Consider the following 72089-nt stretch of genomic DNA (forward strand, 5'->3'; position numbering starts at 1 on the left):
CCCCAAGTCTCAACCCACATAATCATCTGTGGACTTCAATAAGAATAAAGAATGTCATAATTTATTGTGTGATAATACAAATTTGAATTTTCTTATTTATTATATATACACTCATGAAAAGGTTATGAATTTTGAGTCCAAGCTAAGTTTTACAAATACTCTATTGTGATAGCATTTTCAACTATGTGTAAAAGTGTTCTACTCACATTGATAAACTTTACCCAGCCATCATCATAAGAATAATTGCTTTTAGAGATGATTTCTTCTGCTTTTATATTTTGCAGTTATTAATTTAGGTAACTGCCTATTATAGTTGCTACTTGCTAATTAAAATTTTCAGAGAGAAATTATTTCTTATAAATTCTTTTGTTGACTTATTAATTCTTCATTCATATAAAAAGAGACATATTAGACTATACTGTTTATAAAGCTTCTTAAGAATCTTCCTATGATAGTATGATGTGAATATTTTCATTCAAACATTACTTTCCCTGTGTGAAGAATAGATGATTAATATAAAAAAATAGAATATTTACTAATATATACTTTTATTATTGCATACCATTCTCAATCTTAAAAGAATTAAATCAATGCTACTACCATTAAATCAGAAAAATAATATTTTTTCATCCCTTTAAAATTTAACAAATAATTAATAAGAACTATTAAGAAAAAGTTAAATTATTCTGATCAAATGTAAGGAAGTGATAACTGATAACTATGGTGGTTGTTGGATTGCAGTTTCTAACAAGTCAGGGTTTTGTGTACTTTTTTTGGCATTGGGGTGTGAGAATGTAAAAAACAAGGTTTAAGACCCTTAAATTAAATTATTTTTTGCTTTAGTGTTATTGATTGATACCTTGTGAAGATGGGGATGGTAGAGAGGTATAATTAATGGCGTAGGGGCTGGAGAGAGAGGAGATGAGACATTGGAGGCTGGAATTGGCGGCTGTTGCTGCTGCTGCTGCGTGCTGTGATGAGTGTTTCATTCATCAAATCAAAATCCTCGAATTGCAAACACTAGAGCAGCAGCAGAAGGGTTCAGAGTGTATAGCAGTGTTTTACAGTTTTGGATTGGTACGTCTCCAAAGTGAGACTCAGATTATTAGATGAGTGTGTTGATGAGGTTGCTGCAACATTTGAGGTTAGGTGAAACATTTTTGGAATAAATGTTCTGCTTTTTCCCTCCCTTTCTCTCTTTTACTACCTTTTCCCCTACATGGCCTTTGCTAACAAATTCAAAATCTCTATCTCCATCTTCATCTATCATCCTATAATTTCTTAGGGTTTTAATTTACTTCTACTCTTAATTTTAGGTTTTTTTTTATTTAAATACTTTATGTATAAAATATTTATGTTTTTACACTTATTACATATCTAAAATACACAAAATAAAAGACAAATAAATATAGAAATAAAAAATTGTACAACCGAGATGTGTAACACCTTTAAAAATATATTCGGACGCATCTTGGAATATGTTAAGTCAACAAATATCCATCTCATTCATCTAAATTTTAAATTAAAAATTTTATAATTTTAAATTTTAAATTATTTAAATAAAATTAGATAAAATAAAAAAATAAAAATTAAACCAGCACAATACGATCTAAAACATTAATTATATCGACGTCTTAAGTCTTGAGTTGGTTTTACACATATTTTAAATACATTTAAAATTTTAACTTGTTAATTTTTTAATTTAGAAATTTTAAATTGTTAGATTTTTTTAAATCGAATATATAAACATGATTAACCATACAACTATAATAATACGAGTATATTTATTTGTATTTGATTGAATTGTTAATCTAAATTATATTCATCTAAGTTTTAAATTAAAAATTTTAAATTATTTGAATAAAATTGGATGAAAAAAAAATCAAACCAATACAACTTAATTTAAAATATTATATTAACTTATCAAATCTTGAGTTGGTTTTGTACATATTTTAGATGTATTTAAAATTTTAAATTATTAATTTTTTTATTTTAAAACTTTAAATCGTTAGCTTTTTTTAAAATTGAATATATAAACATAATTAATCATAGGAACAAAATAATATGTATACATTTATTTGTATTAAATTGAACTAAATCGTTAATTTAAATTATAATAATCAAAATTTTAAATTAAAAGTTTGTATTTTTAAAAATTTAAATTATTTAAATAAAATTAGATAAAATAAAATCAAATCAGATCGTATCATATTTTGAGTGGGATGATTTTTTTTTTCGTTATAACTCAAGATTTATATATTGAAAAGTGTTACACATCTTTGGTGTATAATATCTGATTTTTGAATTTATTTATCTTCTACTTTGTGTATCTGAGATATATAAAAAAGTAAATATATACTCTAAGCAATACACATATTGATAAATAAACTAAGGAATACATTTATTGGTAAACAAAAAAATCTCTTAATTTCATGGTGTTGTGATATTTCTAATTATTTTTTGGGATAAATATGATTTTGGTCCTAACATAGAAATTGAAAATTTATTTTGTTCTTGACTTTTTTTTCGCTACAAAATGGTCCCTCAAGGTTTCAGTTTGTTATAAAATCATTCTTCGGACGAAAATACTCTCCCTCCCCTCTTCTTCCTCAACATTAACGGAAGTAGAAGCAGATGCACAAACGCAAAAAAAAAACAGCTAACAATGGATAACAACAACAATAATAACAAAATTGAAAATCAGAAGAATCCACCACCACCACCACCATTATCATCATGGTCATTATCATCATCATCAGAACCATCAACAAAATTAAAAATCAGAAGAACCATCAACCAAAAACAGAACATCAAGTAGAAGTGGAAGAACAGCAGAAGCAATTTTCAGTAATTCAATAACAGAAGCTCAACAACAACAACAATTCAGCGGCAATTTTCAATAATTCAATACCCTAAAATCAACTAACAGAAAATTAAAATCCAGCTACACTAATCCAGAATCAAATCAAGCATCTAACACTAACAAAAAACAGAAATTGAAAGCAAAATGATAACTAAATTATGAAAATAGAAAATAGAAAAGAGGGGACAGGGAAGGCAGTGGTGGAGCGCCGGTGGTCTGGACATGACAGGAAGGGGCTGGAGGGAGGGTAACGAGTGGCGGTGAGCTCTGATTCCTTCTATGACAGAGATTGAGGGAGGGAAAGCAGGGAGGCTCGCTGGCGGTGGTGACTGTGTTGCTGCGTGATGGTGAAGCAGGGGAGGCTCGCCGGCGGTGAGCTCTGATTCGAGGAGTCTGAGAGTGGCGGGCGGTGCGACGGCGGAAAGAAGAAGAAGCAGCGGGGGCGGTGCGGCGGTGCGGCGGCATGGCATCCCTCTTCTCTCCCCCCTCCACACTCCCTCCCCCCACCCCACCTTTCTCGACCCCCTCCCCCCCCCTTTTCTTTCTTTCTCTCCCCACCCACCCGCTTCTCTCTATTCCCCTTTCTTTCTTTTTTTTTTTATTTTATATTTATTTTATTTTAAAATTTTTTAATGAAGGATAATTTGGTAATAAAAAAATAAAATTGGTAAAAAGGACAATTTTAAAACAAATCAAAATTTTGAGAATTATTTTATAGCAAAAAAAAGGCCAAAAGACAAAATAAATTTTGAATATTAAGTTATCACATGTATTTATTATTATTGAATAAGATATATTGAAAGATAGCAATGATAAATAAGGTAGGGTTTATAACACAAACGAGAGGGGAAAAAAGATGACTTACTATGATTGAGAAGGCTATCTTCATCATGAGGTTGTCACATGGCAATCAACTATGATTGATTGAGCTTTTTAACAAGTGAATATTGAAATTGTTCTTAAGTACCAACATCTTAGATACGTTTATTTTAAGGTAAAATAATTTTTTTGTTTTAAAATTTTTCAAAAATTTTAAAGTAATTCTAATATTTATACGAATAAGTTTGTGTTTAGATTTTTTTTATTTTTAAGTATCGTCATGTGTAAAGCACATAAATTTTGTTAATTAACCTATCTCTACAATTTTGTGTTGGCAAGTTACTAAGATGCTTGTGTGGATGGCAATACTTTTAACTTTTTCTTATTTTATTTACAGAATTAAGACATTGAGTTGAGTGTGTTTGTCCTGCGATTATAGTACGTGTATATCAAAATCTATCGTTAAAATTAATTATCAATATAAAATATATATTAAAATATAAATATATATTAAAAATAAATTAAATCACATTGCCAAAAACTGGTCGAATGCCCCATCATCATGAGGTTGGCATCAAGGTTTGTTTGTTTAATGTGTATTCTTTTGATATTACGGACTTTAAATTACGTTGTAATTATTGTTTGCTAAGTATTTTGGTCTTTTTTGGACTATTTTTTATGTTTATTTAATAATGTTAGAGGTATAATTATTTATATAAATTTTTTATAATTTAAATTTTTTTAAAAAAATAGTATTATAATATTAAAAATTTTATGACTGAAAAATCTAAAATTTAATATTTGTTAGACCACAAAAAAAAAAGAATTTAGTATAAACCAAGTTAAAAAAAATATTATACAAAAAATTTAAATAAATTTAAAAAAAAATATTTAAAAAAATATATTAAAAATATAATCATTTATATATTTTTTTATTAATTTAAATTTTTAAAAAAGATCATTTGACTATAAACATTAACATAGTTTAAGAAGTGCTTTTGTCTTTTGTTGCAAGAGCAATATAACTTCTTTGATTTATTCTTCTTGGAAGTCAATTATTACTAGAATTATATTTTTAAAAGAATAAAATATAATGCTATATGTTCACAAATTAACTCTATCTTTAATTATTTTTGTTGCATTCATACTATATTTATATTAGAGATATAATTATTTATATTATATTTTTTTATTTGTTTAAATTTTTAAGAATAGTAATTTGATGATATGATATTAGAGTTTTATTAGTATTTTTACTCGTAATAACATTACAGGAATATAAATTTTTTAAAATTATTGTCCATTTTATTTTGACAATATAAATTATGCATGACACAAAAGATTTATAAAATCAAATTACTCTTACAGAAAAAAAGTCGTCTGTTGAGAAAAGTGTCTGACTAAGAAAACCAAGGTATCTGTAGATAAAAAATAAAATAATAAGATTTTTAGTTATTATTTTTATATGAAAAAGTTTAATTTTTTATTAATCATTAATTTTAATATTCGTTATCTAAAATTTAAAATAATTTAACGTGTATACTTTATATTTAATTAGGTGTTAACTGTTAAGTCTGTTGCATAAATAGAAATAATTAATTTTTATACTTGCTATTTAAAAATAATATTTTTTCTCTCTATGTATATAAAAATATAATTAGATATTAGCATAAAAAAATTATACTGATAGTTATAAAATTAACTCAAAATTAATTTTTTTAAAACAATTGAATCTTGATTCTAACTTTTAATTATAACATTAGTATTCTCTCCAAATTATATGTAATAAATATTTGAAAGAAAAGAAATAAAATTATAGATTAGAAACATAAGCGTTGAAAATTTAAACCTAAATAAAAAAACTAAAAAACTATGTATATAATAACAATAATAATAATAATAATATTTTTTATTTAGATTATATTATTTTGTTAATTTTGTATTCTGTGGAAGAGAAAGATAGAAAAGACAGAGAATAAGAGAAAAGAGAGAGAAAGATAAAGATGAAGAATGAGAGTGAGAATTTGTTAATTTTGGAAGAAAAAGTTTTATTTTAATTGTAAAAAAATATCGGATGACATATTTTGATTTGTCAAATTACTAATATAAAATATAAATTATATATAGAATAAAAATAGTAGAGAGAAATGGAAAAATAGAGAGAGGTAGATAAGAGAATTTAGGAAGGGAGTTTATTAATTTTGAAAAAAAAAATATTTTCTCTCAATTTTAATAAAGGAGTGTCATGTGACACATTTGATTATTAAATTAGATAGTAATATATGATACATAATATATGTATATTTTAATTTAAATTTTAATATTTTAATTTTAATTTTAATGTAATTAAAGAATGTCATGTTGTACATTTTGATTGTCAAATTATTAATTAGTCATTGATATTGATAATGGTATATAAAATAGATAAAGTGGTTGAAGGAATGAGAAAAATAGAGAGAAAAGAAGTGAGAGGAGGGGAGAACTCTTTAATTTTGGAGGAAAAGATTGAATTTCAATTGCAATAAGGGAGTGACATGTGGCATATTTTGGAGGAAAAGATTTAATTTCAATTATAATGAGAGAGTGACATATGACATATTTTGATTGTAAAATTAGTAAGAAGGGGAGGAGAATTCTTTAATTTTAGAAGGAAATATTTGATTTCAATTACAATTAGAAAGTGACATGTAGCATATTTTGGTTGTAAAATTAGAGATATATAATAGATATCCAAAAAATTTATAGTTTGATCATTGATAAATTTTGAAAGTGAAACAAATAGTATAAAACTAATAAAAAAGAAAAGAAGACCAATAGAAAAATTAAACAAACACAAAAAAAAAATTGTATTTAAGTAAAAATATTAAAAATATAATTATTTATATTAACTCTTTTTATTCACTTAAATTTTTGAAAAAAGTGGTTTGTATGACAATTTGAAAAGCAAATGTTGGAAAAGTTTCCTCTCATATGCTAGCCATTGATTGAAGAATTTTGTGCCGTGGGTTGAAGGCAAAGTTTACATCTATCTATATATAGGCAAGTACATATGTAATGAGAATGGTTTGTTCACTCACCAATTAAAGCTGGAAAAGATAAGGGTATATCGTATTTCACTATTTAATTAATGGGTAGATTAATACCGTGTTATGCTTCGAATACTATGAATTAAAAAGAAGCTTGTAAGAAATTATACTTTACAGACTTTACTTCTTCTTGTTGCATTATTATTGCTTTGAATACTATCAATTATGGTAGATATGATAGAGGTTCGCAACAGTATTACTGTCAAAGAAGATTACAGCATGAGTTTCACTAAAGGAATGATCTTTTAGTCGCTGTAAATTAACTTTTTAAAATCATTTTTTATCTTAATTAAATTTTCAATTTTCAATCTCAATAATTGGCTTATGAAATGAGAGATGTCTCATTTTTATAAATTACCTAGAGATTTCATCTTCAATAAATGTAGAATTTATAATACATTTTTGTTACACCTAAAAAATAATTATTTAAAATATAAATATTTGCAGGTGAGTAACTTAATAACATTACATCGGATAGACTCTAATATCATATTGAAATTGATAAAATTGAGTGGATCGAACTCAACTCCAAAAAATTAACTTATGAATAAAATATGTTTAACACTTGTAAATTATTTAAAGACGTTATTCTTAATAGAAATAAAACTTATAATAAATCTTAATCTTATTGTAAATTCTAAATTTAAAAAAATAAAAAATATTTTATGATAATTGAAATTAATTAATATTCACTGATTAAAAATTAATTCTCTATTCTGTTTATTCTTATAGAATTTCTAAATTGTTGATATATAGTTCTTATTGCCTTGTCTCTGATACTAATATAATATAAATGGTGTGCTTTAACAACTTTTTCTTCTTTTAAGAAATCATACATTACTAATTATTAAGCAATTAAAGGGGCAAAAATAAACCGGTACTCATATAATAAGTCATTACTACGTACTCATAATGGATGTAGATTATTTAAATTAAAGTTAAGATAAATAGTTATAAGATAAACAAGGTCACCTTCGCATAAATATAAGTTAAAACATAAATTAAAAATATACAAATTATAATTGTAGGTGACATATATATCAGCAATTGAGAATTTTTCTTTTTCTATGTTTTATGTAATATTAAACTAAAAGTAACTTTAATTGTAGCACTAATAGTAGAAAAATTTGTAATGTTCTAATGACTTAGATAAATATTTGTATATACACAAATTTTAAATAAAATATTTTACATATTTAATAATAATTTAAAAAGAGAAAATATTTTATTTCATTTAAAATAATTAAAAAATATATTTTATTTTATACAAAATAATTTTTAAAAAATATCTTAAAAAATGTTATGAGTACTATAAAAGTTTGTATTATTCTAATGATTTAGGTAAATACATGATAAAAATATATTTTCTTTAATTTCTAAATTATTATCGACTATGTAGAGTATTTCTTTAATGTGCTAAATCATTACAAATTTTTATAGTACTTCTAACATCTTTTAAGCCATTTTTAAAATTATTTTGCATAAAATAAAATATTTTTTTGTGGTATAATTAAAATAAATTTATTAAAAAATATTCATGAACTATCAAGAATTGGTAGAAGAGTATTGTATAGAATTCAAATTGCTAACCATATAATTAAAAAAAAAGTGATTTGAACTTTCCCATGCGTAATTTGAATCATGTAATATCTCACCATATAATTTAAAAAAATTTATTAAAAAATATTCGTGAGCTATTAAAAATGGACAAAAGAGTATTGTATGAAATTCGAATTGATAGCTCATTAATATTTTAAAGAAGTCTCGTAATTAAATATTTTGTTAGTTTTTTTTAATGCATGAAATAAAATATATATTTTTTTAATTTTAAATTATTAATTTCTTTAATAAATTTTTTAATAAATTATAAATTTTTTAAATAAATCAGGATGTAATTCGAATCAACCTGATTTGAATTATTGTATGTGTGTAATTCAAATCAGGTTAATTCGAATGAGTGGGTGTGTGCGTGTGTGTAATTTGAATCAATTTGATTCGAATTACATGTAAATCAAATTCGAAACAACTTAATTAGAACTATATAGAAATGTGCATTGGTTGATTCATGAAATAATTTTTGGTTCGGTGAATTTGTGTAATTTTTTGCTCCCCTTAACTTATTTAAGTGATTTGCCCAAAAAATAATTGGTTGTCTAGTAGAACTCTTAATTAGTTTTCTATAATTTTAATTTATTTTCTGTTTTGTTTTTACATATTTATTTTTGTTTAAAAAAATATAATATTAAAAATATACATTTAAGTAAAAATAAGTAATATATGCATATATCAGTCCCTATATATTTTTGTATTTTTATATATTAATTTACATGTTTTTTATACTAAATATTTAGCACTTAAAATAATCAAACTTTTAATAGACAAAAAATTAAATTTATTTACATTAGTATAATAAAATTTTATTATAAAATTCTAAATACGTATTTCTATATACAGTGGTTGATTGGTAGATGATAAATTTTAGATACATGAAACAAAACCTCTTAATTAAGTTACACACAACTTCTTATCGATTTAATTTTACTTTTATTATTTTCATACATATTTAATAAATAAAAAAGTAAAATATATTTTTTGTTTTTAAAATTTGACAAAAATTTTAAAAATATTTCTAAGTTTTATTGTGTTTTAATTTTGTTCCAAAAGTTTTCAATTTGCATCAAATATACTTCTAACGACTAAATTTTCAAAAAATTTAAGATCGATTCAACAACAATTTCATATGAACAACCCTCAACACAAGTAAATCAAGTATTATTGTTAGATTGATCTTAAATTTTTTAAAAATTTAGCCGTTAAAAGTATATTTGATATTAAATCAAAAATTTTTGGGACAAAATTAAAACAAAATAAAATTTAAGAATATTTTTAAAATTTTTACCAAACTTAAAAGACAAAAAATATACTTTATCCTAAATAAAAAAAATAAATCAATAAACAGCATTATAATACACTAGTATATATAATAAATAATAATGTACATGCATGCATTAATGCATATAATAATATTAGTTATTATAATGAGGCCAATATATAGTACAGATGAGATATAAGTATAGATGATGAGATATTATAACGGTTTGATGATTCTGGAGAAGTTGAAAGCAATATAAGCGTGAGAATCTTATGCAGAGTAGCACAGGTGGGTCTGCATTGATTAAGCTCAAAAATCGATTCATCACTACTCTATCTATATACATATACAATTCAATCTGATCTTCAGATTATGTTTCTTTGCAATTTCCACTACCCAGGCCAGGCCCCCGTTTAAAGTTTCTTTCGTTTTCTGCTTAATCATCTTCATTTCTTAGAACCGCATGCAACCTTCAATTTTCACCTCATCACATCGATAATTTCAATTTATTTAATTTGCAATATGGTTGACTACATATATATTTATAAACTTGTGAATTCAATAAAGCTAATGTGGTACGTTGGCTTCATCTTTTTTATTTAGTATAGTCAAATAACGTTTTCTTTTCTTTTCTTCATTCTGCTATTTAGATTTACTGATTTGGAGAGAAAGAAAAGAATGTAGCAGACACATTCTTCATTCTTTTTTCCCCCTAGATATATAGTTGTAGTATGCTATAAAAAGGAAGATTAACATGATATTCTACTCTACCTCGTATAAATGACTAATTAATGGTATTTAACAAAGTATTTCATTACATCTGAAATAACTGGCATAAATTTTAAAGTTTTCTTTTATTATTCAAACTAAAATCATTTATAGTATTATACTCGTGATGATGATATAACAAAAGAAATAATCATGTGAAATATAATAATAATTATTAATCTTGAAATATCAATGTGTATTCCTATGCTTATTGATAGAATAATTTAATTTTCATTCGACTTTTACACAAACAATCAATCATATATTTTAATATTAGTAAAAATAACTAATTTTTAAATTTATTATTTAAAAGTTATCTAAATACTTATAGTATACATATATATATCCTTGTGTCCATATGCCATATTGATGTTTGGTATTAAAACATAATTAAAGTCAATGAAATCGGAGCCTGTCTTGTTCACTTTCAATGGCACTAGTGTGGGCACAAGTCTAGGCTATAGGAAGATCTTCGTAGTCCTCATTATACATATTATGGATTACTTCTCTTATCTCACTTTTCCCCCTTTGATTTGGTGACAAAGATTGTTCAACTTCACCAGCCATCACTTTTTTTGATATCTCTTCTCTACTTTTTCATCAACTCTATCCTTTTATAATCATGTTCATTATTATATAATGTCAGGCTGGGAGAGTATAATCTTTTTTCATTCTTCTCATTTATCACACTGCCCATATAGGCCATCATCCAATGCCATAACTTGCTTGTAATGTACAGGTGAGGTAATCAGAAATCGAATTAAATTATCATAAGGTTTAATTTGTTAATGAAAAATGCTAGGGGTAAAGTATATACTTATTTATGTATTTTTATTTACAAATTCATTTTTCTTTTATATAAATAGATTTTTAATATGGTATTAATTTTTATGATTAAAAAATAAATAAAAAAATACCAGTAAAAATTTCAAACGCAAATCTTGTGGTGTTTTTATCCGAATTTAGTAAGTAACGGTTGTGGATTGAAGATGAGATTAGATTAGAGTTTTGGATTATATTAAGTTAGATTAAAAAAGATATCCTAAAAAGTTTGAATAATTTTATCAGTTAGAGTTAATATTTTATGAATACAACGTTAATTTTATTTTTTTACACATAAAATTTTTAACGTCTTTGTTAGAAACAAAAAAATAATCTAAAAAAAAAATTGTCTATTACTTAGTGTGTAACATTCTATCACACAGAATTTTACGCTTAAGTCGTAAAATTAAGGTGGTGTGATATTACTACCTCTAAAATAAAACATATATACATATAATAGTCGAAAGAAGATAGTATACTAGGAATCTTGAAGAATAGGTAAAACAAAATTGTAAAATTAAAAGCGCAACACTCAAGATTAAAGATACTTGCGTACGAAGAAAGCTAGAGTTCATAAACATAAACATACAGAAGATAAGAACAGAGAGTCAAGAATACAAAATAACAAGCTCCTAACTCAACTTGTGAAGCTAAGGCTGTCCAGAGAATATTTACGTACATATATACTTAACCCAAAACCCGAAATACATATATAATAAATCCTGGTTTTTCATAAATCTCTAAGAGGTGCAAAATAAAACAAGTTGTTTAATTTGGAGAGTTATATATATGTATATATGACCATATATAAACTATACATCAAAATAAAGTACCAAAATTCACTTCGCTGCAGAACTTCAGACGCCTAGTGAGGTGTCTCTCGACATGCATTTGAAAAACAACAATATCGTATGGAATGAGAATCGAGGGTTCTCAGTATGGTAAAGGTGCTGCAAATATAAGATATAAGATATAAGATCCTGCGAATGCCAGAGACAATTCTAGAACGCCGACATTCAAATTATAAAACTTAAAGAACTAAAACAGAAATCATAAGTGGGTGGTCTTCTAAGGATTCCTAAACCTAACATAAACTTAACTAGAACACTAAATCTCTCCACCTTTCCTCTGTTCCTTCATTTCCGGTAATTTTGCACAGACAGACAAGCAGATAATGACAAACACAGATAGAATACAAGTAATACATATAGCAATTATAATAATTAGCATATTATATTCAATTAGGCATTCTCAATTAATGCACATGCATGCAGTTCAAACAATATGCACATGATGTATGTCTGCCCTATGGCTGATGAGTCTCATCTGTCGGTTATCAAGCAAACTCGACAAATTCGGCTGCTAAACCCTGGATTGTCCCCCGACGTGCATCCCCAAGAGTCTATGCATAGCTTTTTTCTCATTTATATATAATTTGCTCAATATGGGAACCTTCCTGGGAATTTATAAGTGTCCGGTCATCTCTTACGTCGTATGATCAATGGAGTATTGAGTCTCAACTTGAAACACGTGGTGGCAAGCCACGGTACTTTACTCAGAAAACTCATATCTCAGATAATTGAGTGCATAAGCTAATAAACATTAATAATCATTCATAATTAATTGTACAATCATTCTTTATAGCCATGGCATCACATATACTTCCGTTTTCTTCATTTTTCATACTTAAATTATCATTTTTCAACCTTACTTCAACCTCAAGTTACCATCCTTTCCTAATTTCATCTCATTACTAGGCATACTATAAAGATCTAGGGCTAAAAAGATGAAAATAGAGGTTTCGAGGTTTGAAATTATACTTTAAAACACAAAAATTTATATTTGCTGAAATAGGAACCACGCGTGTGCGTGGGCTACGCGAACGTGTGGAAGTGCAGTTTAGCCTATTTCGCGTACGCATTGCCTCGTCCGCATATGAAGCCCCAGGCTTGCGTACGCAAGGGTCTCTTTTGCCTATGTATGCATACGCATTGCTTCGTCTGCGTACGCATACGTGCCAAACAGAGGCGACCCTTCATGCATGGATGGTATGCGTACGCATACACTACAGTTTGGTTACAAATGGCTAAGTCAGCAGAATTTCAATACCAAACTTTCGACGCGCATAACTTTCTCGTTTAAAAATATTTTTCATCTGTTTTTCAAATGGTGTAAACTTCACGAACTCAATTTTCATATAAAACATATTTGAAATAATTTGTGGGTCCAGAAACCGAATTATAGCTCATCGAAATTCGACTAAAAATAAAATTTTACACAAAATTCTCAATTTTTTTTTTATTTGAAAACCAAACTCAACCTCAACATTCCATATATAAAATCAACACCTTAACATACCAATTTCAACATCACAACCACCACAAATTACCATATACAACCATTCCTCAAGTTTAAACAACCATGTCCATAATTTCTCAACAATGTCAACAAAATCATTAATATACCATCATCCATTCATATCTATTCATATTACCATCATTAACTCATCAGGTAACAACCCAGTATCACCATAAGCAATAGTCATCCAACAAATATTCAATTGATAACAACATTATCATCAAAGACACTAAACATTCAACATACTCATGCGTTCCAACCTATTCTATGGTCATATAGCCTAAGTTTTCACAAAACATTATATATTAAATACGAGAAACATAAATCATACCTTGACCGATTTCCTCGTATAACCCAAAGGCTCCACCAAAAGATTCAAAGCTCAACCCCAAGGATCCAAAGCAATGACACCCAAGCTCCACCAAAGTTCCAATGTTCACAATCCAACTCCAATTTATATATATATACACACCTAATACACATTACCACATATGTATACCTAAAATTTAATATCTAATGATATATACTCAAAGAATTCACTATGGGTTGAAAATTTTTACCGTTTTCACGGACCAAACGAACCAAGCCCAACAATTCTCGCAAGATAAATCGAACCTAGAGCACAAAAATCAACAAAATCTCAACATATATACTCACAAAATTCGAAATTCAAGGAGTAGAGCAACTGGAGTGAGAGGTGAGGCTTACCTATAAAATTGTTCCGATAAATTTGTAGAGTTCGACACGTTGGTCGTGTGGCCGCAAACAGTGCGGCGATTGGAGCTTGGAATAGAAAGCTAGAGCAAATTGAATTGAGGACAAGGGTTTGTTCTTACTCCTCCATCCCAATTGTGTTCCCCCAGCATGGATGAAGAGAAAGGAAAAAGGGAAGTTGTGTTTGATTAAGTGGCCGGGTTGAATTGGGTCTTGGTTTGTTTGATTAGGCCCGTTCGGTTTAGTTTTTGGTCAAATTCTTTGAAATTAGTGTCAAAATTCTTATTTTAATTAGTTTTATATTATTTTTACTATAAAATTTATATTTTTTATTTTTTTATTAAAAATTAATTTATTAATTATTTATTCGCTATAATATATATAGATTCTAGTAGAATCAAAGTAATAAAAATGTAATATCCTATAATAAATATACAGATATGCTAAATAATTATAATTAATACTAATTAATCCTAATTATATTCTATTAGTCTTAAACACTCATTAATTTCCTCTAAAATATAATCATTTATATATTCATACTTAAAATTTTGGATAAATAATATATCACATAATAATAAATTAAATAGTTGTTAGCGTATAACATCTGATTGATGGATTTAAATAATTGGTATTACTGTCCAGATTGTAAAATCAACATTTAAGTAGGTACAAAATATTTGGTCTGAATTTTGTAGATTTTTAATATTGGGATTGATTAATTTGGAAATGTAATATGAGGTTTTTCTATTTTATATATGATGAGTTCTTTTTTTAGCTAAAATACTCATGGAGTTAATTATTAAAGTTAAATAAAGTAGACACAAACATTGCTTCTCCGTGTTATGGAAAAAAGATTAGATGTTAATTATGGGCGAATGAAACTGAAGAAACACACGTACCAAAAGCCGAGAGAAAGAGTAGGAGAAGAATTAGAAGATGGAGCTCCTCTAAAATCTCTCCAGGTTTGTCTTTTTTTTTTTTTTTTTTCCTACAGGCTTCCAAAATTTCTGCAGAAGTCTGGATTGTTTTTTTTTTTAATTGATGTTCTTTGGAACATTTCTTGCAATTCTTGGTGCTTTTTTATTATTTTTATTAGTTTGAAAGTCATGGATTTATTTTCAAGAATAATGGGCCTCTTCTAATAGGCTTGGATCACTTTTGAGAAAGGCCTAACTTATTACCTCTTGCAATATTGGGCGGGCCTCATTGACAAAACACATGCTTATAAAAAAGAAAAATTTGCTGACCCAAAATAAATATAAAATTTTTATATTTATTGTGTTATATTTTTACACTATATAAAAAATAAAAATATTGATCAACACTTTAATTATTTTTATACTATTAGGATATAAATTTTAGAATTTGAAATTTTAATTTTAGTACTTAGTGTTTAAAATGTGGATTAAGTATTAGTAAAAAATGCTAAATTTTATTAGTAATTTATAAATTTTCTGCCTTCTTCCGTTGAAGAGCCATTTTCCTTCCCACGCAAGAAAGCAAGTACTATATTAGTATGACTCATCATTGGCCATTGCATTAATTTAAATTATAGGATTATATTCAGTTAGTCAATGACTTAACACAAATATTTAAAAAAAATATTAGAAGATTATTAAAATTTAATATTTTTTATTATTATTTAGTTATTAATTATTAAAAGTATAAGATGAAATATATTATTAAATTATTAAACTAAAAAAATTTAATTAATGATTAAATAATAATAAAAAATAATAAATTCTAAAGGTCTTAATATTTTTTTCCTTCCCCACGAGTCAACAATCAAAACATGATGAAATAATGCAGCACATTACATAATTAATTAAGGAAAAGTCTAGGAGACCAGCAGTTTTATTGAATTTTGGCCAGTATGTAATCAACAGAGGAAAATGAGCCATTGGATGAAATCTCACACCATCAAATCATCATTAATAGTTAGTTGATGGCTAACAATTACAAAAATTGTTGATCCCCTAGCATTGCTCATTAATTAAATCTGAAGATAATAATGGTAGTGTATTTTATGATTAAAAATTAGCTGCGTACTCTATCAACTCAAATTACTAGATTTAAAATTATATATTTTTATTAATTATATAATACATTGATTAAAATTACTATTGAATTACACTATTAATTATGCCTATATATGTTCATATGTATCTCCAATAACTCCCATTATTGACTTAACATAAAATGTCTCATCCTCTATCAAAATCAGCTTCATCGCCATTAACCATCGACGATCCTTTGAAAAACCTTGGCATAGTTCGAAACCAAGATGGAAGTATCACAAGGATCATTCAATATCCAACAACTCCACCAACACAAGACCTAATAAACCCTATTCTGACCAAAGATCTCCCTCTAAATCCTAAAAACAAAACTTGGGTACGCATATTCCTACCCAAAAAGGCACTTCAAAATCAAAATAACTCAACAAAGCTCCCTCTTATAGTTTACTACCATGGTGGTGGTTTCATATACACAAGTGCTTCTTCCACCATCAACCATGACTTCTGCTCTAACATGTCACTCCAACTCTCCGCCGTCATCGCTTCCGTTGACTACCGTCTTGCCCCGGAATACCGGCTGCCTGCGGCCTACGACGACTCCGTGGAGGCCTTGCATTGGCTAAGAACCACCGATGAAACATGGGTACGTGACTATGCTGATTTTTCTAAGTGTTACATCATGGGTTCTAGTGCGGGAGGGAACATTGCTTACCATGTAGGGCTACTTGTGTCCACAACCGTTAATTCGTTTGACTTTGACCCTTTGAAGATCAGAGGGCTTATATTGCACCATCCGTTTTTCGGTGGGTCCCAGAGGACTGAGTCTGAGTTGAGGTCGGTCAACGATCCGGTTCTGCCTATTGGGAACTGCGATCTTATGTGGGAGCTGGCGTTGCCTGAGGGTGCAGGGAGGGACCACTGGTATTGCAATCCAACGGTGGTGGATGATGATGTGTGTTTTGAAGAGATCAAACGGCTGAGATGGAAGGTCTTTGTTTTGGGATGTTATGGGGACCCTATGATTGATCGCATGGTGGGGTTGGTGGCCATGTTGAGAAGAAAAGGTGTTGAGGTTGTCGATCACTTTGGAGAAGGCCATCATGGGGTTGCATATGGTGATCCAAGCAACGAGAAATTCTTCCTTCGAATAAAAGATTTCATAGATATATAAATATAGAATCTAATTTTTATTTATGGTGAATGTAAAATAAATTTACACATTTTACAATTATGTAATTTTATGTAAAAAATAACTAATCTGCTGAGTTTGGAAAATTTGAATTATTATGATGATCAAACATTATTAATATATTAATTAAAAAATTATAAAATTATTATTTGCTTCAAATTGTTTGGTTAATGTGTTTATTAGTGTGCAAAATTAATTTTGAACAAAAAAAAAATATAAGCTCATTATGATGAAAATGTGTCTTTGTGTAAAAATATTTCATACTATATGACTAAATTATTTAAAATTATTTAAAGGGAAAACAAAAGCTAATTGGACCAAAAAACATGTGCACAATCCAAAATAAATTTTCTCCCTAGACCAACAAACCTTGGTCCAAATTGAAGGAAGAGAGAAAGACTCTGAACAAAGATATGGTTACTTACTTAATTGTAAAATAAAATTTAAAATTCAAATGAATTAATTGCTTGCATAGATAACTGAAACATAAAATTAAATTAAGTTAATTTTACAATGAATGCTTTGTCTCTTTTTTCTCTTTTTTCTTTTGTTTTCCATTGTCAACTAGAAGGAAAAAAAAAAAAGCTATAAAAAAAAAAGTTAACAGTGGCATGTGAAAGAAGAAAAGGCTATAATAAAGAAAGTCTATAAAAAAGGAAGATCTGAAATAGGGTATGACTAAATTGTTACCATCAAAAACAAAATTTTAAAAAGAGTTTTAAGATCTTCCATACCAAAAAAAGAAATGATCTACCTTTATCAGAGAATAAGATTTCAGTTGTAAAAACTCGTTTCTATTTTTATTCATAAGAAAATAAGATCTCATTGTCAAAAGCTCATTTCCGTTTTTGTCTATCAAAAAAAGAAGATAGCTTCCAAAGCTACAAGATAGGAAGAAGAAAAAATGGAAACTTTGGAGCTATCAAGGATCAGAGGTTCATCAAGGGTCAGAATTCCTTTTTGGAGCTAAATTCAAGATCAAGGCTCAAAGTGAAAGAACTTGATAAGAAGGGTTGAGAGAGGTACATGTATGTTGGTTTTGTTTCGGTTTTTCCTCTCTCTTCTCTCTGTTCGAACCGCAACTGCCTTTGGGTTGGAGAAGATGTTGCTAGCTTGGTTGAACCGGTTTCAACTTTGCAAGCTTCCTCTTCTATAATAAGGGTGAACGGCCAAGGGTTGAGACAGGGAGAGAAATCACAAGTTCTCATAGCTACCTGAAGCTAACGGAGTTCTTCTCCTTCAATGAGTTTCATTTTGTTTTTTTCTTTAGTTTTGTTTGTTTGAGTCTCACGGTAAAAGACAAACATGGTGAGGTTTGTAAGAAAAAATCAGTTAGAGAAAAAAGACAGTGAATAAAATTAAAGAAAAAGCTATAGATGTCTCAAAATTTCTTTGTACATCTGTTTATTGTGTTTCATGATCCTGTGGAGATTTCCTTGCAAGTTGAGTTAGCACTTTGCGGTTAAAAGTTTGGTAGGAGTCCAAATCAAGTTCAGATTTGGGGATAGAATCTGAATTTATCCCATATAGGATTTGGTAGATTCTAGGAAAGAATTGGTGTATCTAATCTAATGATTATAGTGAAATTTCGTCACAATTGTGATAGAGACTGGATGTAAGCTGCATTGCATTTAGCAGCTAAATCAAAATACTTTTGAGTGTGATTCTCTCTTTCTCTTCTACTCATGTTCTGTTTTTGTTGCGTTGGAGACAAAAATAAAAAATATCTCTTAACTCATTACGAGATAAAAAGAAAATGTCTCTTGACTTGTTATGAGACAAAAGCAGAAATATCTCTTAATTTTTTTTTAAAAAAGTGGCAATTAATATTCAGCAAAAAAGGAGCTAAGATTCAACCCTCATTCTCTTAGTCACTGATTACTATTATAATTTTTTACATTAACAACATAAATAATTATAAAAAAAATAAATAATAAAATATTTGACATAATTATTAATAAATTAAAATTAAACTCATAAAAATATATGTTGAAGACTAAATCTTATTTTTAATCAAGTGTAATGTTACTTATATATATGAACTTAATTAGTATCTTATTTTGAAATATGTAATTTACGTGTTGATTAAAATGTAGGATTATGTTATATGCACATTAAAATTAGCCACTAAAATAATTTTTCAGTATAAAATATTTATCGTAATATAAATACACGATAAAAATAAATTAAATCACACATGTATTTATACACAAATATATTGATGATTGATTTTAGTGTACAAATAACATTTTTATAAAACGTATTATTCATTCACTTTAGTTTTATTTGTTCAATCTTCATCTCTACCTTTAAATTTAAGTTAATAGCTTAATTAAATAATAAATACCAACTTAAACACAACTAATCTTTTATAAAAACAAAAAGCATATATATTTTCTTTTCTTTTTCCCACTTTTACGGTTTTACCAAACTAAAGTCCCATCCTTGCAGAAGCTGCAACATAGCACTTGGCAGTTAACAAAAAGCTAGGATCTTCAAGTCGATCTGCTAACGAGTCACTATTATATTAATTTGAAGCAGACGTTCTACCCATTCTCGTAACAAACTTATTCTGAGCATCACTATTAAATATTAATCCATGCCCAACAATATTTACTAACAAAACCATCTCGTAATACATACTCCCTCTGTTATAAATCAGGGGATTTTTAATATATTTTCTATATTTCTATATAAATAATTCATTTGGTGTTTCAATATATATTGAATTCCACCTCATACTTTAGAAATATTTTGTCCACTAGCTGGCACATGAGGGTGAGGCCCAAAAACGCGAATATGATAGGATATTGTATCTTCCGCCATTGAGTTCAGTAGCTCCTTCATCATATAGTTTTGTATGTAGTATATTCAGCCATGCCCCTCTTTTCTTCTCCAAGCTCAAAATGCTTTTGGATAACATTAATAGTATTTTCCCTAAGCTACTATCTCTTAATTGCAAAATCAACCACATTCCCAACATCACCACCACCACCAAAACTATGCAATAAGAATCCATACAAACAACTCAACCTCGTATTGAACAAAAACGGCAGCTTCAGGCGCGGGTCCATGCCTCCAGAGAGCCCTCCTGCACCAGATCCCAACCTCCCCACCAAGGTTCTCTCCAAAGACCTCCCCATCAACAAATCAAAGGGCACATGGGCGAGGATCTACCTACCCCGGGAAACACTGGATCAGAACTCCAAGCTTCCGTTACTGGTGTTCTTCCACGGTGGCGGATTCATATTCCTCAGCGCATCATCCACCATTTTCCATGAATTTTGTTTCAACATGGCAAACGACGTCGTTGCGGTTGTTGCGTCCATTGAGTACCGTCTAGCACCGGAACATAGACTCCCTGCAGCCTATGAAGATGCTGTGGAGGCGCTGCACTGGATCAAAACTAATCAGGAAGAAGATGATTGGCTGAGGTACTATGCTGATTTGTCCAATGTGTTTTTAGTTGGTAGTAGTGCTGGGGGGAACATAGCGTACAACGCAGGTCTACGTTTAGTCGCTACTGGTAGTCGTTATGATCTAGGAATTCCCAAGATCCAAGGGCTTATATTAATTCAGCCTTATTTTGGTGGGACCCAAATGACCGGTTCAGAAATGAGGCTGGCCAATGAGCCTCATTTATCACTTTGTAATAACTATGCGTTGTGGGAATTGTCGTTACCCGTTGGGGCTGACCGTGATCATGAGTATTGTAATCCGACGGTGGGAGATGGTCCTAAGAAAATTGAAATGATTAGACGGCTTGGGTGGCGGGTACTGGTGACCGGATGTGGCGGTGACCCACTTGTGGACCGTCAGATGGAACTGGTGAAGGTGATGGAGATGAAAGGTGTGAAAGTGGTGGGCCATTTCACAGCAGGGGATTACCATGGGGTGCAAGATACTGATACCTTCAAAGCCAAGCAACTATATGAGGTAGTGAAAAATTTTATTTCTAGTAGGTATTGATTGATTAATCAATAATGCCAACTATATGTCTATGTAGGTGCTTTATTATTCTGAATTATGATTAATGTAGCATATGATTAGTGCTTTTTGTTGCTTTAATTGGAGTTGTCAAATTATATTTGGTACATTTGGTGCCTATCTCATGTGTACGCATTCGATCGACAAGTGTTTCTTCAATACTATGTTCGGACAAAAGTTAAACTAATTCATTTAAATCGGATTTTATTATTAGAATGGATAAATTATATATTTTTTTAAAAATTTGTCAAAAATGTTAAATTTTATTTTCTTTTTATTTCGTTCAAATGATTTTAATTTGTATCAATTGTATTTTTAATAATTAAATTTTTTAAAAATGTAAGATCAATCTAATAATAATGCTTGACAATTAAGACTAATTTATTTATATTAAAGGTTGTCATTGTAAAATTATTATTGAATTAATTTTAAATTTTTTAAAAAATTAGCTATTAGAGATGCATTTGATGTAAATTAAAAAAATTTTAGACTAAAATTTAAAAATATTTTTAAATTTGTTGATAAATTAAAAAAAAAAATATTTTACCTATTAGAGTTATAGCTCTTCCCTACTTAATTTCTCTCTGATTTGTATTTTCAATTTTAAGTATATATGTTTCTAAACGACTAAACATTATTGATTCAAACCTATACATATATAGGGTTGATATTCTGAGGGATAATATTTGTATATTTTTGTATACCTTTAAACTAAGGGTTTTAGTATTTAAAATTTGAAGTCTAAATTCTAATGGAAAAATTTCTAACAAAATTATTCTTACTTTTGTATATGTCAATTAGACTATTTTTTTTTTCTGAGAAATGAAGCACATCTTCTAAAGGAAGAAATTTAATGAGAAATTCAGATTCAAAATGGAGTCAAAATTGTTGACTGTGCAGGACAAGTTGCTTCATAATATGAATATAAAAACAGCAAGTTGTGTATTCTCCCTGTATTATTCTTGCTCTCCACGCCTTTACTGATATAAATTAAAAAGGCTTGAAACTCCATACTCTCAAAGCATCCATAACTCCAAAAAAGAAAAAGAAGAGAAAACAGCCATGTCCGATCACAGCGAAGAGCACATGAAAATCATTCGAAAACCAGACGGAACCCTCACTCTGTTGCGCAAACCGGAGTCACGCTCACTACCCCAATCTGACCGCACCCTCTCCATTACCGTTCTCTCCAAAGACCTCACCATCAACCCTCATAACGACACCTGGCTCCGCTTGTTCCTACCCAAACAAGGAACAAACGATAACAAGAAGCTACCACTTATTGTTTTCTTTCATGGTAGTGGCTTTGTCACATCAAGTGCAGCTTCCACCATATTCCATGATTTCTGTGTAAACATCGCGGACGGCGCCGCCGCCGTTGTCGCCTCCGTCGAGTACCGCCTTGCGCCGGAGCACCGATTACCGGCTGCATATGACGATGCTGTCGAAACTTTTCATTGGATTAAATCCAGCCAGGACGAATGGTTGACCAAACACGTTGATTACTCGAGGTGTTATTTGATGGGAAATAGTGCTGGGGCAACGATAGCGTACTACGCGGGTCTACGTATAGCTTCAGGAGAGGTAGGTGATCTTGAGCCGTTGAAAATCCAAGGGATGATATTACGTCAGCCGTACATTGGTGGGACCCAGAGGACCGAGTCAGAATTGAGGCTCGAGAATGATGCGGTTCTTCCTTTGTCGGATAATGATTTGATGTGGGAGCTGGCGCTGCCCGTTGGGGCTGACCGTGATCATGAGTATTGCAATCTGACGGCTGTGGATGGTTGGAGGGTTGAGAAGGTGAGGGATCAGGGGTGGAGAGTGATGGTTAGTGGGTGCGGTGGGGACCCACTTGTTGACCGTGATAGGGAGCTTGTGAAGGTGTTGGAGGAAAAGGGTGTTTGTGTGGTGAGTGATTTTGAGGAAGAGGGGTGCCATGGCATAGAGTTGACGGACCCCAACAAAGCAAAAACACTCATTCGCTTGATCAAACATTTCATGTCCTCATAAGAGAGCTTTTAAGGGCTAATAAATAATGCGTGTTGTATTTTCTTTTCCAAAAAAAAAAAATGACATATTTCTACTGTTTTTAAATAATAATATTTGTTTGAGTTAATGTTGTATGGATAGAATTTTTTTCATTATTTTTTAATTATTAGTTCAAAGATTAGTTTCTCAACAAAATTAAACATTGATGTAGTAAAAATAAAATTGGGAAGATGTATAGAATAAGACCTAATTATCCAAAAGAATACACTTATGTAAATTCAGCTAGTCATAAGTCTCAACTATTCGCATGGTCATTTAAATTGGCCTTAATATGTGTTTGGATTATAATTTATAAATGAGAGTTTGTATAAATTAATTTTGTAATTTTGATTTTAATAAAAAATAAGTTTGTGTTAAGATGATTTATGTTTGACCATCTTTATATTAAAATTGATTATACTAAAATAAATGTTATTTGAATTTACTACTTAAAATTATTTTTAAATAAAAAATTATTAAAATAAACATCAACTTAAATAATTTTTGTATATTATCTTATTATTTTAATTTAAATATTTAAATAGATCTTATTAATTAATTTTATAATAAAATTAATATTTATATACTAAAATAAAAATAACATATAAAAATTGATAAAATATATTTTTAATTAAAACGAACAAAATATAAATTTTAGAAAGTACTAAGAATAATAAAAAAAATTAAATATTTACTTTGGTAATGATTAAAATAAATCAAAAAATTTTTATGATATTTTTTATATAATATATTTTTAGTACTCTTTTTTAATATATTATAATTTATTATTATTATTATTATTATTATTATTATTATTATTTATAATTAATTTTTTTGTTTAATTTACCATAGTTTTAATAGGATTAATAAATTATATTATAAAAAGATAATAAAGAATAATACAAAAAATTATAATTATAAAAATATATAATATCAAACAAATAATTAATAAAAATAAAAATAATAAATAATAAAAAAAAGTGATTTCATATAAATAAAAATAATAAAAATTTTATAAATAATACAATAATATGTATAAAAAAATTGATAAAAAATAAATAAATATTGAATATTATACATGTTCTTGTATAGATACCTAGAGAGAGAGCTCAGTCTTTAGGAGTCGACGCCGAGCTGTTTTCTTCGGTGTCGACCTTCTAGCCTTATGATAATCCGAGCTTTTACTCCAAGAGGTTATCCAATCGCGTAGAGCTTTGAGCAAGAAACAGGGGGGAGTGTACCTGCAAAGGCACTCCAAAGCTTAAGTTAGTATTGAGAATTCAATGTGTCGTTTAGATGGGAGATTATACCTTTTTGTAGGTGAAAATGTATCAATCTGTTATGATTCTGCTTTATTACCTGTATTAAAGGGCAATAAATAAGGTGAAACGTTAGGTCATACGTTTTATTTTTGTGAATCAATCCGTTAAGCTGAGTTGTAATGTAAGTGGCTGATTTAATGATTGAGCCGCCGATTTAATGCTTGTATTGCCGAACTATAACGTCATCTTTATGAGTAATGATCTGAATAATGCCGAGTTATGAGTGATAATGCCGATTTATGATGTTGAATTTGTAACGACCGGATCATAGCCCCCAAGCTTGGCCTGAGAGAGTGTTTTAATGAAGCAGGTTGAGCTTTTAATGAAGCATAAATCGGTCATTTGAGTTGGTGTATAAGTCGGTTTTTGGAGAGTTCGGCGGGTGATTATGCGTTGTAGCCCCCAGTTCAATCTGCTTTGTTAAACAGTTTTTAATGGGTAAGCAGTGTTATAAATAGAGGAGAGAGAAAAATTTAATGTGTGCTGCAGGCTTTGCGTGTTCTCAATGCTTTTTGATGGCTTTTGATATGACTGATTGGGTTGTTTTCGAGAACCGTTTTTAGTGAAAATTTAATTCCTTTTTGGAGTCTAAGGGGTGTTTGTTTTTGGTTCAAAGTTTTGGGCGTATCAGTTGCATTTAGGAAAAAGGATGAGCAAAAGAGGTACGCTTTTCTTCTCTTCATCTCTGTAACTTCCCTTCTTCTTCTTTATTGTTGAAATGGGTTTCGAGAAAGATAAGGAAGAAAAAGTTGATTGGTCATATGATTGGGTGGGTGATGATGTGAGGAAGCGATGCTTACTGTTCTTGGATGAAGAATCTGTGAAAGAGATAGATAAGAGTAAAATAGCGAGGGGTGGTTCGGGGGTCTTTTTTGAGCTGCGTCCTTGTGCTCCTAGCAATCGTGTTTTTCATAGGGAGGAAGGGTTTGAGTTTTTCTATATGTATAGCTGTGTGTTAGAGGAATTGAAAGTGAGGTTGCCGTTCAGTGAATTTGAGTGTCAGGTTTTGAGGCAACTTAACTGTGCGCCTTCGCAACTGCACCCTAATGGATGGGCATTTTTGCGAAGTTTTGAAATTTTGATGGATTTTCTGGAGGAGGCTCCTTATGTGGAGTTGTTCTTTTCTTTCTTTCAAGCAAAAGGTGTCTGGAAAGGAGGATGGGTGAATTTGAATAGTTCCCCAAGGTTTGCTATTTTTAAGCTATATAAGTCGTCTTTTAAATATTTTAAGCAGATGTATTTGAAGGTTACCAGTGCTGAAGGGCAGTTTCCATTTTATGTTGACGAGCATTTAGGGGAGAGATTTCCACTTTGGTGGTGTTCGGAGCCTCAGAATATTTTGGGGTCGGAGATTATTAGTTCAAGGAATGAATGTATCATTGAGTACTTGGTGGAATTTATTGACCGAAAAGAGTTGTTGTCGGTGTTTGCTGAAATAGGAGGAGGATAGGCAGGCTGTGGTAGAATATTTAGGTGAGTTTTGTTTATATTGTTGTGTTAATGGGTTTTGAACTATAGCTCTAATGTATTTGTTTTTTATGGTTTCAGGTGGAAAGTATCCAGGGGTGTCGGCGTCTACTCTGAGAGCTCGGGTGAAGAGCAAAAATGTTGATAAAGAGGGTTCTACTTCCAAAGTAGAGAAGGCTGTGGGTGTTGGCGAAGTTAATCAGCCGAAGCCTGGGAGAAGAAAAGTCATTGCGAGGAAGAGGAAGACAAGTGTTGTTGATTTATCGGAAGGTTCGGGGGATGATGGTGGTGAAGTTCCTTTTGAGGAGATTCAGAGTTTTTTCAAAAGTCAACAGAGATTGCATGATGTTACTGATCAGAGTGATGGGTCATCGTTGTGGGGAAAGGACTACCCCTATATGACTGTTGCCGATGATATTTGTCAAAATTTGTCTGATGTCACGTTGGCTGAGGAAGTTGGCGATGTTGCCATAGATCGGTATATGCAGGTATTTGTATTATTGTTTCTGGTTTTTGATATATAGTGGGAATATTGAGGGTAGTGCTCTTTCTATTTATTTGTAGGTAATTGGGTTTAGGCTTGCCAGTTTAGGGCGTAGCCGAGAGAAGAAGCATCGAAGGGTTGCCGAGGTTAAGCAAGATTCGAGTTTGAAGGAGGAGCTGGAGTTAAAGGGTAAAAAGGTTGCTGAATTGGAGGGCAAGCTATCAGAAATGGAGAAGGAGCTGAAGGAGATTAAGGATAACTATTCGAAGGAAGTGGAGGATGTTAAGAAGAAAGAAGCCGATCTTTCTAGCATGAGTGCTAAAGTAATAGAGCTGACGGCGAAGTTAAAAGATGTTGAGAAGCAAAGGGGAACTGAGATTCTTGATTCATTCGTGGAAGGTTTTGAGCGAGCTTGCCAGCAAGCTAAGTTTCTCGCTTCTGGTGTTGATTTGTCTCAGATGGATCTGGGGAAGATTGTTCAAGATGGAGCCATGGTGGAAGATGATGGTGATGTTGAAGGGGAGGCTGAAAATGTTTGATAGGAAATTGTTGTAGTTTTTTGTTTGGAAACTATGTTGCTTCTGTGTTGGGATTTTGGTTTTTGTAAATTATGTTTTGCTTCTGTGTTTTGAAAAACAAACTTTGATATTCATGATGTTTCTGCATGTTTTGACAATGATATGATATTGGTATGTATGTGTTTTTCTAGTTTTGAAGCCAAATATTTTAGGTGAGATTTTGAAATGGTGAAATACCATGAAAATTTGATGGAAATGTGGTAGGGTGGCTGAGTATGTCTAGTTTGGATGCCGATTCGTAGGCATGATAATATCTGTGTTAGTGTCCGGTATTGATCGGGTATTTGTTTTCATTGAATCGTCGGATTCTGATTAAGATAGGATTTTGTATGTATGATTGGTAACTGACTTAGGTCGGATATGTTGAACGATAGGAGTCCGAGTTAGGTCGGAGATTTGTCTGTTTGAATGATCGAAATCCGAGTTTATTCGGATTTTTATCTGATTGGAATGGGTTTGAATCCGAGTTGGATCAGATATTTGTCTGACTGGAATGATCGGAGTCCGAGTAAGATCAGGTATTTATCTGATAGAGTTTTCGGAATCCGAGTTAGATCGGATATTTGTTTGATATAATGATCAGATTCCGAGTTGGATCGGATATTTGTCTGATATAATGATTGGAATCCGAGTTGGATCGAATATTTATCTGATAGAATTTTTTGAATCTGAGTTAGATCGGATATTTGTCTGATATAATGATCGGAAGCCGAGTTGGATCGGATATGTGTCTAATATGGATGATTTTATGTGGATTCCGAATACGATTGGTTTTTTGAGTTTTGACAAATTGCAAAGTATAAAATGCAAATAATATTGACTGGATAAGGGAATTTATTAATGTAAGACCTTTGAATTTAAAGGCCCAAGTAGGCTAGCCTCGTTAAAACCTCTCCAAGCAAAACCCTTGTGGGAAAAATCTTGGTAGTAGGAAAAAAAGTACTTGCCTGTCCCTGGTATTAGCTGTAATATAACTTTAAGGAAGATACATTCCAAGTGTTAGCGAGATCTTTACCCTCTAATGTTTGTAGGCGATAGGCTCCATTGCCGATTACTTCTGTGACTCTGTAAGGGCCTTCCCAATTAGCTGCTAGTTTGCCATGTGCTGGTGGTTTTCTAGCTTGTTCTGTTTTTCTGAGTACAAGGTCGTGGATTTGGAAAGATCTTGGTTGAAGTCTTTGGTTATATCTACGGGCAATGTGCTGTTGCATTGCTAAATGTTTGATTGCTGCGGATGATCGGAGTTCTTCAATGAGATCAAGTTCGGTTTGCCGAGCTATGTCTTGTGTAGTTAGGTCGGCCAGTTCTGTGCGTAGTGAGGATTGGGAGATCTCCACAGGTATCATTGCGTTTGAGCCGTAGACCAAGCGGAAAGGTGTTTCCTTTGTGGTTGAGTGAATTGTTGTATTGTATCCCCATATGATCTCTGGGATAAGCTCGGCCCAGAGGCCTTTTGCATCATCTAGTTTCTTTCTTAGAGCATGTAATATTACTTTATTTGCGGCTTCAGCTAACCCATTTTTTTGTGGGTGCTCGACTGATGAGAAGTGGTGTTTGATTTTCAAGTTCTGCAAGAAAGATGTAAATTTTTGATCGGCAAACTGGCGACCATTATCTGTGATAATGTGCCGAGGAATGCCGAATCGACAAATAATATATTTCCAAACAAAGGAAAGCATTTGTTGTGATGTAATCTTGGCTAGAGGCTGTGCCTCTATCCATTTGGAAAAATAATCAATTGCTACCACAAGGAATTTTACCTGACCTGCTGCTGTTGGAAAGGGTCCGAGGATATCTATGCCCCATTGGTTGAATGGCCAACTAACCTCGGAACAGTGTAGGAGTTCGGCTGGGAGATGTGTAATCGGACTGTGTTTTTGGCAGTTGTTACAGCTTTTGACTTTTGCCTGACAATCTTGTCGTATTGTCGGCCAATATAATCCAGTTCTGAGGATTTTTGAATACAGACTTTGGGCTCCGAGGTGTGTACCACAGATCCCTTCATGTGCCTCAGTAAGTGCAAGCTCGGCCTCTATTCTGCAAAGACATTTTAGTAATGGACAGGAGAATCTCCGTCGATATAGGCCATTATTATATATTGTAAAAAAGGAGGCTTGTCGGCGAAAATGACGAGTATTTTTGACGTCGCCTGGCAAGACCCCTGTCTGAAGATACTGTATGTATGGGGATCTCCAATCTGCTTCCTGTGTTACACTTAAGACATGTGTTAGTTCGATGTTTGGATTGAGTAGTGTTGACTGATAAAGCGATGACCTATTTGGTTGAGTACTGGCGAGCTTAGACAGAATGTCAGCTCGGCCATTGCTCTCCCTTGGTATATGCTGTATTTCATATTTGGTAAATTTTGAAAGTAAATTGTGTACGACATCCAGGTATTTAGAGAGCAAGGGGTCCTTTACTTGGTATAGGTTGTTTACCTGTTGGACGACAAGTAAGGAGTCGCAATATACCTTAAGTTCGGTGATGTTAAGGTCGGCAGCGAGTCTAAGGCCGGCAATTAATGCTTCATACTCACTTTGATTGTTGCTCGCTTTAAATGAGAAGTTGAGGGAATGTTCGATGACGTTGTCGTGACCATCATCAAGTATAATACCTGCGCCACACCCGTGTGAGTTGGAGGACCCGTCGACGTATAAAGACCATTCGATGTAATTTTCAGTTATATTTGGTACTGAGAACTCGGCGATAAAGTCGGCCAAAAACTGTGATTTGATGGATGCTCGGCCTTCGTACTTGATATCGAATTCCGATAGTTTCACCGACCATTTGACTAGTCGGCCAGCCAGATCAGGCTTCTGCAGCACTTGTCGAAAAGGTTGATATGTTCTAACATGAATTTCATGGCTCTGAAAGTATGGATTTCATGGATTTCATCGACGCCGAGCTGTTTCCTTCGGTGCCGACCTTCTAGCCTTATGATAATCCGAGCTTTTACTCCAAGAGGTTATCCAATCGCGTAGAGCTTTGAGCAAGAAATAGGGGGGAGTGTACCTGCAAAGGCACTCCGAAACTTAAGTTAGTATTGAGAATTCAATGTGTCGTTTAGATGGGAGATCATACCTTTCTGTAGGTGAAAATGTATCAATCTGTTATGATTATGCTTTATTACCTGTATTAAAGGGTAATAAATAAGGTGAAACGTTAGGTCAAATGTTTTATTTTTGTGAATCAATCTGTTAAGCTGAGTTGTAACGTAAGTGGCCGATTTAATGATTGAGCCGCTGATTTAATGCCTGTATTGCCGAACTATAACGTCATCTTTATGAGTAATGATCTGAATAATGCCGAGTTATGAGTGATAATGCTGATTTATGATGTTGAATTTGTAATGACCGGATCAATACATAAGTTCAAAATTGTTACTTTTTGTAAACTTAATTTTAAATGTAAAATTACTTATCCCTTCATGAATAAAAAATTTGTCAAACAAAAAGTTAAAACTTTTAAAAAATTTAAACAGACTTTTTCTCTTTCAACACATTTTCCAAACACACCCTTAGACTTTAACTTTCTTTTGTGTGTTTTTGGTCCTTGATCTAAGACAGGATAATGTTACTATCGTCTGTTGGTAGCATAGACCCGCTATGAATATGGAGTATGATAGATGTTCTATCCACCATTTAGTTTTTGGGTTAGAGTCTCAGTTTTGTTAATTTTCGGCCTTATTCAAATAAAACAAAGTCAGAAGAAAACGAGGCCTACTAAGCTTCTCTATCTAATTAAAGACAAAAATAAAAGTTGGGCCTATCCGGCCCATACTAAGTCCAAACAGAAGGCAACAAATACTTCTCTACTTGGTGATCCAAAAAAAAAAAGGCTTCTCCACATGGTGGGATGATATATAATTATTGTAGTTCCCTTAAATAAGTACAGGGGATTAATTAATTGGGAGCTACTCAAATGAAGATGTAAAAAACATCTTTTTATGAAGATGCTTTGTATAAAAGTGTGATTTATTAATTTGGCCACACTTCAAATAAAAACAACACTTTTATAACATATCAAAATCTAACTCTACAATCCATCATCTAAAGGTCAAAAAGAAAAATCATCACATGAAGACAATTATAATATCTTCATGGGAGTACCCACCTAATTAATTAGCCAATGACAGTCTTGAATAAAAGTATAAAATTCAATTTTGCTATGTCGGTTAAAACTTAAAAACATACCATAGAATAAATATTACCACCTCTTCCTCATGGAATAAAACTTTGATAGGATTAGACATTAGTTATTAATTTTTTACTAACAAATACACAGAATTTACATAGTAACAATTCTTATATATTAATATATATAACTTATTGTAATTCAAATATAGTATTTAATTGAATTCCAAAGGAAAAAATTCCTTAGAATATATATAATTACAAAATAGACATATTTATGAAATTGTCTAAGGAGTGCAAGATAATTTAAAATATTCCCATGAAGTCCAAACTTTTCGGTCGGACTCATGCATTGCATCATAAGAGCTAGGCGTGAAGGTCAAAGGTCACGACTCATGAGTCATGACACACAGAGAAACAAAATGGAACGTGTATATATAATTCTATATGACCGGAATAAGCATGCTTTCTTTAATTACTATAATATTACATCGTTCATTTGCATTTTTCTCTTCCATTTATCCTCAAAAGCTTTTCCAATTTCTATCCTTATCAACTGCATAACAACTAATAATTTAAAACTCCCTATGATTGTTCATGGCGGCTAAGTTCATCCTTTCAAAATGGATGAGCTACTTTAATTTGGCTTCATCATTCTAAGTTTTGTTTTTTTGCATGATTAGACTACTGTATGCATTTTCTAATAAAATTCGTTTCTATTTTTGCTTTTCTTCTTGAAAATAAAAAAATAATAATAATAAAAAAAAGAACACTCCAGATGGTGGTGGGTGTATGTGTGTTTCACAAGTTTTTAAACATGGCACTATCACGCTGATGATGTTAAATTGTTCATATTAATAATACATAGCTAAACCATGTGTGTTCTTAGTTCAATTATATTAAACAAGTTATACATTTAAAATCCTTTTTATTAGAAATAATTTTATCATCATCAATAACTTAGCGTCATTATCGGTCGATTAATCAATCACATGTATCACCACACTAAGACTAAATTCACTGTATGCACACTTATATAAATAGACAACATGCATGTATATAGTTTCTTTGACCAAGGTGATTGAAATATATCCTAATTTAAAAATCAGGTAGACATTGAATTGAACCTGGGATTCAACACTACTAATACTCTTGAAGTTTGGAAAGAACAAAGTATCGAAAAAAAATGCGAGGTTTTCGCGATGGCAATGCATAATTTTGTTTATCTTCAGCTTTCTCAATATCAACAACTTGAATAATTAAGGAATATTGGTTAGTTGTTCAAGTTATAACTTCCCATTGAATCCTCTCTACTTAATCATTTGATGCTCATTTTTTTAATATGGAAAGTAAAAGTTATGATAGCATGCATGTCACTAAATTATTTATTCCAAAATTTTAAATTAATAAAAAAAAAACACATAAATAGTTATATCTTTAATAATTATATATAATTAAAGATTAAAAAATTATACTAAACAAAAAAAGTTATACAAATATTTTTTCTAAATAATGTAGCATTTTTTTATTTTCCAACTTTTAAGGAATGAGAAAACAAAATTGGCATCATCACTAGTATTATTGCACTTTGTTAGGTTAGATTGATATAATAATACTATAGTAGTCTCAAAACTAATTAAGTGTAAGGTACCTATTTTGGGGTGTTACATGCATGCTTTATATAATGTAGTCGTTTAGTTTTCTCAATTGATAATAAAGTACGTACGAAAGTCCTAAAGTTATACCAACGCAATTAATTAAGATTCTACCAAATTTATCATTTAATTTCGCTTGTCATGCTTTGCTAACAACTAATAGCCAGTCCTTGAATTATTATATTGTCTACTGCATGTGAGAGTGTTTGTCACTTTTCTAAAATCTTAATGTATCTACATGCATGCCAACTGGTTTTAATCTATCATATGGTATCCTCATTATACAAATTTATTATAGTTAGGCATTTTTTTTATTAATTAAATTTTTTTAAAAGTAATTTTATAATATGATATCAAAATTTTTATAATTGAATGAGTTCGATTTTTGTTAACTTTAAAACCAAAAAACACAAAACAAATAAGCAAAGAAAAAAAGTCTAACAATTATGCAAAAAATTAAACAAACTTAAAAAGGAATTTGGGTCGAGAAATGTGTTAGAAATAATTAATCATGTACTTTTTTTATCAACTGAACAAATAATTTCGTGATAATTGTTACGTTAGTTTTAATTTGGTCTTTTAAATTTAACTGTAGTATAATTATTATAACTAAAAAAGGTCAAAAAAGTTAACAGTTCTTATTAATTGAAAGTCTATTTTAACATCTAAACGTTGAAGAAGTAATAGTTTTGTACATATACAATAAAATAATAATGAAACTAAGGAATGATTAATAGAAGAAAAACAAAGCAATGTGAATAATGATAATGTCATATGTTAAGAATAAGTTCTATTTTTGGTCCCTAATATCTAACTATTTAAAAATTAAATTCTTTTTAAATTTTATTTCATTTGAATTCGTCCTTAAGTTAAGGTTTGTTTTAGTTTTAAAATTATCCTTTAAACAATTATATCCTTACTTCACTTTATTATCTTTCCACTCTCTCGTCGCGCGCTACATTTTTTCCCCTACTTCATCTCTCCTCCTGAAGGATTATTATATGTTCATAATACGTAGCGAAAGAAAATAAAATAATCCTAAAAATCTGTTTTGTACTTAAATTTTATTCGAGTAATATAGATCAAATCTAAATATTTGTGTAGTAAAAATCATTTACTCCTTCGATAGTACGAAGGCGCTATGCGTATCTACACCGAGACCAATCTTTGCTGTCAATTCTTTGATCAATGGACATCTGATCTAAATTGAGAAACCTCTTACAACTCTTTGCACGCCATAAAATTCTTCTCAAGAATCAGGCTCACATACATTTATATGTGTAGAGGTAAAGGAATAAAACCTTTGTATTTTATTCTCATGTATTTCCTGTACTCTTGGCATACATATATATAGTATGAAATTTGTTACTAATTTTAAATTTGAATCTCAATTCAAATTTAAATTAGATCTTAAAATTCTAAATTTGAATCCTTCAAATTTATGAATCATATCATAATTCACTTTGAAATAGAATCAGTTAGAATCTCATCTAAATTTAGAAATAAAATAACTAATTATTCTCAAGTTTCATTTAATATTCTCAATTATCATACTATTATTATATTCTTAGTGCTAGCAAAGAATATAATAATATTCCATTTTAAATTAATATAATTATTTATTTGATCAAATCAAAATAATAATTAAATAATTTTATAACAAAGATTATAACACTCGTTAGTGTGTGACCCCATAGGTTCAATACTAAGCAGGTAGTAAATTAGTCATACTAAATTTACTAATCAAGGTTGGCGTCTAACAACACTCCTCAACGACCTGATAGTATGAAGTAATATATTTTTACTATGAATTTTAGAAGAACAAAGTATAATTCCTTCCATCTTTCCAACTCTTGGTTAACCCTTAGAATATGGTTTAGTTATCTAACTCTAACTTGTTACCATTATTATAATGAATTGTGAATGACGGAAAAAACTCATTTCTTCGTTCATTCAATCTTCTTAGCCAAGATTTTATTCGTCTAAGTCATTATAATCATAGAGTTCAAACTCTTTACCGAGAGTTATAGATTCCTTCTTGACTAATCATTAATTCTTCAAATATTTAAATCATACCTAATATCTATTCAACTAGCACCCTAAGGTATTAGGTGTCCGAAATCAAAGTATAATAAATATATTGTTAATTACTATGACAGTCGCAAGTCAAAAAAACTCGATTACCATGTTCATTTTGAGAATATCCTATTGACAAATATGCGGTAATTATAACCATTACGAAGTCTCAAAGTGAGTAAGTATAATGGTCATATCTCTATATGCACCATCTATATATATAATTTAGGGCAAAGTATACTTTTTGTCCCTGAAGTTTGACAAAAGTTTAAAAAATACTCCTAAGTTTTATTTTATTTCAATTTTGTCATAGAAGTTTTTGATCTGCATCAAATATACTCTTAATGGCTAATTTTTTAAAAAATTTAAGACCAATTCAACAATAATTTCATAAGAACAATCTTCAACACAAGCAAATCAAGCATAATTTTTATGCATTATTGTTAGATTAGTCTTAATTTTTTTTTAAATTTAGTCGATAAGAGTATATTTGATGCAAATCGAAAATTTTTTGGATAAAGAGTTTAAGAGAATAAAAAAATAGTAATAGCTGGAATAATTTGAGAATGAGAAAAGATTAAATTTGATTAGATTAAATAATATTTAAAATAATAAAAAAATAAAATAGACTTAGAATTTTAAATAATTGGAGTTACTTTATTTATAGTGAAATTATTTAAAATTTAAAATATATATATATATATATATATATATATATATATATATATATATATATATATATATATATATATATATATATATATATAAAATAAGAGTGGGGCAAGTGTCCTCTCCTGGCCAATGTAAGTCTGTCCTGGGTGGTGGTGGTGAACAGTGGAATTAGAGTAAGAAAAATATAAAAGTATTTTTATTTAAAAAATTAGAAAGATGATTTTAATATTAAATAAAATATTGAAGATAATTTTAAATTAAAAATAAAATTAAAAATCAATTTAATTTTTACCTAAATGTTAAAGACTAAAACAAATAACTATTCCTATATGTTATTATCTACCACATCTTCTCGTCAAGTCTCCTCATGCCAAAATTTTTGAGTTAATAAGAGTTAAATTATAAATTTTTTATCATAAAAAAATTGATACTATTAAAATTGAGATGAATAGGGTGTCTAACACAATTTTAAAAATCTAATTTATGGGGAAAGAGAAACTTAATGTATATTTATAAACTATTTAAAAGATATTATTATGTGTTAGACTTATAATATTCCTCTTGATTATTTGGAGCGTCATGAATATTTATACGTATAAGTAGTTCAACTACATTAAACTTGGATAAGTTCTAATATCATATTAGAATTAAAATTGAATAAGTCTAACTCAAATCTAAAAATTAGCTCATAATAGAATGTTAAAAGGCTTACGTTTGTGAACTATATATCTATAAATATTGTTCTTGAGAGATGTGAGATTGCTTGTAATACACTTCCTAATTAATCACATGGAGCGTAAAAATTTGTAAGTGGATAACTCAATAATATTAGAGTGAATATGCTGTTATATCATATTAAAATTGAATTTGAGTGAGTTTAATTAATTCAATCTTAAATAATTTATGGAGTGATAGATATCTCACACTTATGATGAACTGTTTAGAGAGAGGATTCGCTAGGGAGACAATAGACTATTTATACAATGTGTACAATGGGCTATTGAGTTATAAAATAAATATTTCTCATACTATCTATAATAAACATTCGAGTACTAGGGATAATAAACATCTTTCCAAAAGATTAAATTGATTTTGGGATTCACTAAGGATCAAACTCTTGACCTTTCGAATTTAGCGCTCTAATACCATGTTATGATACCACTCATCTTAAAAACTTCAGCTGATAGAAAAATGTAACACTAATGATTATATCTCTAATACTCTATAAACCTCCATTGTATATATTGTACAAGTATTCTATTGGCTTCTCATACTTTTCCTTAGAGATTTTATTGTTAAGAGATCTAAAATTTATAATAAATACTATAATATAAAATTATTTTAAAAAAAATTAAATTAATAAAAAAATAAAAAATAATTATTCACATCCCGAAACGACAAATGAATATTATGAGATGAGATATTTTATGATATATTGCATAAGATACCATTTACCATATATTTATACATATACGTTCCTCGCTTAACATGCGATAGGTACATAGTTCCATCTTTTTCGAGTAGTCAATTATACCACTTGCTAAACAATAAAACCAAAACAAGAGAAGAAACAAAACCAACGAATGGAAGCCAATATTACCCACACAATATATTTAAAGTATTATCTCTATAGAGCCTTATATTTTTCATTTTTTATAATGTCCTCAATTACGTGGCCAACCGTTAATCTTAACATGTAATGCATGATAGTATTAAACAATTAATAAGGAACACTGATTATTACTTTGATCAAGGTGTCTAGATATACATATATATCTGCAAATGTTGAAGGCCCTTGTTGTCGTTTTTTCCCTGCTGCACATTTAACTATCTTCCTCACATAATCTAACAAAAGAAAAGACAAGACCATAGAAGAAATAAGATTTTGTGCGTTTGATTACACCGTTATGTTGTGTGTTGGACATCCTGGCACGTAATTATGGAATGAGATCTCAAGTTAAAAAATGGAATAAAAACTCTTTTTATTATCTATCTCTATTATTTTGATTATTTAGTGGGGTGGGAGAAGAGATTTTAATTAAAGCTTGATTTGATCATGCTTTTCTTTGTCCTTATATGGTTGCTCAAATGGCCAACTTAGCCAAACCAAGATTCAGCTAATATTGTAATGTTTACCCTTTTTTAAAAAAAAAAAAATCAAATGAACAGATTTAGAAGATGGAATTCTAAAAAAAAAAAAACAAAAAAAAAACAGAAAAACAAAAAAATCTAAAGAAAAAAGTAATTTTTATAAAATCCTTACCAACTAAGTTAGGCTTTTGTAACACTTAAAAGATTAATATTATACGAAAATGTTTAGTAATCAAAGAAATTCAATTAAAAATAGTCATAATTTGTCTTATTTAATATTTATTAATTATTGTAACAATTAAAACGTTTTGAATAAAAGTTTAGTTCAAGTTAAGTATGAGTAGTTATACTAAAATTTATGAAAAATATTGTAAAACCATAAAATTTTATTATTTTTAATTATTAATTTAATTTTTTTAATTTAATGATTTAATAATATATTTTTAGCTCATATAGACACCAAAAAAAAAAATTTTAGCTCATATTTTTAAATATTAATGACTAATGTATAACAAAAATAATAAATTCTGATAGTTTTTTAATTTAATATTTTTTAAAATTTATTATATATAAATAACTTAGTTATAATTTTAATTAAAAGTTGTTACAATCGCAATTAATTGAATAATAAAAAAATGAATATATAAAAATTTAAGCCTAATCCTAAAATAAACAAATCAAACTCAGATAGATTTTAAAGTTAATTTTAAAGAATAAAAAAAACTCATATATATCAATAGAGGAAGAGTTTGCAGTGACATTTCAATTTTCCATGCTGAATTGTGTTTACTTTATTTACTAGAACCAATGGGAAAAAAATTATTGAAGTTTTGTCTTGCATGAAATGCAATGGAAATTAATATCAGATAAGACAAAAGCATATATTTCAATCAACAGCTGCAGCAACAAGAATGCAGTATCCCTAGAGGTCTGGCTAGCAGATAGGACTAGATAAAGATCATTATTTTTGAGATTCAATAAGATTCAGATTGTCATTTTGCTAAGGAGCAGTTTAAATTTCGTATATTACAGTTGTTAGTGTTGGTTGTTATATTTATTTTTTGGTATTAATATCTTGTAACAATAAATAAATATTGACACTATTACCTATAATAAAAACAAACTTTCTTTTTGTCCTTCTGTTCAAATGATAAATTTAAATAAACATGCTTGTATAAAAAAAAAGGAATTCTTGTGTGTGGAGCCAAATTTTGGGTAAGCACAAGATAGAGACCCTTTGCCCTTTTTTTTTTTGCCACATCAATAATGGTTATGAGTTTGAATAAAATTGAATGGCATTTTGCATGTAAAAACAACAATTGGCATATAATTAAACCGGTTTTATTAAGGAGCTGATCTCAAGGCCATTTTTTTTTGCTCCGTAGTATCCTTCAACCCAATAAATTAAGTTAAGAAATAATTTATTGCGGATTAAAATTTTATTAAAGCTATATTTGGTTGAAAAAAAAGAATTAAAGAGAAAAAAAGCAGAAATAAAATAAATAAAAGAAAAAAAATTAATTAAATTTTTATTTTTTTAGATGTGTTTTGGTGAAAGAAAAAAAATATTTTAAAAAAATAATTTCATTCTTATATTATAAAATATATTAAAAAAAATAATATTAGAAGTAGATAAACATAATAAGTTTTCTTTCTTTTTCTCTCCTAATATTAAAGAGAAAAAATTAGTGGATTTTATTCTTATTTTTATATTATTCAACTTCTTTTCTTTAATTTCTCTCTTCAACCAAACAATGAAAAATAATAATTTTTTTAATTTTTTTTCTCTTTTTTTTTTCTTTTCATTTTCTCTCAACCAAACATAGCCTTATTAAGAATTTGTCGTTGACCAATTATAAATTACTGCATGCATAAGATTAGATTTAAATTTTTGACACTTACTTAAGCAGATAAATGAGTTAACCACTTAACCAATCTAAGTTTATTCTATTTATTTATTAGCTACATTATTATTATTATTATTATTATTATTATTATTATTATTATTATTATTATATGAATGGTTTTTTTCTCTATTATTGTTATGATCTAGGAAAATTAATATACTATCACATACATGATATGAATGAAATGAAACTTGTACCGATCCATATCCACATTATTAGCTAGTTTTGGTGTGAATTATTGTTGTTTTGTAAGACAAACATTTTCCAAAGAACATGAAAATAGCTTAAAGAAGCAAAATTGAAAGAAAAAAAAATAGCTAGCAAACAATAATGGTACAGATAAGTGAGTGGAGGTGGTATCTCTGGCAGACCCTAAGAAATGTCGTTTTTACAAGATAGCACACATAGTTCATAGTTGTGTTGCATACATAAATTTTTGTTTGCTTTCACTTTGGAGTTTATATTTTTTTTATAAGAATCAATTTTCCTATAACACATTTAGACTAAGATAAGATATATTTATGTAAAGATAAACGATAGCCTACATAGCTAGAAAAATTATTTTTAGCAGTTATTTATTTTTAATGATAATAAAAATAGTCATTAATATATTTATCAACAATTAGATATTAGTTGTCTTATATTTTATCGTTAAAAAATTTTAGCGATAAATATATCATTATTGATAAAAAAAATTTTAATAGCTTTAAAAACTATATAATTATCATTATAATATATAATAATAATTACAAATATATAATTATAAAAAAATATAAATTAAATAAAATATATAATAATTATTATATTATTGTTATTAAAAATAATTTTTATTATAATATTAAATATTATCATACATTATATTAAATAATTTAATTAAACATATTAGACTGTATAACGATTCTTAACTATCCACTCTCATGTATGTGAAAGACATATCTTCTATTTTTTTTTACGATAATAGTTTAGAAAGTAAATAATCTAAACAGAGTGATAACAAGAATAATAATTACAAATTAAGGTCTTTTAAACATCTTTTTTGTAATTGGCTTTCCCACAAAATTTAGGAAGAGAGAGAGGGAGGAAGAAAGAAAGAAGGGATCGGGGGTGTTGGAGCGCACGTGATGCAGTACGAGAAATGAGACTGTCATTGTCCTTACTTGTGGCGGCTGCCTCATTCCCCTCTCCATCAGACCATCACAATGCAAAAAAACTCTTCAGGCTGCTTCTCCATTTTGTGAAGGGGCAACTCGTCAATTCATTCTTTTATATATATATATATATATATATATATATATATATATATATATATATATATATATAACAAAGATAACAAAGATATATTGTGATAGATTCTTAAAAATTCAATTTTTGATAAAAGCTCTAGAAAAAAGAAAATTTTATGTTATTCCCGATAAAATAATCTTAAGTTAACAAAATATACTAAAAACAATAAGGAGTTATGCTCAAAAAAGATTTTAAAATTTAAATTTTAATACATTTTTTTATAAATCTATTTAAAAACATTTCATCCTCTTAATTTGGTAATTTTATATTAAACAAATTTTGGGTTTTTTTATGTTAATGACGAAAAATTCAAAAAAAAATTATCCAGTGATCAATTTATTATTTTTTTTGTATATATCTTTTGCATAATTTTTCAAATGTTCTAACAAAAAATTAGATCAAATATATTAGTTATTTGTCTCTTGTAAAGAAATGATACATTCTACCAAACTAAGATATTTTTTGAGGGCCAAAGTATCATTCCTTTTTTTTTGAAGGTCATTTTGTTAAAAATTAAAAAAATTTCAAATTTAAAATGGTAATTCATTGAAAAATTAACTAGTACATTGTTGGTTAAACTTTATTTTACGGGTGGAAACTCAGGTACCGTCCACTTCACGTGAAGTTGATAGTTGAGAGTCGTTAGATAAAAATTTAGTCAAATAAGTCAAATCATCTAACGGCTCTCAGTTATCAACTTCACGTTAAGTCGACTGCACCTAAATTAGTTTTCACTCATTTCACGGTAATTTTCTTCTTAAATGGAATATTAATATGTCATTGTCTTCAATATCTGTGTTTGAAATCAGATCATCTTCTAAAGATAAAGGATATCAAAGTCAAGATATATATATGCTAGGCATATCTTGCTCGTCTATATTTTCAATTGACTTGTCTCATTATAGTATTAAAATCCAAGGAAAATAAACTATTTATAAACTCTACTTTTAACTCGAGAAATAATGAAATAAGAAAATGGCATTATATTACCCTCTCATATCTTTTCACAGGATGAACCGATGAACATATAATATGAAGGAGAATTTCTTTGCTGAACAGTAGAATTAATAAAAAATATATATTGCACATAATAATTTTTTTTGGTAGACTATTCATATATTTTATCCACTAATAAATAAGATATAAATCAATTTAAGTAGAATACTTGTTTAATACTTTATTGGTTAGATCATCTTGGAGAGTTTTTTATTACGAAAATTCTTTTAAGAAAAACTAACTGAAAGAATATAAAATAAAATTTCACCTCCTAACTCAAAATCTTAAAAGATCAATTTAATATGTTTTTCGTCTTATAAACTCTTCTGATGGTAAAACCCTTTTTTCTTGTTGGCAGTAAAAAAAAGTGTTTACTGTGCTACCCTACATTGTATACATCCAACAGGCAGGCCAACACCCAATTTGGTGCTTATAAAAACAGTGGAAGCCGAAGCAAAAGACAAAGAAAAAATTGCTGAAATTCCAATTTAATTTGAATGCTACAACTAAAATGAAGAACAAGTGATTATTATTATATTGAGGACTCAGCAGAAAGGAGTAGATAGCATTATTAATTTATCACCGTACCATTGATTTGATATTTTTATTTATTTGTTTGTAAGAGATGATTTAAAAAATGATGGGGAAGAATGTTGCAGCATCTCAAGACAGGTGCCATGAGAGTAGTATTATTACCCTTCTGGCATTCTAAATTGCATAAGCCTCCAAAAATCCAGGTATGAAAAAATATCATCACAATATTAAGAATAAAACCAAGAAACAAGTGCTTGCAATGCATAAAATTACAAAAGAAAATAGATCTCTGCCAATCCTCAATGGATTTTAGCTAAGTATTCTTCCGAATCATTCAATATATATAGGGGGCCACTTGTTTTATTGGATCTATTTGCTGGTTTTAACCTTATTCTCTTGGATACCCCTCAACACCCTTCAAGATTAGAGAAACATGATTGGTTCATATATGCCTGAGAAAATGTGACATATGCACCTGGGTTTTTTTTCTATTTTTGTTATTTTAATTAATTTAGGCTTTGATCATTATTGTTAGGATGGTTTATTAGGTGTTAATCTTTCTTCTCTCTAAATGAGTCAAATAATTGGTCTTTCTAAGACTCTGGAAATTCAAAGCTAGGAAGATGTGAAGCTAATGTTCTAAAATATGGAATCTCACTTAACAATAAGCAATTACTTTTCTTCCTTCGAGCTAGTCTTAGGTTTGTATAATTAGTAAAGGATTACTGATAATAATTTATTTAAATCACAGTTGATCTAATAATTCACTACTACAGCTCGCAATGCATGGAACATGTGGTGACAGGAAAATTAGCGGAATAATTAAACGTTTATTTTGAGAGTTCAACTTATCAATAATTTTTTAATCAATAATTTCATTTGTAGTGTTCTTCCTTAGTAAAAAAAAAGAAGAGGAAATAAGCTTTGGTTAGTTGTTAGGATGCTTACATTATGTTAATGTTGCAAGTTTGAGGAGCCTTAAAGTTAGTCTCACATAAAAAAAAATAAGAAAAAGTGAGGAGTTTATAAAATGAAAGACCTATTAAGGTTTTGAGTTAAATGTGGTTTTCATCTTATGTTATCTTCTTTGGTGGTTAAGAGCTCTCTTCGATTAGCGCAAAACATTACACTTTTTTTATAATTTTTTAAAATTTTTTTGTTAACACAGAATACTTCTATACATAAGTTTTTTTCTTAATTTTATTTTGATACGATACAATTTGGTAACATGCGATACTATAAAGTTAAAAATTTCATTCACAAAAATTGTTTAGATTTGAGGATTAATATTGTTATTTTCATTATTATATACGAAAACAGAAAAAAAAATAATTAATAGATTTTCTATATCATCAAAACAAGATTACAAAAATTAGTTGAGGATTTTTTTTATTGATTCCCTTGTAATATAATATATATTTTTGTTCTTGTTCTGTTCATTACTCAAAACTAGTGCTTCACACTCAATACATTGAACAAACTCTTATTCTTTCTTCTTTCAATTCAAATGCTGAGTCCAAGTTGCCTTGTCTGGCCCCTTTCTTTTAACTCCTTATCTTGGCTTGTCCACCACCAATAATTACTTTGATGCTTCTTCTCTTGATTTGTCACTTCTCATTTGGGCTAATGAAAGGCTACTGAAAATAAAGATGCCACCATCCACTAGTTATTTATGCATTATGTATATATATATAGAGATATATATTCTTTGAAAGTTCAGCAACTTTCTTTTTGTTGAATCCAATCGGTAAAGGCATTAAGGGTGTTCATGTCAGCTCTATAGTACTTTTGAGTGAACTCAAGGAGCATAGGCCATGTAAAATCAGGGTACACCCTTGGACTAAAATCATCATCCACTAATTCTCTTGGTGGACTCACCACCTTATCGTTTCTTGGACACAAAAAGAAAGCAAGTGATTTCCTTGTTGTCTTGTTGTTCACCACTGCTCTATGCAAACAACTCTTGTATTTTCCATTTGAAAGCGCCTACACAAACATTAATAAACTATAAGAAACTCGTATAAAATACAATTATACTACGTGTATACAGTTAATAATTTAATAATTATCTTAGTTTAATTTAGTAAATTGATATAAGATTTGGTTTAACTACTTTATAATAGTATGTTTAACTCTTTTGGTATATTACAAAAAGTATTATTTTGAATTGGAAATAATATTATTTACCTATCACTATTTACTAATAATGAATATAATTAGTGGCAAAAGAAAAAAAACAGAACAAAGCTGATTGTTTGGTAAAAGTGCATGAAACATACATACCATGAAGGTGTCTCCGATATTGACGACAAAAGCATTGAAATTTGGGGTAATGGAATGCCACTCGTTATCAACAAACACTTGCAAGCCACCAACTTGGTCTTGGTGAAGAATGGTTAAAGATGTTGGATCACAATGAGGTCCAGTTCCTAATGTTTGGTCTGGTTTTTGACATGGTGGATAATAGTTCAACCTCATTATTGACCTATTCTCTTCAAAGAATTCCCGGAAGCATTCTTTTCCAACTCCAAGGCTCATTCCAAGAAGCTCCATTATCCCCAGTGAAAGTTTGCTCATAGCTTCACAGTAATCTTGGTATATTGACCTGTTCCACATTTAGAACAATAAGAATATTACAAAACAGAGAAGAAAAAGAGTAAGTTAACTTGTTCTTGATCTTATTACTTTATTATTACCCGAATTGTTCGAATTCTTTGCCCATTGTGTTGGATAAGTATTCCTTGACAATCTTTGGTGAGTTTTTCTCTGCGGAGAATTGAAAAGAGAGTGTCTCCTTCCATGGAAGCTTTGATGAGAATCTGCCAGTGAAGCTACTAGCATAGCCGCAGTGTTCCCCTGTTTTCCTCTGAGCTCTCTGTTTCTCAGACAGGGGAAGCTCAAAGAAATCATCCATGTAGCTATGTGCATTAGAGATCAAGTCGGCGTTGATCCCGTGGTTGACGACGAGGAAGAAGCCATGCTTCTTGCATGCCTCCCCAACGAGCCTGACGGCTTCCATTGTGGCGGCCGGGTCGCCAGACAAGAAGCCGCCTAGATCGATGAGGGGGATGACAAGCTTGGATACTTGCAAGCTTGGCTTCTCCTCGTCAGGCCAAATGAATTGGCTTGGGATTTGGTGTTGATGCCTCAAGATTGAGGCATCAAACACCAATGGTGTTGTCTCACTTTCTTTGTTGTTGTTTTGGTGTGGTTGAGTCATGGATTGAGTACTTGTTATGCACTCCATTGCCATTTCATTAACCAAGGAAAAAGTATAGCTATATTTATATTCCAAATTCGAAATTTTTAAAAATGTTGAAAGAAAGAAATGGTTTGTGAGAGGGGATGAAGGAAAAGCCAAGGCCGCTTATTGGGGAAATCACACAACACAAGTTCGAATCTTTATATAGGCAGAGGGCATTCTCTCTCTCTCTCTCTCAGTTGTGTAGACACAATTGGACAATTGGTGAAACTCACTCAATACTGTAAGCACCACTTCCATACAAACAGTAATATTCTCTTCAAAAAATAACATCAATTTTGTTAGGATACTCCTTGTGATTAGAAAAGTAAAAAAATTTATAATTAAAAAATATTAATTATTTATATATTATATTCACATGGATATATTTTTATGTAAATAATTAATTAAAATATTAAATTTTTCCAAATATTTTTAAAAAAATTTCATTATTAATTCATAATAATATTTCTGATTTTAGACAGTTATTTGAGTAAGGATTTCTTTTATTATAATCGATATTAATTTGATTCTTTTACTAAGACATTATTAATTAAAAGCAATATGCATTTGATTCTTTGAATACTGAATATGAAAAGATAAGTACATGTATGTTTTTTTTAATGTATTTTGACTAATAAATTCAAATATATGTTAATTAATTTAAATATATGTTATTTAATTTAATTTATTGTTATGTTAATATTTGAGCCGTTGTTAATCAAAACTTCTTCTTTGTTTTCTTTCTTAATCTTAAATATTTTTACTTTAAATTTTAGATTTTTATTCGTTGCTTATATTTTTATTTTACTATCAAATCTAATATGTCAATTTATATTTTTTTGTAATTTATTTTTTAATAGTTATATGTCCACCAACACTTATATAATCGTAGATATTTCTTCAATTTGTAAAAAAAAAAACACAATTTTTTCGTTTCCTTTTATTTTATCTATTTTTTGTATTTTATAATTTGTTTATTGTAAAAAATCATATATATTAAAAGAGAATCTTATTATTTTTACTAATTACTCTTTTATTCAGTAATACTTTTTTTTTCCTATGATGTGTTATTTATATTCTTTGATTTTTTATAAACTATAAAATATTATTATTTATTATTGCATTCTATCTTTTTTATTTTTTATTTTATTTCTGTTAATTTAAGTTTTTATAATTTTTTAGAATAAAGTGACAAATAAGTTTTTAAAGATTTACGCTTCGAACATATTAATCTTTAAAAAAATACCAATAAAATTCTCAAGAATAGCAGACATGGACAAGTTATATTCAAATTAAGACCTTCAACCATCATTATAGGAATTAATTTGGAGGTAGTGTATCCATATCTGTTATCGTAGAAAACTTTACTGGTACTTTTTTTCTTTATATGCTAATTTGTCTAAATTATAAAATACTCAGAGATTTATTTGTCACTTTATTCAATTTTTATTATAAATTTTATCATTTTTATTCCATATAAATTAATTTATCATAACTCTTCACACGTTGAAACTTCTCAATGTTTAAGTTATATTCTTTATGTGCTTATTTTAATTTGAGAAATTGAGTGATAAAATAACATTCATAAAAATTGTATTTATGCATAAAAGATAAGTATAAATTGTATCCTATATTCTCTTAATAAAATTTTTATTATCTATCTTAAAATAAAAAAAATATTATAAATTATTTTGGATCAATAAATCAGTCATTGTTATGATAAGATATTATGCATTTATCTTATCTTTAACAATTTTGGTAAATATTTAAACTAACAAAAAAAAATATGTTGGTAAGTTTTAACAAATACCAATATTTCTCGTATTACTTTAATTTTAAGAATGAATATGATATTAGAATATAAAATAATTCTAGATAAATTTTAATAAAAATAATTTTTCATAATTTTTTTATTATGATAATAAAAAAAATTTTTTCGACAAATTTTATTTTATGTTAAATTGTACTTGCTCAAATTAATTTTAACATAAAAAATTAAAAATTTTATTCATAAAACATGAGAAAATGTTTATAAATTTAACTACTAATGTTATTTAAAAAAAACTTTAAAAAGATAAAATTTCAATGTAAATATTCAATTTAATAAAAAATTATATATTACTATTAATAAAGAACTGTTATAATTTGAAAATAAGTAAAATTATTATTTATTAATTTTATTATTTTTAATATTAAATATATTTAAATTTTAAATTTAATTAATTTTATAAAATTCTTATAACAAAAATTACTATGCATGTTTTCATTTAAAATATAAAAAATATTTTATACATTTTTATATATTATTATTTCGTATAAAACACAGATACATGTACTAATTCCTGGTAAATCCAATCAAATTGAACTAAATTAACTCGAATTAAATTAGTTCTTATTTTTTTGTTCTTTTTTACAAATTAATCTAGTATATTTTGCTCCATCGTTTAAGATATATATACAAATCTTATATTATATCGACATAAAAAAAGAAAAAAAATTCTTATATCATCTCTTAGGTGAACATAAAAATAGTTATCTTAATTTTTTTTTAACAGTAGTTATAACTCAATGATAATATGCTTTTACTTTTTACCGTTATAATTTATTTGCTGATAATATATCATATTTAATCTCAAAAAATGTATACGTGTTATTAAATTCCTAAATTATGCTAGTTATTTTTAAACAAATATTATATATATAAACAATTAATTATAATAATAATAATAATAATAATAATAATAATAATAATAATAATAAATTAATAATAATAATAATAATAATAATAAAAGGCACATTTGTCGCATGCATGAACTACCAAATTTCCCTGGATGGTCAACTGAAAATTTATATAGTGTGATGAGAAATCAAATATGAAACATGTCTTTTACTGTTTGTTGAAACAAAGAACTCATTCGTCCTCTTTTTTCTTTCTTTCGTTTTTTTCATGGTTAAATATAGAATTCATTTACGAATTAAGGATGCGTTACAGATATGGTGGATCACTTAAGATAATCACAAACAACTAATAAATTAAAAATATATAAGAAATCATGTTAAATTTGAGAAAAGATACTATTTTACGAAAATAATATTAATCCTTGAAATAAAGAAAAATTAAAATTAAAGATAAGTATTGTTTTGGTTTATAACGTTTGAGAGTCAAAATCGAAACCGTCCACAACATAACTTTTTATTTAGAATCATCCTTAACTTTTTTTATATTAAAATTGTTCTTTTTAATAAAATTTTTTATTTTATTACTAAATTACCCCTATCTTAATAAAACAATTATATAAAAAAAGAAAAGAGAAAAGGAAGAAAAAGGGAAAAGGGAGGGGGAAGGGGGAGCCTCGCCGGCGTCGTCGTGAATCCTAGTGTTATTGGCTCATTGCCGCCACCTTTGGGTCCTTCTTCTCCACCGAGCACGAGCCAGCGAGAGAGGCGATCCGAGAAAGAGAGCGAGTGCCGGTGGAGGGGAGGAGGCCGCTGCCATAACCGCCGCCACCATCGCGACACCTGCATTGTCGCCGGTTCGCCCACAAGCCGCCGCCAAAATCGCGAACAGAGGAAGACGTCGCTGCCATTCATGCATGCTTCTGCCGCTGTGGAGTGCGTCGCGGGAAAAGGGAGACCGATGCGAGGAGGTCGGCGCGCGAAAGAGAGAGATCTAAGGTTGGGCTGGATTTCTACCACCGCCGATCTGCCTAGACACCGTCGTTTCGTTGCCCACAAGTTGCCGGTGGTTCTGCTTCGACTTCTGCATCTGCTTCTTCTTCTGCATCTGCATTTTCTTTTACTTCTGCATTTATTTTTGTTTTGTTTTTACTTCTAATTCTGCTTTTGATTCTGAATTTGTTGTTGAATTTGATGTTGTTGAATTGGGCACTCGTTGAATTTGATGTTGTTTCTGCTTCTGAATTTGATTCTGATTCTGGTTATTAGTATTTGATGGGAGTAAGGGAGGTGGTGGTGGTGGTGGAGTAAGGGAGGTGGTGGTGGTGGTAAAGGTGCTGGTAGTAGTAAAGGATATTTTTGTTTCTAAATAAAAAATTACGTTGGGGACGGTTTCGATTCTGACCTTCAACGCTAAGAACCAAAACAATATTTATCCCTTAAAATTAATAATAAAGTTTATAAATTTAAATTTAAGTTCAATTCTTTAATTATATTTCTTATTTTGTGATTTTTAATTATTTAAACCAAAAATTGCATGTTATGGTTATAAAAAAAAATCCAATAATTGTATTATTATTATATTTTTCTTTTGTTTTTCATGGTATCCTCTAACTTATAGGTCCAAAACTAATCCACTGCGAATATGAGTTTTATTTAAAAGTTGGTTGTTGTCTAATAAAGTGCTGCATGTATAAGACGTCATTCAAACTCTCGACATTTGCTTAAGCAAATAAGTCAACTACTAAACTAATCCAAATTAATTAATTTATTATTATATTTGTTATTTTCAAGTAATCAGTATTATTAATCACACTTAACCTCTATTTCCATTCACAAAATTAGAGAAGGGCATTTTTTCAATATAAAAGCTAATCCTGTTAAAAAGATTTCAAAAAAAGTGATATATCATTTTCAGTATTTAAGGCACAAATATTTAACTTAACTAATCATTCAATGATCAACCTGATTGGCTTCTTTTTAAAAGTTATTACTAGTAAATAGTAAACCTTATCTTTTTTAATTTCCCAACTATTTTAATAATGGTCCAAATTCTTATGGAATTTGTCCTTTATCTTGTAGCCAGAAAAATTAAAGCGTTTCCCGATGGCATTATTTTGGCTTTTCTTGCTGAGAGTAATGCCAATGTCACCCTCCTTAGATTGGTGTACCAGAGATGCTCATCCATGGAGTATGTGTGTGTTTATATTATTATTATTTTTCAATTAACCTGCAGTCCTGCAGTAGTATTAGGATTAGTGTTAAAAATATATCATTTTAATTTTCACAACTTATCTTGGAAGGGATGATATTTATCTATATTATCTATGTATTTTATATATAATAAACTTTAGGTAACCTTTAAGTAATATAAGAAGAAAATCTGCATAATATATACACAAAAACAGACAAATAAAAGTTATGCTATTGTCATTATAATATATGTATTTAAAAAGCATAACGTATAAAGTATATTATAAGTAATATAGTTTAAACCTCATATAGTAAATTTTTTTTTTATTTTATTTATGGACATATATTCTCAATTTGTGCTCATTGATCCCACTTCCATCACTTCTCTCTAAGTCAATTAATGTAGGGTTGGGAGAGGGCCTGCATCCACTTTAGGAGAAACACAAGTATGAAGGTGATTTAAATTATGGAAGGCAAAAGTTCAAGTAACTTCAAATGACCAGTGCACTATGACTTGTTTTTATTATTACCAATAGCTTAATAAAAATCCTCTGAAATTGAATGAATTCTGGCCTGTATCATTTTAGGTAATTCATCAAAAAGGTAAAATAAAAAAAATATGTGACTTGACCCAACCTAAAATTTCATATATTGTGAATGTTGAAACTTGCAATTTTTTTTCAGTTGAGTTTAGGTAGAATATTTAATGTAGCTACAATTAATTTATTTGATTACTAAACAATTTTTTTAATAAATTACTATTAAATTTGAAAATTTCTTTATACTTTATTTAAACATTTCAACCTAACATACATTATATTATTTTATATTGATATAGTTTACTTTAAAATATGTACTAAATTTTATTATTTTAATATGCATTGTTTTTATATATTTATTATTGATGTATACTATATGGGTGATTTTAGTCTCACTCATTTATTCTTGATCGAATCATTTTAGATTATAGAATAATTATATAAATTGGTTGATTAACTATTAAAAATAAAAATAAAAAATATTATGTGATTAATATTTGTATTGATCCAATACTAATTAACTTCTATTTTTTCTACTAAAAGTATATCATCCCTTAGTAATTTCCAATAAAAATTAATAAATTGAGTTTAAATTTATAATTTAAAAAAATGATTTAGTAATATAATAAAAAGTAAAATAATAATGATAACAAAGAGAACTTGGAAAGAAACATAAAAGTACTTGTAAATGATATTTGGATTCAGCTAGTGCACGGCAAAAAGTTCTATCAAGATGCAGCTTTTTTGGACTAAATAGTAAAGAAAGAAATTACTAGAATTATACCAACATATACGAGAGATCATCGGAATAGAATTATTATTATTATTATTATTATTATTATTATTATTATTATTATTATTATTATTGGAGACAACTACTTTTCGCTCATGATATATGATATATATCAATCACACAGATTAAATCAAATGAGAGACGGACAAAAATAGAGTTAATAGCTATCTAAAATTATTTCATCTTACGATTGAAAATCATACTTAGCAATGAATAGTTATAACATATAGGTTTTTCATTTTATAATATCTTTAATTTTTTTATTCTTTTAATGTGAGATTTTTTTTTCTTTCCCATTTGTTACTGACCATACTGACCATTTTTTACATATTATATGAGGAATAAGATGTGATCTAATCTAATAGATAATTCAGTAACTATTAATACTATGACTACATTAATATCTATAAAACGATTAAGAATTTCTTTATTTCAGAGACAAGGAGATTTTTTTTCTGAGAAGAAAAATCCAAATTTGTCAGTGTAAGCTAGCTACGTACGTGCGGTGCCGTCTGAGAAATTGCATTCAATAAATTGAGAACATTGTCGTTTCAAATTTCTGAAATATATATATAATGGCAATTCACAGAATGTATGATATGCCAAACTTCGATGTCTATATGTAAAGACAACATATGAGACAATGCTAAAACCACGACGATTATCCAATATTCGAGACAGTTACTATTCACGTTGTTATCACATATATTTATATTTCGTTTTAAGTACTAGAAATGCTGTATAAATGCTTTTACGATTAAATGTAAGTTTTTCAATGTAAGTTTTTCTGGATGAAAATTTTATTCTACAACGAACTTGATGGATAGAAAAAAAGGAATGACAATAGATATTTAGTAAAAGTAGGTGCGTACTCTTATCGTACTCTTTATTTATATTTAAGAAGATATATTTTATCTTCTTCCTACTCTTGTTATAAGTATCCATTATTTAATTATTTTTGCATAAAAGGCTTAATTATTATCGCATAAAAGAAGAATACGTAATGTAACACGATTGAAACACAGTTTCTCCTAAAATTACTCTTTTTAAAAGTTTAAGTTAATACGAGAAATAAGTATATAGATTTTTGTTTTGTTTTATGCTATTTTTTATTTTTAGAATTTATTAAAGACTAAATTGCAGATTTTTCGGACATAAAATTGATACATGTCATAAAACTATTCCTCTTAAAAACTTAAATCGATAAAAAAAACAGTATAAATAGTTACATCTCAAACACAATTTAACATAATCTAACATATATATTAAAATTAAAACTCATGTATAGTAGTTTTCGTATTACTGGTAATTATATTTGATATGCAATTATCAGACAACTCTCCATTATTAATTTTATATAAAAGATAATTACATTTGAGTTTTTACTACATATTAAATATCTAACATAAATATTAAAAGATAAAATAAGGTTTAATTATTCTGTTGGTTCCTATAATTTTGTAAAATTTTTAATTATGTTCTTATACTTTTTTTAATTGAGTCCCTGCACTCAATTTTTTTTCAATTAAGTACTTATTAGTAATAATTGGCTTAATTTTATAGGACCAACTACAAAAAATTGGTATAGATACCTAAATAAAAGGAAAAAAAAGTGTAGAGACCCAATTAAAAAAAAATTTAGTGCAAAAACTAAATTAAAAGAAAAAAAGTATAGAGACTTAATTAAAAAATTTTTGAAATTATAGAAACCAACAAAATAATTAAACCATAAAATAAAAATAATTTTTAACATGTAAAATAATATAATTCACTTTAATATAAATGAAAACATTTTAGTAAATTTTATTGGGTCACTAAGGGCAAGGATTTCTGCAAGTACTCGTCCCTATTATTTGCGGCCTTCAACATGTTCCTATTTCCCATAAAAAAATTGGAGATCATTTCAATAAGGATATTAAAAATGTCCTTTTTTTAGATATTTACGCGCGTCATGATATTATTGGACATTTTTATTAAATCGGTTAATAATTTATTATTTAATAAATCAGAACAAAATCGGTTTATTATAGAAATAATAATAAACTTAATTGTCCGGACTATAATTATTAGACCTGATTTAATTAAGCCGATTTACACAATCTAAACCGAATTATGCTTAAACTTTTTTTATAAAAAGACAAATATATCTCTAATTTTTATTAAAAAAAAACATAATTTAATAGGTTATATAAATTGGTCGGTTCGACGGAATGTAATAATAATTGGATTTATAGTTATTGTTATAAAAAAATCGATTTTATTTTAATTTTTCTTAAAAAATAATCAATTTATTAATACGTCCAATACGACACATAAGTATCTTTACAAAAAGCCATTTTACGCGTTTTTATCGGAATATCCTCCAAAAAAATTTGCATGCCCTTACTTATCCTTGTGTCGTGAATAATTCTGGTGCTAATTGCTTCTGCAAATTTTTTATACCCTTTCTGATAAGAAAAAACATTAACAGAATATTTACCACTAAAAATAAAGAATTACTACTGTTACCGGCCTAAGTTTTAGGACTTCTAATAAAAATGCAATCATATCAAGAACAAGAAGTAGTGGAATTCGTTAACATTATTAACAATCTTGACTCTGTTTGTGTAGGTGTGGCGGTGTAACACGAAATAACAACCACCAAAGAGAATTTGAATCCCATAAGTCAATGAATCTTCTTTCTTTCTATTTTTTTGACCTGATGAAGAAAAAATCCCTCAGGCTGGATGCATGTTTGTCGTGGAAGGTACGGTACCAATAACATACAAGTACACAAAATTAATTAATGTATGAAATTAAAGAGACCCATTGAGGGAAATAAAAGAAAAATGTATCAAAGGAAATGTCTACCAATTACTAGGCAACATACAGCCCCACACGCATAGCAAAGTCACCCGTGTAATTATATGTAGACGGTTAAAATTCTTGCTAAGTCTTAATTAATATTGATTTGATGCAAAATAACAAGTTATGTTTTGCTAACAAATTCTTTCGCTTTATGCTCTTCCACTAACTAATGGAACATATATAGCGTATGATATATTGGTTATTGATTATGGTATATGTACACTAAAATTATTTATCAAAATCAGTTATTAGTATATTAAAATATAAAATTCACATTGAAAATGTTTCGGCTCAACCCAATAAAAGCTGAAGGTCCATTTCACAAACTAACGATCTGACGGACATTCGACCCGAGGGTAAAGGTGACCTGCGCGTCGCCTCACACCTCGCTGAAGATCTGGATAGCTGGCAGAAGCTTTCAGGCGGATCGGCTATGACAAAGAGCCCACCCGAAGTATAGAGTATAAATAGAGAAGGACCTATCCTTCTCCAAAGGTACGCACTCTTACCATAATTAGCCGCCTCATTATACAGATATTGACTTAGTATCGGAGTGTCTTTATAGGTGGTCCAACTCGCTGATCTACCGACGTCCCAGACGATCCCTCTTCTCGTGGAGCTCCCATCAAGGTCTAGATTCTCCTCCTTCCAACCTGCTGCTCACGACCTATCCTCCATCCGATTTATTTTTCTTACGAGCAATCAAGTAGAAAATAAACTAAACAACACATATATTTATACACAAAATTATAATAGCTAATTTTGATGACTAATTTTAATATATATATATATATATATATATATATATATATATATATATATATATAGACACACACTAGAGATTTGGAATTCATATTTTGGCGTATAATTGCATAGAATTCATAAAAGGGTTTTTATTGTCTAAGTAATTGTTAGAGATATATATTTATTCACGTATTTTTTTATAAAATTAAATATTTAGAAGAAGTAATTTTATAATTTGGTATCAAAATTTTTTTAATAAAAAAATTGGAGTTTAATTTAATACAAAAATATTATAAAATAAATAAAAAATATACAAAATTTACACAAATCTAAATATATGTTTTTAACTAAATGAGGTACTTGGAACTTGGAAGGCTTTATACCTCTTTCAAACTTATACTACATCTTGATTTAGATTTGGCCAAAGAAAAAATTAACCTAACATAATTCTTCTATTTTTGAAGATACATAAATCTAAATATATGTCACTTCTCTTTAAAAGTAACACTTATTTTAATAATAACCGTTGTATATTCACCTATCCTAATAATGGAATGTTCAAGGGATTGTTAACTTAGCCAATAAAAAAGAATTTCATCAAATATTAGGATAGATTGGTGTGTATTTGTTTTTGTCTTAAAATTGAAAGTGATATGTACTATACAACATTATTGCGGTACATGTGGCAAACAGGGGACATAAAATACAGGTGATGGTGGCGAAATATCACTACTTTTATTCACAATTATAGAAGACAAAAAATTAAGTTCAATAAGTGCCATCTAAGGAAATTAAAGGGGGATCATAGTGTATGTGTTGGCTGCTACTATTGCAAGTATAAAAAGTGGGTGCGTTTTTGAAGACAACAGTAGGGTTACAATGTTGCTTGTTTAGTTTTCCACTAAAAGATTGTTTCCTTTTATTTTTATTTTATTTCCCTCCACACGTACTATCATGCTAGTGGGTCATCTTATGTTTTGGAATTTATAAGAAAAATTAAAGCTTAGTAGTCATTGATGCCCCTCCAAATGGAGTTTTATTATTACTCTTGTATCTTTAAGTTAAAGATATTTAATTAATGGCATCGTGGAGTCAAGTGGCCACAGAAAACATGTCAACTCTAAAATGCCACAAAGATGCCAAAATTATGAAGATTTCTCTTTTTTTTAGATTATTGATTAGTAAAATTACGATATACATGCATTTTTTCTTTTATGATTTTTTTATAAAAATAATTTGTCAACTATTGATCTCTAAAAGATAAAAAAGAATATGTATTTGTGTTTTTAATTTTAAAAAATTAAAAGATATTTTAAAAGTTATTTATGAAAATACTTTTTTAAAGTTAATTTGTACTTTTTTAAATTAAAAAATTTAATATAATCTTTTTTATATATCTACTTTTTATTATATTTATATCTATTGAAATAATTTTAATTGTTAAAAACAATATGATAAAATAAAATATTTATAATTTATATTTATCAAAAATTACTTTTTAATTTATCAAACAAAATTTCTAAACTTTTCACTTAAATTAAAAAGATCTGATTCTACGAGCAATTTCAATTTAGTATGGTTGATGAAATAAGATTATTTATATTTAATTTTAAATTATTATTTATGATATATAATTTTATAAATATTAATAATGTGATATTTTATAAAATTTAAAATAAAATTAAAGTGAAATCAAATATTAAAAATGCTCTGGAGTATCATACTTAGAGAAATCATAGATAAAGTGCTACATATACACAACAGAATGACAGTTATAACAGAAAGCTATACAATCACTTGTGATCTCGTTTAATTTTACTCACATGAATGCAAAGGTGAGAAAAGAAGATATAGGAATAGGATAATTAACAAAATGCTTTGCACTCTCAAGTTCCGTTGTGGAGGATCTTATTACCTATCACTGTAGGTGAATATAGATGGGATTGGATTGGATATAGTTAAAATATCGATATGATCCACACTAAAATTATTAAATTAAATCAAATTTAATATTTGTAATTTTTAAATTTAAATTTAATTTATATATTTGCGATTCAGATCGAATCAGATATCGAATATATATGTAAAAATGCAAAAAAATTTTAAAAATTTATTTTAATTAAAAAATATCAATAAAATTAATTTTTTTAAATATATTTATTTTTAAAATAATATTAAATATACTTTTTTAAATAATAAAATTAAAATAATACAACATATATGATAATTAATAGTTGAAATAAAATAAAAAAATATTTATTTATTTATTTATTTATTTATTTTTACAGATCCACATATATGTACAAATTAGATGTATAGATACCTACATAAAATTTACAATTTAATTATATTAGAGCGCAAATCAGATTTAATAGTCTTGTAGATTAAATCTATATCTATAATTTTTTAGTCAGATTAAGATAAATACCTCGAATATACACGGATCAAATTCAATCTATGAACATTTTTACCTGTCACAACTTCAAAACTGTTACAACATAATGCGATGGACAGTGAAAAACATTTTTTCTTCTTCTCATTTTTTAATTAACTATTTAATTTTCTTTTGATATGAAAGATAATCTAATTCATTAATTATATGTACGAATCAAAAGACAAACTATACTTGAGCAGATATATCTATCTCTCTCTTTACTAATCATCGTATCTAGGTAATGAAATGTCAATGTTTGGTGCTTATGGCATATAATTTCAGTGGCCCACAATTAATCCACACGAGCCAAGATATATGCAATTGACGTTTAATACAAGACATTTGACCTAATAAAGAGATCATTAGAGTTTCAAGGAAAAGCTATGCGTTATTTGTATAATTAGATATGATTATTTATATCTTTTTACCTAAATATTTAAATATTTATGAGAGATTAATTTTTTAAAACTTACATAGATACATCTTTTAGAAAAAATATTTTTATTAAAAAATAAATTATTTATTTTTTAAAAAATTAACAATACTTTATTTTTAAAAAAGTAAAAACAAAAAATATTTTTAAAAAGTCTATCTAAATATAAAATATTTTTTGTTTGTTAACAAAATATCTATTTTAAAAAGATGAAAAAAATTAAGTACTTTTTTTAAAAGTCAATCCAAATTAACCTTAAATTTTTTTGAAAAAATAAAAGTCAGTTTAGATTAATTTTTGAAAAAAAAATACTTTTTTATCTTTTAAAAAAAATTAGTAGACAAAAGCTATTTTCATATTTGGATAAATTGTTTAAATTTTTTTTTAAAATATTAAAAATATTTTTTACTTCTATTTTTTGTCTTTTTTTTTAAATAAGATATTATTAGTTTTTAGAAAAATTAAATAATTTAATTTTTTTAATAAGATTATTTTTCTTAAAAAATATATCAAATGTATTTAAAATTTAATAAAAATATTTTATTTTTAATAAAAATTATTTTTTCATTCAAATAAATCAATCCAAACCAACACTAAATACACTATTTTAAGTAAAAGTAATGTATTTTAATTTTTAATACATATAAATTCTGAATGCCAATAATTTATTATTAGTAAAAGATTACGAAGACAAAAATCATCTCTAATTTGTTTTAAAATCATCCATAATTCTTATGAATAAAGTTCGCCACAAAACTTAGTCTTATTCTTTAAAACTAACTCTTGTTTAGCCAATAAACCAAAGAACAACGTAACTAGAAGCTTGCTTATAAAATTCAAATTTTGATTTTTTTAAATTTTTTTTTTAAATATCAACGTTGATGAATGATGATGACGTTTACTCTCTTATTTCATTTATATACGTACTCACTCCATTTTCAAAAAGAGTATCCTAATAAACATTCATGCATATACCTATACAGAATCTGTAATCTCCTACGTTTATTTATCTAAGAACATCATTGGATTCGAGTTCTAAATAGATAGCTTACATTATCAAGCATTGCAAATTAAAGAGACTAGAAGTTAGCTAAGTGCGCTTTGAAGCAGTACTACCATTAAGATCATGTCAACAAGTATATAAAACTTGTGTCCCAACTTGTATTTCTGAATTGACTTGCATAATGGATAACGTTATGGACGCCAGATCAACATTACATATGTAAACAGTGAAAATATCACGATATAATATGCAATTTTCAGGGTTTTGTGTTTTGAATAATTCGGTGCCTTACTTTTATTTTTCTTATGATGAACTTAATTAAGTACTTAACCCATTAATGAGATTCATATATAATTCATTACTCTAAGAACCAGAATGAAGCAGTCAATTCAATTGAATTAATCCTAATCGACTACTAAATCGATTCAGTTACTACAAAAGATAAAAGATGCTAATATTCATATGTAATGCCTTAAAATATATCATTAAAGTGAATGATAACACACTAAAGTCATTCTTCTCATATTGGAAAAGACAATGCCTTACAAAACAAACAAAGAAGACAATAAAAAAGTACCGATATAAAGTAAACTAATGTTATCTTGAATTTATTAAGTAGACAATAAAATATTTAATATTTTATTTTATTTTATTTTATTTATTTCTATCTCATAAATCTATCAAATTATTATTAATATTTTGTTAGACAATTTTATTTTATACATCATCTTTTTTATTCTCTTCCATCCAATTTATCATTGCTATCAAGACCATGCCATTATGCCAGCATGGTAAAATTGAATAAGTTAAATATTTAACAAAAATTTTTAGTAAACATTTAAAATAATAATAAAAGAAAGCATACTTTATTCTTGTATGTTAAGTTAACAAAACAAAGGAACTAGTAATATAACTCTTTTAATTTTTCTTCCTTTCCTTTCTTAGTAACACAAAGAAACTAATAATGTAATCTTTTTTCTTTCTTTTTCTTTTTAGTTTGTGACAAAGAATAAGCTAGCATGATTAGCTTGTAATCCATCTTAAAAAGATAATTTTTTATTATCTTTCAAATATTATTGATAATAAAGATATTGATTTAAAGCTCATCATTTCCATTTATCATCACCAGCGTGTTACACATTGCCGACAAGATCTTGTGGAAGAAGATTGTTCACTGTTCACAAATTGTTGCACTGTATAAATTATGACATCTGAATTAAATTTCAACCAAACAAAATTGTGACGGCCAAAATGTTAAAAGATTTAAATTATTTGTTCTCTCTGTCTCTACCATTCAACTTAATTAAGTAGATATAATTAACTAGGGTAATTACCCTTTTAAAATGGTTGTGTGTCAATATTACCCAATTGTCCTGTTTAAATTGTTAGTTTAAAATTATACTTATAAAAATCGTTCTAACTTAAAGCGATTTAGTATGTAGTCATAGTGAATCATTTTAAACGTTACCTAAATCATTCTAAATTAAAATAATTTAGTATTAGAAAAACATTTTCACTAGCAATAGATGTACAAGTGCTTAATTATAATTAGTTAGCTGCTTTAACATATATCAATTAGAATAGAAATTAGTTTAATTTACCAATTATTTAATATATAACTATAATTAATTAGAATAAGAGTACATAAGAAGTACATAAATGTAACAACTTAACAAACGTTCACTATAAATTTGTTTTCAGAGACATGACAGAACATGACACTGAGACAGAGACAATAGGACGGAGACACTAAAAGTTATTATTTGTGTACTGTGTTTGGATACAATGTACAAGACACTAATGTAATGTCCAGTATTATGTTTGGATACACATGGACAAAACTAAAATGTCATATGAAATGACTAAAATAACCATATGATTCCAAATTTTCTACATCAAGTACAAACTAATTTAATAGAGAATGAAAGTACGTCGAAGTATAGAAAAAACTTGAAAAAAATATTTGAAGAGACAAAAAAATTTAATAAAAAAATATATAATAGTATTTATCCTAAAATAAAAATTATAAATATATTTATTTTATTTTTAAATTTATTATTCATATGTAGGAATACATATGGTTAACATTAATAACAAAATAGATCTGAGTTTGATTAATAAAAATTTTATTTAGGTTAATAAGCTAAATTAATTTTAAATAAAAAATCAATTTTAAAAAAGAATCTATTTTTACATGAAAAAAAATAGTTTTTGCACATAAAAATCTATTTTTATTTAGAAAACCAATTTTTTTATCTAAAAAATGATTTTTCTTTAAATTATATAAAATCAATTACAACTTATAAATTATTTTTTAGCATTTTAAAAGATCAATTTTACATTTAATAATATTTATTTTTCAAAAGTTTTAAGATTAATTATAGAAAAAATAAGAAGGGATAATAGTGGAATAATAAAAATATCTATAGACAAAAATGGAAACAAAATTTATAAAAAAGTCCGTGTCAACCCTTCCAATTCCCGTGTCTATCATTGTCCTTCGTAAAAGAGTGGACACAAAAATATAAAAAACTGTCTCGGAGACAATGTGTTCCGTGTCCATGTCTCTACTTCCAAACACATTTTAAATATGTACTATCCATGTCTCTGTGTCCTGTCTCCGAAAACAAACGCTACCTAAGGGTCGGATTTACGGGTAAAAAATAAAAATAATCTGCCAGTAATAAAATTAATGTAATATTTTTTGTCAGATTAAATCCGACAGAATAAACCTCACCGATAACTATTTACTGTCGAATTTTGTTATGCGCAGGTAATTTGTGGTGAATTTAGTGGCGAGATTTGATTTTTAAGCTATGAATATTTGATGTCAATACTGGCAGATTTTTTCCGAAGATAACTTTGGCGCCAAACTATTTTATTCCTGCATTTTTTACCGTAAAATTTATTTCTTGTAAATCTGATGGTAAGTTCAATTTTTTATTTTTTGTTAAATTTTTTGACGGAATTAGTGGTCAAATTCTAAATAATAGAAACCAAATATGTTAAATTAAACATAAAGCTTACAAATGAAATGAAAAATCAAATAAATGAGGATATAATACAACCAAACAGTCTCAAACAAAACCCTAATCACTGAAGATCCTAATAGGCGACTACCTAGGCAGTAATGTCTGTGACTCTCCAGTACACATTGCCATCTGTCGCTCTGTCCACTGAAGCTGCTCTAGGTCTCGCCTCCACTCCAGCTTAAGGTCATCTATATCTATCATGTGTGAAAGGATCGCTTGATTCCTCTTCTTAAACTTCTGTAGCTGCTGAGCCTATTGGTGAAGGCTCCAGGTGAGGAGCAGCACCTGCTCTCTCAAATCGACGCTGTCCTCGGGATCGACGGATTGACTGGTGGCAGAAGCGGATGATTATCTCAATGTGGATGTGCGGAGCTTGTCGGTGAAGAATGATACCAGCCCATAGACACGATTCTTGTACAGCTCAAATGCGGCCTTGCATCAAACCATGTTAGGATCGACTACTCATGCAGTGGAGTTGTTGCCATCGCGTCAGTACGCTGAAATCGCTGGGTTGCAGCCTCCAATCTCTCTGTGCCTGTGTAACACATTTTATGACTAGGGTTACAATTATTTTAAAAATAGTATATCACATGATGTTTACTCTCATAATGATCCGTGACCCACTGATAAACAAATCTCTCCTTATTCTCCTCTAATGTGTGAGTATACTTGAAGCTTCTGCTATCTTCGCATCACGATCCAACGACTTAAACTATATATTTTGAAACCACATGTTAAGTCAAGTAATAATTACATTATATTACGAATAAATAAACTTAATAATAAAATGAAATAAGTTACTTACCAGTCTGGCCTTTGTCTTCATGAAAGTTATTGACTCACCAGTATATTTTGACGACCTGGCCATGCTCTGTTGGCTTTGTTCGTGAGACGGTGATGCTTGAACCCCTCATCAGTCTCTCAATGGACATACAGTGACTTTTTAATGTTCGGGTGGAGCCAAATGGTGAGGTGGTCGTGGTGCTTACGTACGTCCTCCAACATCAGCTGAAGCTGCCTAGCCATCTGATGGTCGAAGATCTTCTTGATCATGAGATCGTGAGTCTTGTCCCATATAAATTTTTCCTGCAGAAAGAATATTTAGCACGAGTTAATTGAAATTAAATATATAATTAAACAAAATAGAAGACATAAACTAACTAAGGTTTGAATATGTTGAGTTTTTACTGCTCACTTTTGAAATCGTCGCTCTCTGGTCTCAACTAGGATCTTTTTGTAGCTCGGCCATGGGTGGTTATACATTAGCTTGATGATATTAGTACACTCCTGTGTACATGTACTATTATTTGGTGCAAACATATCAATAAAAAATTTAAGATTAGTAGTTTAATAAAAAGTTATTTGAAGTAATACATAAATTTCAATTATATTTAGAAGAGTTTCATCTATAACTAGAATGCGCCAAAAACTATATCCATCAACAATCACTTAAACAACATCTATTAACAATCAACAAATAAGAATCAAGAATCAATCAGCAACATCCATCATTCAATAATAAGAAATTCAATTAATTAAGATTAGTAGTTTCATCTATATGGCATTATATGACTTAAGCAGCAACATCCATTAACAATCAATAATTTTTAAACACTTTCAGTAGTTCAAACCTACTAACTTAAATCGAACCTATCTTTTATAATATAAATCAACTAAAACTAAAAAATTGAGTGTAACTAAATTAAACTGACTAACTAAAATGGCTTACATATAAAAGACTTAAAATAATACTCACACTGACAAACCATCATGCCAAATCGTCATCTATGCAATGGGAGATGATGGAGAGGCATCTGGATATATGGGATCCATGAGAGGATTCCGACACTATGGTATTTGTCGCTTGAGGCGGCGTCGTCGAGATAGTGGGCTGTTGAGCGGATGGAGGCGTCGTCGTCGAGATATAAGGAGCCACGTAGTTGGAAGTTAAGGATCATGATGAATGGCTGGTCCGGTGCTAGGTAGTCGGAGTAGAGAGGGATGACCGAGAAGTCCCAGGGGTACCAGTAGAAACTCTCCATCTACTACTACGACGACCACGAGGCCGATCCATGACACCTCTACCTGTCTTCATGTTTGCAAAGAACATACCAATTAACACAAATCCTCCCACAATTATATTATTAGAAAAAAATTTTGACGTAATCTCCCCTAAAAAAGTGCTAACCTTCACAGCGATAAACCACACAACAATAAAAACATATTCAAACACAAAACTTTACAAAGTTATAACCCTTGAATCTAAACCTAACTAATCCATTAGAGAATCTATTCTCAAACTTTAACACTACTAAAACATGCATATCATCAAGCATTATTAAATATTAATGATGTCTCTTTCTAATTCGAATTTTAGATTGATGAGATTATATATTATCTAAACCCTATTACTTCACATACTTTTATAAATTCAAATAAAAAATTAAAATTTTAGTTTGTATAAATTACTAGACCTTATTCAAGCTAATATTATAAATATGTATTTGTCTCTAAATTTAAGTTACATTAGGCATTATATGATTTACATTGTTAACTAATTAGTTGGGTACCCAATTAGTTAAAATTTAGAACAACAAAACAAACAATACAATTTAGAATCTATTTTCAACTTCCAATTTAGACAGAACCAAATTTAAGAAGTGGGAGAAGGGGGTGCTACCTGGAGGGAGTAGCGGCATGCAGAGACGACGACAACAACAGCGGTAGAAGTAGCACCAGCAGCGGTGATTCGGTTCGGACGTTGAGAGTGTAATACCCTACCACACAGAGCTTTACACCTAGGATGTAAAACAGAGGTGGCGAGGCGCTACGACCTCTAAAATAAAATATAACTACGTATAATAGTCGAAAGAAAGTAGTATACTAGGAGAGTTCTATACATAAGATCATATATAAACTATACATCAAAATAGAGCCCCAGAAATCCACTTCTCTGTAGAACTCTAGACGCCCACCGAGGTGCCTCTCAACTTGCATCTGAAAAACACAAATATCGTATGGGATGAGAACCGTGGGTTCTCAGTATGGTAAAGGTGCTTGCATATATAAGATATAAGGTCTTAGGAATGCCAGAGAAAATACTAGAACGCCGACACTGATTATAAAACTTAAAGAACTAAAACAGAAACCATGAATCAGGGTGATTCTCTAAGCCTTCATAAACTTAACCAATTCCTTAAATCTAACTAAAACGTAACTAGAACCCTAAACCTTTCCCCCATTCCTCCATCTCTAGTAAAATTACAAATACAAACAGGCAGACAATGGCAATCACAGGTAATATACACGTAATACAGATATCAAATATAACAACTAGCATATTATAATCATTTAGGCAGTCCCAATAATGCACAAGCAAGTAATTCAAACAATATGCATATGATGCATACCTGTCCTATGGCTGATGATATCATTTGTCGGTTATATAGCCAACCCGACACGTCTTGGTAGCTAACCATGGACTGAAACACCCATGCGAAGCAAGTTGGTTTGAGCTACAACTCCCTTACTACTACCTGCATAACCCAGAGCTAGTGGAATAATCACTACTGCAGCTACTTCCCAGGCGGGTGTTTAAAAGCTCAACCTGGAACAAGTGGGATGAACCACAACTCTTGCTACTACCCAGGTGTCACAATCACTGACCTGGAGCAAGCGGGATGAACCACCATCCTTGCTACTGCCCAGGGTTTCAACACACATTCATCCAGTTTAAATCAAGTGTCATCATTATCAAATCTCAAACATTAACCTGGAACAAGCGGGACGAACCACCATCCTTACTACTACCCAGGTATTACAAATATACATTCATTTATTACTCCATAATTAAATTCATTTCTTCATACTCTTCTTCCCTATTTCATATTCGTAGCAAGTGAAATATTTAAGGTTAGGACCAGCATCCCCATTAAACTTTTCAACTTACATTAACCCTTTACATTCCTTCTTCACTCGCAAGTTATTATCCTCTCAAATGTTCAAATCCCTTTCTATAATTAAATTTAAGGTTAGGACACTAGGGAGTAAAATAGAGGTTTAGAAGTTTGAAATTAAGCTTAAAATTACCAAAAATTCGTGTTTGCTGAAACAGGGGTCACGCGTATGTGTGGACGTACAATTTTCTGTGCTCACGTACGCAAGCTCCCTGCTCGTGTACACGAGATACCCAACCCGAATAGGTTGGTCGCGTCAAATACAGTGATCGCGTACGCAAGTTATGCAGAACAACAAAAATGCTGAATGCTGTAGAATTTTTAACTTTGCACTCTAAACTTTCGACTCGCATAACTTTTTCGTTTTAAAACATTTTTCATATGTTTTTCGAATGGCATAAACTTCACAGACTCAATTTTCATATGTAATGAAATTGGAATAATTTGGGGGGTCCGGAAGCCGTGTTATGGCTTGCCGAAATTTGGCCAAAAATCAGTTTTTCACAAAAGTTCATAAACCTCTATTCTTACCAAAATCAAATTCTGTACCACATAGCACTCATACAAACTAACACCATAATATACCATTTACAGCAGCAAAATCTTCCCATCATACCGTAACCAATTGTACCTCAATATTACACAATCTCACACCTAAAATTCCTCAATTAACCAACAAGATCATCGACAATCCATCATCTATGCATATTCATCATTATCAACTTGTCAATCATCATTCAATCATCAATTAACATTCTAGTTCCATCACAAACAATAATCATCAACAGGTTTTACAAGTACTCAACCCATAACAACAATTATCATCAAGTGCTACGCATTTAACATACTTTATCATTCCAACCTATCCTATGGTCCTCTAGCCTAAGTTTTCACAAGACATTATATATTAAATACGAGACACCTAAACCATACCTTGGCCGATTTCCTCGTATAACCCAAAGGCAACTGAATTAGACAAGGTTGAAGTCTCGACCACCAACAATTCAACACCCAAGCTCCCACTCAAGCTTCCAATCTTTTCAATTGTGTTCCAAATCTACTTATAAACTACCTAACACATATTATCACATTCATACACATAACTCAATATACAATCATAAGTAACTAAGGGATTCACTAGGATTTGTGGATCCTTACCTTGTATGTGCGTTAATCAAACAAAAGCCCGCTAATTCCTCAAGTTAACTTGACCCTAAACATCAAATTAATCAAAGATCTCAACACCTACAACACACAATCTATGAAAATCAGGGAAAAGAGAATTGGAACTGAGAATGTGACTTCCTTACCAAATTTCTTTCCGGGCTTTATAGAGTTTGACGCTGCGGTCGCGTGGCCGCAAATAGTGTGGCGATCGGAACTCGGAGTAGGAAGATATCTTGGTTTGAAAGTGGTGTTATGGTTTGAGCTTCATATTCATCCCCTCCCTTCTTGGTTCAGTGTTCCTCATGTAATGAGGAAAGAAGATGGCTGGATTCTTTATATAATGAGACTTGGGTTGGGCCTTGGGCCCAATTCAGGCCGAGTTTGTCCAGTTCGGCCCGTTTGGCCCAATCTTGAGCCAAATTCTTTAAAATTAGTATCTAAATTCATATTTCAATTTGTTCAATCTTATTTTACTATAAAATTTACATTTATGATTTCTTTTACTAAAGATTAATTTATTAACTAATTATTCATTAATTTTGCGGGATTTACATCTTACCCACCAAATTATGAATTTTGCCTTCAAAATTCAAATTTAGTTACCTGAAAAGAGGTGTGGGTAGTTCTTCTGTATGTTTGATGAGCAGATAATTTATACGCTTTTTGGCATTGTTTTTAGGTATTTTTTAAAAGGATCTAGCTACTTTTAGGGATGTTTTTATTAGTTTTTATGCAAAATTCACATTTCTGGGCTTTACTATGAGTTTGTGTATTTTTCTATGATTTCAGGTATTTTCTTGCTGAAATTGAGGGACCTGAGAAATTTGATTCGAGCTAAAAAAGGAATACTAATGTTGTTGGATTCTGACCTCTCTGCACTCGAAATAGATTTTTTGGAGCTAAAGAACTCCAAACGGTGCGCTCTCAATTGCGTTGGAAAGTAGACATCCAGGGCTTTTCAGCAATATATAATAGTCCATACTTTGTTCGATCTTAGATGACGCAAACTGGTGTTCAACACCAGTTCTATGCTGCATTCTGGAGTAAAACGCCAGAAACACGTCACAAACCAGAGTTAAACGCCAAACAGACATTACAACTTTGTGTTTAACTCCAAGAGAAGCCTCTGCATGTGTAAAGCTCAAGCTCAGCCCAATCACACACCAAAGTGGGCCCCGGAAGTGGATTTCTGCACTAAGACTTATTCTTGTAAACCCTAGTAGCTAGTCTAGTATAAATATGACTTTTTACTATTGTATTTTCATCTTATAATTAATCTGGGAATTAGTCTCTTATTAATCTCTTGATCACGTTTTGGGGGCTGGCCTCACGGCCATGCCTGAACCATCACTTATGTATTTTCAACGGTGGAGTTTCTACACAAACCATAGATTAAGGTGTGGAGCTCTGCTGTACCTCGAGAATTAATTCAATTACTATTATTCTTCTATTCAATTCAGCTTATTCTTATTCTAAGATATTCGTTGCACTTCAACATGATGAATGTGATGATTCGTGACACTCATCATCATTCTCACCTATGAACGCGTGACTGACAACCACTTCCGTTCTCGTTTAGAATGAGCGTGTGTCTCTTGGATTCCTTAATCAGAATCTTTGTGGTATAAGCTAGAATCCATTGGCAGCATTCTTGAGAATCCAAAAAGTCTAAACCTTGTCTGTGGTATTCCGAGTAGGATTCAAAAATTGAATGATTGTGACGAGCTTCAAACTCGCGATTGTTGGGCATAGTGACAGACGCAAAAGAATCATTGGATTCTATTCCGAAATGATCGAGAACCGACAGATGATTAGCCGTGCTGTGACAGAGCATTTGGACCATTTTCACTGAGAGGATGGGAAGTAGCCATTGACAACGGTGACGCCCTACATACAGCTTGCCATAGAAGGGAGTAAGAATGATTGGATGGAAGCAGTAGGAAAGCAGAGATTCAGAAAGAACACAGTATCTCCATGCGTTTATCTAAAATTTCCACCAATGAATTACATAAGTATCTCTATCTTTATTTTATGCTTTATTTATCTTTATATTCGAAAATCATTATAACCATTTGAATCTGCCTAACTGAGATTTACAAGATGACCATAGCTTGCTTCATACCAACAATCTCTGTGGGATTGACCCTTACTTACGTAAGGTATTACTTGGACGACCCAGTGCACTTGCTGGTTAGTTGTGCGAAGTTGTGACAAAGTGTGATTCACGTTTAAGAGCTCCAAGTCTATTGGCGCCATTGTTGATGATCACAATTTCGTGCACCAATGTTCGATTCGAGTTCTCAGGTGTGTTCTCCAATTCTAGCTCCACCATCAGCATCCTCTGCTAACGAAAACTCTTCCTCTACATAGCCGCTTAGCACTGATATCATATTATCAATTCTAACCGAAGTTACTTGAAGCATTAGATTTTCCTTCAGTTGCGCTAGTTCAAGTCCTAATACATGATTAACATCAGAAGTGTACTCCTGAAACTGAGACGTGAAATACGTCGTACCGGTTCGAAAGATGTGGGGTTAGAGTTACCCAATACGCCACTGGCCCAATTTTCTTTAGAATCGGAAATAGTCTGTCCTTGCCGTTGATTCAGGTCCTAAAACACTTTGGCTTCAACCCCTTAGTCTTGATTTACTCATCGATTCTAGCTTGTGGAAGTAACCTTCACAAATACAGGACTTCCTTCTTCAAATATGAAAAGTTTTTGCTTCAGGTCTGCATAACTCTTCTATCGGCTTTTCGTATAGAGAATCTTAACTCGAATTTGTGTAGCTTTTCTCCATTGTCTCGGCTATCAAATTCAGGAACTAAAATGTTTGATGCTCCTGTTTTTGATCAATACAGAGGCATTTAGCGCATCGTGAAACCTCACCTTCTGTCCTAGACCTCAGCGATCTATTACGAAATCGATAGCTACTATTCCTTACTTTCAGTGTAGAAACTTCAATGGTTGCAGCATTCCGAATGGCTTCTGGTGGTCACTCTTTACTTCCTCATGCTTCAAGCACGCCATCACATGCATCGCCACTTTGTTCTTCATTTCTCACCGCTCAAAAATATATTCTTTGATTCGTGGTACGTTTTATTAATTTCAGGGGTCAATTTGGAAATCCTCTCTTGTGAGTTTCAGATAATAGTTTTTTGCCTCAACTTTTAATTTCGACACAAAATTCTCTCTTGGTATCTTCTTAATTTAACAGGCTTCAATACCCTTAGTAGCTCCTTATCATCATTATTGTGCTCCTTAAGTTCTCGACCTTACGATCTCTTGTAATTTGTAATTGGTTTAATCTGACACATTCATCCACTTTTTCAATGCCCAACTTAAGACCTTAACTTACTTAAAAGTTCTTTTTCTTTGGTCATCCAAGCAATACTCAGAGACTTCATGCTCAGGCCTTCGTCACCACTTCACGATTTTTAATTAAGCCCACATCATAATTCAAGTAACACTTGTATCATTAAATTGTTTCAATCAAGAACGATTTATACAAAAATACCTTGCATAACTCTTTTTCACTTAAATTTAATGGCTTTTTTTAAGTTAGGAGCGAGATTCAAACTCGCAATTTCTAGGTGAGTATGGAGAGACTCTACCATTTGAGTTATAGCTCGTTGGCAAACTCAATGACTTGTTAATTAAAAACTTATTATTTGCTGTATACAAAATTTTAATTGAGTAATTATTTAAATATCTTTATAATTTTATTATTGAATTTATACATTATATATTATATTAATTAAAAAACTCAAAATGATTGATATTTATAACTATTTTTTAAAAATCATTTGCCTAATATGATTCAATAATAATATAAATAATTTTAAGCATATTTTTATAAGTTTGATTCCTATTATTTGTTTGGATTTTGCAAACATATTGTTTTATCTATTTTTAGCAAATCGATGGTGGTTCGATATCTAATGATCTGGGAGCAAAACCTACTCCTCTGTGAGTACTAGTTCTTTTAAGTGCATCAAAGGACCTTTTTCGATTGAACAAAAACTAAACAAAATCTGAAAGGATAAATGAAAGACTTTGAAAATAAATTGTTTGAATTTAAATAAAGCAGTAAATTGCCTTCGATAAGATCAAAGGTCTTTGAATTCAAAAATAAAATGCTGAAACGTAAAATTAAACAAGGAAATTAAATGTTATTTGAAAAGTAAATTTGTACAAAAAAGGTAAATGAAAATGTGAAAAACAGATGGAAGGAACCCTACAGAAAAATGACTCGAAGCAGACTTAATAAGTCGCTGGGATGTGAGTGTGCATCAGTTTTT

The 72089-nt window shown here is 29.3% G+C and overlaps 4 protein-coding genes across 4 annotated transcripts; 3 read left to right on the forward strand and 1 right to left on the reverse strand.

Moving 5' to 3' along the window:
* The first annotated feature begins 16487 nt into the window (after positions 1 to 16487).
* On the forward strand, positions 16488 to 17671 carry LOC112799861 (carboxylesterase 20-like). The gene has a single exon (XM_025841857.3). It carries the CDS (start codon positions 16505 to 16507, stop codon positions 17492 to 17494), a length of 990 nt encoding a protein of 329 aa, XP_025697642.1. The 5' UTR covers positions 16488 to 16504; the 3' UTR covers positions 17495 to 17671.
* A 2718-nt stretch (positions 17672 to 20389) lies between these two features.
* Positions 20390 to 21696, forward strand: LOC112802764 (carboxylesterase 1). Its single transcript, XM_025846104.3, has one exon. The coding sequence runs from the start codon at positions 20390 to 20392 to the stop codon at positions 21479 to 21481; it is 1092 nt and encodes a 363-aa protein (XP_025701889.1). The 3' UTR covers positions 21482 to 21696.
* An 853-nt stretch (positions 21697 to 22549) lies between these two features.
* LOC112802765 (carboxylesterase 1) lies at positions 22550 to 23618 on the forward strand. Its single transcript, XM_025846105.3, has one exon. It carries the CDS (start codon positions 22562 to 22564, stop codon positions 23510 to 23512), a length of 951 nt encoding a protein of 316 aa, XP_025701890.1. The 5' UTR covers positions 22550 to 22561; the 3' UTR covers positions 23513 to 23618.
* Positions 23619 to 44058: 20440 nt separating this feature from the next.
* Positions 44059 to 46305, reverse strand: LOC112802766 (gibberellin 20 oxidase 1). The gene is made up of 3 exons (XM_025846106.3): positions 45426 to 46305; positions 45013 to 45334; positions 44059 to 44715 (listed from the first exon to the last, which is right to left on the reverse strand). Exons 1-3 carry the CDS (start codon positions 45980 to 45982, stop codon positions 44446 to 44448), a joined length of 1149 nt encoding a protein of 382 aa, XP_025701891.1. The 5' UTR covers positions 45983 to 46305; the 3' UTR covers positions 44059 to 44445.
* Between the last annotated feature and the right edge of the window lie 25784 nt (positions 46306 to 72089).

Source organism: Arachis hypogaea, chromosome 5, assembly GCF_003086295.3.
Source record: "Arachis hypogaea cultivar Tifrunner chromosome 5, arahy.Tifrunner.gnm2.J5K5, whole genome shotgun sequence".
In the NCBI taxonomy this organism is placed as follows: Eukaryota; Viridiplantae; Streptophyta; class Magnoliopsida; order Fabales; family Fabaceae; genus Arachis; species Arachis hypogaea.

Excerpts from the sequence above, each read along its gene's own strand:
- LOC112802765 (XM_025846105.3), top strand. The coding sequence starts at position 22,562 with ATGTCCGATCACAGCGAAGAGCACATGAAAATCATTCGAAAACCAGAC.
- LOC112802764 (XM_025846104.3), top strand. The coding sequence starts at position 20,390 with ATGCCCCTCTTTTCTTCTCCAAGCTCAAAATGCTTTTGGATAACATTA.
- LOC112802766 (XM_025846106.3), bottom strand. The coding sequence starts at position 45,982 with ATGGCAATGGAGTGCATAACAAGTACTCAATCCATGACTCAACCACAC. Across the intron at positions 45,335-45,425 it reads AAAGAATTCGAACAATTCGG|GTCAATATACCAAGATTACT; the intron begins GTAATAATAAAG and ends AATGTGGAACAG. Across the intron at positions 44,716-45,012 it reads ATATCGGAGACACCTTCATG|GCGCTTTCAAATGGAAAATA; the intron begins GTATGTATGTTT and ends ATGTTTGTGTAG.
- LOC112799861 (XM_025841857.3), top strand. The coding sequence starts at position 16,505 with ATGTCTCATCCTCTATCAAAATCAGCTTCATCGCCATTAACCATCGAC.